Genomic DNA, 55,532 nt, shown 5'->3' with positions numbered 1-55,532 from the left:
CTTGAGAGTCCCATGGACTGCAAGAAGATCAAACCTATCCATTCTCAAAGAAATCAGCCCTGAGTGCTCACTAGAAGGACAGATCCTGAAGTTGAGGCTCCAGTACTTTGGCCACCTCATGAGAAGAGAAGACTCCCTGGAAAAGACCCTGATGTTGGGAAAGATGGAGGGCACAAGGAGAAGGGGACGACAGAGGATGAGATGGTTGGACAGTGTTCTTGAAGCTACTAACATGAGTTTGGCCAAACTGCGGGAGGCAGTGAAGGATAGGCGTGCCTGGCGTGCTCTGGTCCATGGGGTCACGAAGAGTCGGACACGACTGAACGACTGAACAACAACAACAACAAATGCATTTTAAAAATCTGGGATGTGATAGAGGGGTCTCTGGCACTTGCAGGCTGATGTTATTTTGGGGTGAGTTTCATCTGAAGTGGAGCACGGGCCAGTCTCTGTTTTACTGCCCGCTGTTTACGAGAGTGAGGTGAAATCCCAAGGAAGGGCATCTTCCAGGAGCTCTGGAGCCAGACCGGTTGCTGGGGTTTGCTGGGAGGAAGTGTGCAAAACAGGGCTGCCAGCCTCTGAGGAAACCAAAGCGCTGAAGGGCGGGGAAGAGCTGGCACTCCGTTATCTGATTTGGATGCAAGTTCAAATCCCGGCATCTCTGGGAAGGGCTGGGCACATCCCCTGTCTGAAACTCTGGAGAGCTGCTACCAGTCAGCGGTAGACAATACTGAGCTGGATGGACCTGCGAGTCTGACTCATAGAATCATAGGACTGTAGAGTTGGGAGGGACCCCCAGGGGACATCTAGTCCAACCCCCTGCAATCTCCAAAGGGAGTCCGTTCCACTGTTGAACAGCTCTTACTGTCAGGCTCAGTATAAAGCAGCTTCTGATGTTCTCTTCCCTCCCACATTTTATCCTCGCAACAACCTTGCAAGGCAGGTGAACTTAACAGTAGAGTCTGACACACTGACTCGGCCTCCTTTAACATTGGGTTTTGCTGGGAGTTCTAGTCCAAAACCTCTGTCGGGCGCCAGGTTGGCCAAGGCTGCTCTAACCACTACACCACTCTGTCCCCGATTGATTTTATTCTTATGCTACATGTTGATCCTCGATTATTGCAGCACCAGATTTAGAGCGGTTACATTGCGTGGGGCCCCACCATATTACAAAAGATTACCAAAGTCTGCCCCCGATTAGTGATTCGCTGCATCGGGGTTGGTCACAGTAGCAAGTTTCTCATGCGAAACTCAGGTAGGGTTTGATACAAACCTGTGGCAGGATTAATTCTGATCCAAGGCGTGGAGAATCTGGCGCTGGAGTTGTATTTAAGGGAGCAGGACCCCTTGTGAAGACAACTCTGCAATGCTAACAGAACAACTAGTTCATGGTAGCTAATGCCTTAATAATTGTATCTTTCTCCTTTAAGGTGACACGAGCCTCTTTTGTAAGTGCTTACTTATATTCTAAGTGTCTTGGCACTCACTGGCCAGAATAAGGTAAAGGTAAAGGGACCCCTTGGACAGTGTTCTTGAAGCTACTAACATGAGTTTGGCCAAACTGCGAGAGGCAGTGAAGGATAGGCGTGCCTGGCATGCTCTGGTCCATGGGGTCACGAAGAGTCGGACACGACTGAACGACTGAACAACAACAAAGGGACCCCTGACCATTAGGTCCAGTTGTGTCCGACTCTGGGGTTGCGGTGTTCATCTCGCATTAATGGCCGAGGGAGCCAGTCATGTGGCCAGCATGACTAAGCCGCGTCTGGCGAACCAGAGCAGCGCACGGAAACGCCGTTTACCTTCCCGCCGGAGTGGTACCTATTTATCTACTTGCACTTTGACTGCTTTCGAATTGCTAGGTGGGCAGGAGCAGGGACTGAGCAACGGGAGTTCACCCCTTTGCGGGGATTCGAACCGCCAACCTTCTGATCAGCAAGCCCTAGGCTCTGTGGTTTAACCCACAGTGCCACCCACGTCCCAGAATACTGGAATGCAAAAGCCAATGGGGACATTCTCTGCCCTGCATGTTTCTCTCTTTCTTTTTGCCTCCAAAAGGACTGGAGACTTTCTTTTTAAATTCAGGGAAGAGTGCTTAGAAGATGACAGAGTGGGCAATGCCCCGGGGGTCTCTCTCCTTGTTGCTACAGCCCTCTAACTAGTTTTTCCTACGCGTAAGCTGTGTGTTTGCCTCTGTGTCATGTATTGTTGTGGGGTGGCTGGTTGGGGGGTCAGTCTGGATGATGCCCTGGGACCCTTCCAGGCCTGTGATCCTGTATCCAGTGAGGGTTAGGATCTGGTTGAAGAGGAACTTGCTAACCAGTGCCTTTGTCAAGGTCATGGCTTTGGCTGGCTGGTTAGGTACCACAATTTAGCATATCCAAAGAAGTTGCTCTGTGCCATTGAATAAACGGGTGGGCTTTCTTCACCACTCCCCCTTCAGTCGGCAGGTGTATAGGAGAGAGTGAATGAGTGTGAGCTGGAAGGACAGATACATGTCTTGCTCTGTGCTAGACTTTGGGGCTCCCCTGGAAACCTATTGGGGAAGCAAGATCTATGGGGCTGTTGATGCTGCGAGCCCCAGAGCCGTCTTTCCCATAGGGCTTAGTGGTGCATCGCGCCAGGGCGCTGGCCTCTCAGGGGCACCCCAGCAAGTGGGGGAGCTGTGTGGCTTTGCCTCCCCTTTCCCTGCAGGCTGGCTGGCGGGCGTGCAGCTTGCCTCCCAAGCCTCTGCGGGGATCGCTCTCCTCCCGAGGAGGCTTGGGAGGGAAGCTGCGCTCTCCTCCCTGCACAGCGGCATGGGGGAGAGTTGGGGGGCCCCCTATGGCTGCCAGTGCGCAGCTACGGCCACCCCAACACTATCCGTGGTAATTTGGGGGCGCTGGGTGGATATTTGCACCCCGGCACCGTATCTGCTAAAGACGGCCCTGGCGAGCCCCTCCACCCTATGCTCAGGTGGCGTATGTGGGCACATGAAGCCATATAGCCTAAAGACACCGCAGTCTCTGCTTACCTTCAGTCCAAGGAAACTGAGCCCTGGGAAAGTACACGACCCGTTGAAACTTCTCACCACCCAGAGATTGGGGTAGCGTGTAGCCACATGGAACGGCTGTGAGGTTTTTTTTTGTGTGTGTTTTTAACTGTTTTGGATGAGTGCAGCTCGGCAGGTACTAACCGGCTTTTTCAAAATTGAATGCAAAGAATGCCAGCATCTCGTGGGCTTGGGCTGTTTCGGTTGGCATCACAACCTCAGCTAGCTGGCGTCTTCCCTGCCTCTCAACGGCCTCAGCGAAACTGTTTAATTAATCCTTCACCGGTTCAATTCCACTGCTGCATTCTTGAGCCATGAGCTACCTTGGAAGCTGTGTGTGTGTGTGTGTGTGTGTGTGTGTGTGTGTGTGTGTGTGTGTGTGTGTTAATCCCTTCTCCTCCCCTAACTGCAAGACATCCTTGGCTCCAGCTCCGATAAATATTGAAATTAGGCAAGGGAGGAACATCTTGTTCCTTTTTCTTTTTTGTACATCCTATCAAATTGCACAAGAGATGGGATAGTGAATGGTTAAGATCCCGTGCACTTACTTTGGAGTAAGCCCCGTTAGTGGGATTCACTTCCAAGTAAAGCTGCATAGGGTGGATTTTCATGGCACCTGCGATGTGTGTTTTCATAGCCCACCCTATTCTTTTTTCTTTTTTTCTTTTGGATTTTAAAATAGCTTTATTTAATTTCAAACTTATAAAATACAACCATATCAAATCAACCAATAGAAACATATAAAAAAAACAAAAAAAACCCAAAAAGCATATAATCTAGACATAGTAATCCACAAAAAATAATATACGAAAAAACAAAACACACGGGAAAAAGCAAAGAATTATAAATAACAATTAAAAATTGACTTCCAATTGTCTGTATATCGCTTCCCTTAATAATAAAACAAGACTTGCTATACCTTATACAATAACTGCAAAATATATAACTAAATAACTAAATATATAGCTCACATTTTAATATAATATAATATAACTAAATAAATAGCTCACATTTTAATATAAGCCCCGTTAGTGGGATTCACTTCCAAGTAAAGCTGTATAGGATGGATTTTCATGGCACCTGCGATGTGTGTTTTCATAGCCCACCCTATTCTTAGGAATAATTGTAGATTTCTGGGTCCTGGGCCTTCCCTGGTACTGCCTGAGTTATTATTTATATATTCATTTATTTATATATTCATTAATACCCCTCCATTTTCCTTGACGGGGACTCAAAGCTGTTTACAGATTAAATAAGAACAGCTAAAAGCATAAGGGTGGAGAAAACAATGATTAAAAACCATTTAAACATTAGTAGAGTTAAACAGATATAGATATACATATACATATCATATGCGTGTAAGTACAATAAAAAAAGGGACGCAGGTGGCGCTGTGGGTTAAACCACAGAGCCTAGGGCTTGCTGATCAGAAGGTCAGCGGTTCGAATCCCTGTGACGGGGTGAGCTCCCGTTGCTCGGTCCCTGCTCCTGCCCACCTAGCAGTTCGAAAGCACGTCAAGTGCAAGTAGATAAATAGGTACCGCTCTGGCGGGAAGGTAAACGCCGTTTCCGTGCGCTGCTCTGGTTCGCCAGAAGCGGCTTAGTCATGCTGGCCACATGACCCGGAAGCTGGACGCCGGCTCCCTCGGTCAGTAACACGAGATGAGCGCCGCAACCCCAGAGTCGGAGACGACTGGACCTAATGGTCAGGGGTCCCTTTACCTTCACCTTTTACAATAAAAACAGCACAGCCCCAGCCTTTTCATTAAAGGGGCAACGAGGAGGGAGCCAGTCTGGCTTCTCTAGGGAGGAAATTCTAATGTTGTCTGGGAGCAGCTACCACCGAGAAGGCCCTCTCTTGTGTCCCCAGCGAGTGGGCATGTGCGGGTGCTTGGACGGAGAGAAGACCCTCCCCTGCAGATCTCAGAACCCAAAAACTACTTGTGATTGTCCTGCCGCTGATCCTCTGGTGTTGGCAAAACATATCGGGATGTTTAAAGGCATTTTCCTTGACCCGTGAAAGAGTGAAGGGGCAGACAGAAGCTTTTCTATTAGGGATTTTAGGACAAGATATACCAAAGAAAATAAAGAACTTAATTTATGTATGCTACAACTGCGGCGAGAGTTTTGCTAGCACAAGGACGGAAGAAGGAAGAAATACCAATGAAGGAACAATGGCAAGAAAAAATGATGAGCTACGTGGAACTGGCAAAACTAACAAATAAATTGCATGAAAGGGACAATCGGGACTTCAAGGAAGAATGGGAATTTTATACAAACTACTTGAAAAAAACAACAGAGAGTCTTAGATTCACTGGCAGGATTTGAATAAACATACACAAGTTTTATTAACAGATTCTGAATTTGAACAACAGGAAAATAATATTTTAAATTGTATAACATGCAGGAACAATATTGAATTAACTAAACAGTTGAGGGAGCTGGGGGAACGTCCTGGAGGGGGGAGGGGAGGGGGATAGGGAAAAAAATGTACTGGATTGGATTGTTTGATAATTTGTATGGATTTTAAACTTTCTTAATAAAAATTTATTTTTAAAAAAAGTGAAGGGGCAAAGCAGTTGAAGGAGCAGGGCTTGTGGCTCGGATTCTCTGAACAATCTTGGGCTCTACCTTACTCAAGGGAGACCCTGTTGTTGGGTGCTGCTTGGCTGGTCCTGACCCATGCCAGGGCCTTCTCAGTGGTGGTTCCCTTCGCTGGTGACATGAATCTCCTCCAGAATTGGGAAACACCCCTGCATCCCTTGATGTTCCTGGAACCCTGGAGAACTGCTGCCAGTCAGAGTAGCGCTGCGCTAGATAGACCAGCACAAGGCAGCTCCTTCTGTCCCCATGACTCAGAGATATAATTCCTGGCAACCTCTGAATTATTAGCTGGGAGGGTTTGTGAGTAGGGCCGCCAGGTCAGGATCATCCCGGACACTGATATTTCAGGGCCTAAACCTGAGACCTAGGGGTGGCCCCTCGTGATGTCATGAGGATGATCCTGGTGGTGTCAATATTAAGACGGGCACATTAAGCACTAACCACAGTTGCTGAGAGCATGTCATTCAACTAACTTTGGAGACAGAGGTTAATTGGGAAAGGGGAGGAAGGTGGATACCCCAGAGCGCCCCACCTGCCCTGCTACCCCCCCCTTCCCGGGACAGAGATGTAGTGCTGGTATTGGCACCCATTTCCGGTGAGATCATCTTGAATTGCTGGCAGAAGCAGGTATTGTGAAGGTAGTATTGTGAACGGGTTAGGGAGCTGGGTATGTTTAGCCTGGAGAAGAGAAGGTTAAGGGGTGATATGATAGCCATGTTCAAATATATAAAAAGATGTCATATAGAGGAGGGAGAAAGGTTGTCTTCTGCTACTCCAGAGAAGCGGACACGGGGCAATGGATTCAAACTATAAGAAAGAAGATTCCGCCTAAACATTAGGAAGAACTTCCTGACAGTGAGAGCTGTTCGACAGTGGAATTTGCTGCCAAGGAGTGTGGTGGAGTCTCCTTGTTTGGAGGTCTTTAAGCGGAGGCTTGACAGCCATCTGTCAGGAATGCTTTGATGGTGTTTCCTGCTTGGCAGGGGATTGGACTGGATGGCCCTGGTGGTCTCTTCCAACTCTAGGATTCTAGTTCCTCGGGAGGTGGATGGCAGGGTGGGCAGCCTGGCAGAGGGACTGGCACTTCTCCTACCTCCAGATGCTTTGGGCAATGGTTGTGACCCATGGGAATCATAGTCCAGACTCCAGAGCGAGCATCTGCTGGGCACCACATTGGAGAAGGCAGGGCAGGGCAGACCACCCTCTCTCTGCGGGGCGGGTGGGAGTCATCTTGGATGCAGAGATGGAGCGGGTGGGCGTCCTGTTAGTCATGCAGAACAAAACTGAGCCAGGAATACAAAGGCTTGCTGACTCAGCCTCCGGCACTATAATCAGGGAGCTTTTATGACTCACCTTGCAAGATGGGGATTTGAAAAACAATAATCGGATTATCTGAAGAAGTGTGCATGCACACGAAAGCTCATACCAGGAACAAACTCAGTTGGTCTCTAAGGTGCTACTAGAAAGAATTTTCGATTTTGTTCGGATTAACCCCTGATAGAGTGGAGACGGGCCTTTTTCTCCAAAGTAGCGGCTGAATCTCTGAATCAGTGATGCTGTCAGGGCAGTAAGGTGTGTGTGTGTAGGGAGGGACACAGTCCCCAAATTGGGGTTTTTGTGCAGCATGTAAACTATGGAGCTCGCCCCCCTCCAGAAGAGACAGTGATGGTCACCAACTTGGATGCCTTTAGAAGAGGGTGGGACAAATTCCTGGAGGAGGAGAGGGCTATGGATGGCTCCTAGCCAGGATGGCTCTGCTCTGCCTCCACTGTTGGTATGCTTCTGTATACCAGTTGCTGGAAACCACAGCAGGGGAAAGTTGCTCTTGGGCTAAGATCCTGCTTGTGCATTTCCCATAATGGATATCTGGCTGGCCAGGGTGAGAACAGGATGCTGGACAGGGAGAAATGCAAAGTACTACACTTGGGCAAAAAAAATAATGAAAGGCACAAATACAGGATGGGTGACACCTGGCTTGAGAGCAGTACATGTGAAAAGGATCTAGGAGTCTTGGTAGACCATAAACTTGACATGAGTCAACAGTGTGATGCAGCAGCTAAAAAAGCCAATGCAATTCTGGGCTGCATCAATAGGAGTATAGCATCTAGATCAAGGGAAGTAATAGTACCACTGTATTCCGCTCTGGTCAGACCTCACCTGGAATACTGTGTCCAGTTCTGGGCACCACAGTTCAAGAAGGATGCTGACAAGCTGGAAGGTGTCCAGAGGAGGGCAACCAAAATGGTCCAAGGCCTGGAAACGATGCCTTATGAGGAACGGCTTAGGGAGCTGGGTATGTTTAGCCTGGAGAAGAGAAGGTTAAGGGGTGATATGATAGCCATGTTCAAATATATCAAAGGATGTCATATAGAGGAGGGAGAAAGGTTGTTTGCTGCTGCTCCAGAGAAGCGGACACAGGGCAATGGATTCAAACTACAAGAAAGAAGATTCCACCTAAACATTAGGAAGAACTTCCTGACAGTAAGAGCTGTTCGACAGTGGAATTTGCTGCCAAGGAGTGTGGTGGAGTCTCCTTCTTTGGAGGTCTTTAAGCAGAGGCTTGACAGCCATCTGTCAGGAATGCTTTGATGGTGTTTCCTGCTTGGCAGGGGATTGGACTGGATGGCCCTTGGGGTCTCTTCAAACTCTGATTCTATGATTCTATGACTAGATGGGCCATTGCCATTGGCCTGATCCAGCAGGCTCTCTTCTTTTGGTATAAAACAAAATAAAATAAAAATTCCTTCCAGTAGCACCTATGTCCATACTGTCCAACTCTTCACAACAAGGGTACCTGCAAATGTGCCATGAATGCTGGCAACATCAACCCTGCCATGTGGGAAACCCTTGGAGGCAGTCAGGTTGTGTATCCATAGTAGTGACCACAGGAGAAATGACCGCTGGGAGCGCAGAGAGAAGAAACGCCTTGGTGCATCTGCAGCAGCACAACCAGACGCCTTCATCCGCCCCGGTTGCAACAATACATGTCTCTCCTTTATCGGCCTCTGCAGCCACAGCAGGTGCTGCGACTTCCCAACAGTTTGACTTCACCCCCAAAGGTGCACTCCTGCATTGTCTCCCGAGACAGATGGATGCCAACAATGGTGTGCCTTGCAAACTGCTGTTCTGAATCATGCTTTTTATAGGGTAGGGGGCAGAAGGAAGGATTCAGAGCTGAAGTGGGCAACTGCCCATGTGGGCTGCTTTGTGAAACTCCCTCTGCTCCACTGATGTGGTTTTTAAAAGACCGTTGCAAAGCAAAGATTTGCTTGGCATCCTTTAACAACTGTCAGAAGATCCAGTTGACGCTGGAGAGACTAACCGGCTGCCAATAAAAACCAGTTAGGCAAGGTCATTCCCCACAGTTCATTGAGAAAAGTTTAAAGGGAATGTGCCAACATTCAACCACATAACATGTACCATATATACTTGAGTATAAGCCTAGTTTTTCAGCACACTTTTTGTGCTTTAAAAACTGCCCTCGGCTTATACTCAAGTCAACCATTCCTTAAGTAGTGTACAAGAACAGCGGTTCTTTACTCTCCCCAGGCAGCTTGTTCCATTCCTGAACTGCTCACATAAATGCAAACTTTAGACCCCAGAAGGCAGAAAGCCTATCAAGGAAGTATTAAAACCCCACAGGTGCTCACTTTCCCTGGCTCCTGCTTAAACAGGACAGGATCCCAGCCTTCTCTGTATAACACAAGGGAACATTGCGCTGTGAGTTAAACCACAGAGCCCCAGGGCTTGCTGATCAGAAGAATGGCGGTTCGAAACCCTGCGACGGGGTGAGCTCCACAGCGGCAAAGGAGGAAGAGGAAGGAGCAGCCCAAAGGGCTGCTTTGGGCTGCTCGTTCCTCCTCTACCACAGTGGCAAAGGTGAACCGGTTTATACTTGAGTCAATACGCTTTCCCACATTTTTGTAGGGAAATTAGGTGCCTCGGCTTATATTTAGGTCGACTTATACTCGAGTATATACGGTACTTTGGGCTTCAGCCACCTAGCTCACACTGGATGACTTTCAGGTGGCATCCAGATGTGCCTGACTACAGCAGAGGCAGATAGGAACATCTGGAAACAGCCTGCTTTGGGGGAAAGGCTGAGTTTGGCCAATCACTTTCCTACTACTTCACAAGGGTATTGGGAGGGAAAACTGTCTTGCAGGCAGACATCTGAATGCTTCCTTGAGTTTCTTGGAGACAGAGTTGGATAAGAATGGAATAAGCACATCTCCTATCTCTCGCTTGTCGTGTTCCTCTATGTGCTCTGTTTATAATAAGATCAAGGTTTCTAAAATAATGAAGGCCTCCTCCACCAACCTCTCTGCTTTTCTCAGCTTTTCCTGGCCAGGCACACATTTAAAGGGCATGCAACACACATTGGGGAAAGATGGAGGAAAGATGGAGGGCACAAGGAAAAGGGGACGACAGAGGATGAGATGGTTGGACAGTGTTCTCGAAGCGACTGGCATGAGTTTGGCCAAACTGCGAGAGGCAGTGAAGGATAGGTGGCCTCCCCTAAGTGGGGGGGGGGGTGTGTGTGTGTGTTCCTAGCCAGAGATCCAGGAGCCAATTGTGCAGAGGGCGCACAAACAACTTCCGTCCAAGAGACAAACAGCGGCATCGGCATGTGTGCTGAACAGTGCAAAACAATGGAAAGCCCCAACGCCTCTCCTTTCCTCTGATCAGTTTCCTCGGACACGCTCCTTTCTCTGGGTCAGTTTCCTGTGCGGGCGCTGGTCCATTTCCTTGATTCAACTTGCAAGCCTTTTGGAGATGTCCAAGCTGTTCTAAGAAAACTCAGGTTGGCTTTTACAGCCTAAATCTCCACTGAGGCCCGATCAGGAGCAATGCTATAGCTGTTTTTATCTTCGTTGCTTATCTGTTGCGACAGGCTAGAACAAAAGCAAGTTACGAAATGTCACAGATACACCACCAAACGGGTTGTGCATGTAAATCAGTTCATGCTCATGTTTCTCCCACGTCTTTACAAGTCCGTCTATCAAGATGCCTGACTACACCTGAGAATTGCCCTACCTGGCCTGTCTGAGACATCGTTTGGAAATAGTGAGAGCCAGTGTGGTGTAGTGGTTAAGAGCGGTAGACTCGTAATCTGGGGAACCGGGTTCGTGTCTCCGCTCCTCCACATGCAGCTGCTGGGTGACCTTGGGCTAGTCACACTTCTCTGAAGTCTCTCAGCCCCACTCACCTCACAGAGTGTTTGTTGTGGGGGAGGAAGGGAAAAGGAGATTGTTAGCAGCTTTGAGACTCCTTCAGGTAGTGATAAAGCGGGATATCAAATCCAAACTCCTCCTCTGAAGCCAAAGGCCTGCATCATTCAAACATAGATTTGTGCTCATTTGACAGGTCAGCTTGGCCAGGCAACAGACACTTGTCAAACCGGTTTGCAGAGGGGCGACCTTCCAGGAATTTCCTGCTACCATGACCTGAGGGGGGGGGGGGGCCTCTAGGAGCCAAACCTCCCTGCTGTATTGCCCTCTGTACTATTTCAGACATGCGGTTTACGCACTTCTGCATGTGCCTTTGCATTTTATTTATGACACCTTAGACTTTTTGCAAGGAAGCGAAGCAGGCAGGCAGGCGGCTCCTAGCCGGACCACTGCCCGTCCCACACCGGACAGCCTTCATCCACCCCTTTCCGCTGCGCCTCGGCGCCTGTCAGAGGCTCCCGGTGACCCCACCCCTTGCTGGCGAGAGCCCTGGTGTTGGTGTCGGTTTCAGGGCCAGGCGCGCGTCCGCCTCCCGTCCGCGCCCCCGGGGAGGAAGAAGCATGATTTGCGTCCGCTTGCTTCCTGGAGGGGACTATCCCGCTCGCCCCCCTCCTGCGCTCCTCCCTCCCTCTCCGGCTGCCCTGTGCGTATTTGCGCGCGGAGGCTCGAGAGGTGATGGTCATATAACTATGCGAGCCATGCTTCAGGGAGAAGGCCAGGGCGAACCGGCACGGGAAGGGTTAACTCCGAAGGGTGCAGAGCCTGGGAAGGACGCGCAGCCCAGCCGGGTAAGCCGGAGAGGAGGGCGAAGGGGGCAGGCAGTGGCCTCAGCCAGGACTAGCAGCTTGACCAATTTGGAGAGGGCGGCGAGAGGTGGCTTTTTTTGTGCGTGACTCCGCGGTGAGCTGCGAGGCTGGCTGAGCGCACTCACAGTCGGTTCCAAGAGGGTTTCTATATTTGAGCATTTAAAAGGGGTGGGAGGCGCTCCCGGGCCGTTTGCCTGCCAAAAGTCTAAGCCAGGCAGCCGGGGAGGGTGGCGCTTGACTTGCAGAGGCGGCACGGAGAGATCCTTTTGCAAGGAGGAAGCGGCCAGGAGCAGAATTTACCCATGCGCGGTTGCAATTCTCTTTTTAATTCCGCGGGCTATGAAAAGTAAAACGCGAGAGACTAGGCAAGGGGATGCAGACATATACAGGTGAAACTCGGAAAATTAGAATATCGTGGGAAAGTTCATTTATGTAAGCAATTGTTTTCATTAGCTACTGGAGTTTAATATATGAGATAGACTCATGACATGCAAAGCGAGATATGTCAAGCCTTTATTTGTTATAATTGTGATGATTATGGCATACAGCTGATGAAAACCCCAAAGTTGAAATTGTTAATTTGGGGTTCTCATCAGCTGTATGCCATAATCATCACAATTATAACAAATAAAGGCTTGATATATCTCGCTTTGCATGTCATGGGTCTATCTCATATATTAGTTTCACCTTTTAAGTTGAAACAAAATAAAAAATAAACCTGTTGATGACTGTTAACGACTGAAATTAGTCCTAAAGGAAAAAGCAAGGGGTGAGGTGTATAATGAGGTAAGAACCCAGTGTCTTTGTTCAGACCAGGACTCTCCATGGTTTTAAGTTTGGTAATTAGTTGCAACTAATTTTTGACTATGGCAGACCAACACGGCTACTTACCTGTAACCAGAACTGTCTTACGTTTAAGAATGTTGCCAGGGGAACTAGTCGGCTTGGCAAATACATCAGCTGAGCATGTGCCCAAGCCGCCTGCGCTTGATCCGAAGGAGCGGGTGACAAAATTTGCCAAGGAAAAGGCACACAGATTGAGATTGTGATCTGCACAAAATGGAAACATTTAACATCGCAATTCACAAGATTATTCAAAATTGTTTGTGTCCTCAAGCATGTTCTTTTGTATTTGAGGAAGGTGCTCAAAGATTGTTGCGTTATACTTCTTCTTGCACTCTAAAATAAATTTTGCGCTTTCAAGTTTTGTGCTTTTCATGTTTTCTCTCCCTACAAGACAGCTGCTTCTGAGAAATTGAAGTTAGCAATTTTGGGGGTGGGTTGCAAGTAGTTAGCCGTGCCTAGGGTGTAAAAATGGGGACGCGGGTGGCACTGTGGGTTAAACCACAGAGCGTAGGGTTTTGCAATTGGAAGGTTGGCAGTTTGAATCCCCGCGACGGGGTGAGCTCCCGTTGCTCATTCCCTGCTCCTGCCAACCTAGCAGTTCGAAAGCACGTCAAAGTGCAAGTAGATAAATAGGTACCGCTCCGGCGGCAAGGTACCGTATATACCCAAGTATAAGCCGACCCGAATATAAACTGAGGCACCTAATTTTCGTACAAAAACCTGGGAAAGCTTATTGACTCAAGTATAAGCCGGTTCACCTTTGCCGCTGTGGAGGAGTGGGAGGAACGAGCAGCCCGAAAGCAGCCCTTTGGGCTGCTCCTTCCTCTTCCTCCTTTGCCAAGTTTGCATTTATGTGAGCAGTTCAGGAATGGAACAAGCTGCCTGGGGAGAGTAAAGAACTGCCATTCTTGTACACTTCTTAAGGAATGGTTGACTGGGGAGAGCGGGTGGCGGCACGAGCGGAGAGAAAGGGCTTCTTTCTCACCGCCCCCCCACCGCCCGCCTCACTCGAGTATAAGCCGAGGGCAGCTTTTTCAGCACAAAAAATATGCTGAAAAACTAGGCTTATACTCAAGTATATACAGTAAATGGTGTTTCCATGTGCTGCTCTGGTTCGCCAGAAGCAGGTTAGTCATGCTGGCCACATGACCCAGAAGCTGTACGCCGGCTCCCTCGGCCAGTAAAGCGAGATGAGCACCGCAACCCCAGAGTCGTCTGCAACTGGACCTAACAGTCAGGGGTCCCTTTACCTTTACCTTTAGGGTGCAAAATAGCCTGGTGATAGGTGCAGCCTGGAGAAAGCACTGAAGGCCAGGTAGAGAGGCCTGAGGTTCCTCCCTCCTACTTTATCACCTTCCCACTGCCCTGCCCTCTCTGCCGTGAATCTGCTACCTGAGGCCATCCCGACCCTGTGCATCGTGGTAGGACTGCTTTGGAGCTTCCAATAATGTGCAAGTTGTTGATCACTGTGAGGACAGGATGCTGGACCAGCTGGGCCTAATGCCTGCTGGCCCCACCTTGCTCCCTACACCTCCAAGATTCCATGTGCACCACAAGGCTCTGCTTTCCTGCATCCACCGTCAGAAGGCTCAATCTGCAACGAGCTTTTATTTTCGAAATGAAACCCGTTTCTCAAGAAGCGCTTTTCATGGACTAAAAATACGCAGCAGTTCTAGATTGAGCGAGGACTATGGGGGGTGGGGGGTGGGAACAAGCACTCTATTGACTCTGGAACAAAATACATGTGCGCTGCCACAATACTAGGGGATGAGCGATGCCAGAAGCAAGCGATGTTGCTCTCAGACAGTGCATGGAAGCAAAGAGCTGGCCAAGCCCTTCCCGGGTGCCACGGCCTGTGCCCTGCTTGGACAAGCGCCCAGGGGAACTTCAGGGTGCCAGCCAAGTAGGTGAAGTTTGGTAAAGCATTAATGGATGTGCCCAGGTCCCTGGCTGTGTCATCATCGGCTTCTCTTGTTGCCGCAACGAATCACGGCACTCGTTCCTTCCAGAAATGTGTCTTCCGTTACCCCAGCGAGGGTGCCTCCGATTGGACTAATTACTTCCTGCCATTGGGACAGGGAAGAAAAGGGTAATAAAAGGGTAACAGGGTCAGTCCAAGAAATTTGGGCACCGGAGGCGATCGCCAAAATGACACGTCCTCCCACCAGGGAACACGGGGTGAGTGGAGATGTACATCAGGAACCAGGGAGGAATAGATCAAATCAGCCTCACCTGACACTTGAAGTAGGAATCAAAGGCCATTCGGAGAGGTGGTGTCTCTGCTCTGAATCACGCTGGGGGGGGGCAAAACCCTGGAGGCCCCAGAAGCCAGCCCTTTCAATATCCTCGTTGGGGTGGCAGGAGACTGGTAAGGTAAAAGTAAAGGGACCCCTGACTATTAGGTCCAGTCGCGGATGACTCTGGGGTTGTGGCGTTCATCTCTATTGGCTGAGGGAGCTGACGTTTCTCCTCAGACAGCTTCCGAGCAGGGCCGGCGCGTCCATTTAGGCAAACTAGGCAATTGCCTAGGGCGCCAAAATGGAGGGGGCGCTGGACAGGCTTGGGCGGGGGTGCGGGACAGGCTAGCAGCAGCTTCTCCGCTGTAGCGGAGAGGTGCTGCTTGCCCCCTACACCACCCCCCGGCTCACGCTAAAGCAGGCTTTGGTGGGGGGCAGGGGGCAGGATGGGCGAGCAGCGGCTTCTCTGCTACAATGGAGAAACCGCTGCTTGCCTCTCCACCCCCCCACCTCCCGCTAAAGCAGGCTTTGGCAGGGGGGCGCCAGAAGATTGGTCTCGCCTAGGGCACCAGAAGCCCTAGCACTGGTCCTGCATCCGGGTCATGTGGCCAGCATGACTATGCGCATGGAACTGCCATTTACCTTCCTGCCGGAGCGGTACCTATTTATCTACTTGCACTTTGACGTGCTTTCGAACTGCTAGGTTGGCAGGAGCAGGGACCGAGCAATGGGAGCTTACTCCGTCGCAGGGATTCGAACCACCGACCTTCTGATCGACAAGCCCTAGGCTCTGTGGTTTCACCCACAGCGCCACCCGCGTCACCTAGGAGACTGGTAGCGTCCTCTATTTCCTGAGAGGCTGCTGCTGTTGAGGTGGGGTGGGGGGCTGCCGAGGTGACAGATTCAGCCTCCAAGGCGTGTGCTGCAGCCATTGCTGTTACTGCAGCTGCAGCCGGTACTGCATTCCTTGGACGCCAGATATGCTGCCCTTATAGATCCTGCCCCTATAGATCCTGCCACCTGAGGCAGTCGCCTTGCCTTGCCTCACGGGTGGGCTGGCCCTGATAGGTAACCAAGATGAGGACCAAAAGGCAGTGTCCAGCTACGAGCCTCAGTCAGTCAGTTAAAAGCTCTTTGGAACCAAGAGGCTGTTAAAGGAAGGTGCCACGTGGTCCTTCCCGGTCAGTGCCCTCCCTTCCGTCCCACAGGGTTCCTGAGGTTTGGGGGGGCCACCACTGAGAAGACTCTGGATGGAGGAACCAACCTCTGGAGCTCTCTGGATGTTTTGGGACTACAACTGCCATCAGCCCCTGCCAGCAGAGCCAGGCTCCAGCTAACCACAGCATCACATGGCTGATGCTGATGGGAGTTGTAGTCCAAAATATTTAGGGTGTCTCACAATAGGTAAGGAAGAACTGGATGTTGGAGTCACAACCCCCCATACTTCAGATAGCAGGACCACTTTGAAGGGAGCCTTCTTAGTGCTGGGTCTTTTGGTTTTTTGCTGTGTTATGTATTATTCTGTTCTTATATTGTAAAACTCCCTGTGATCCTCGGATGAAGGGCAATATAGACATTTGACAACAACAGCAACTGAACTGCAGGCACAAAAGGGCTGTTCTATTCCGCAGCCCTCTGTGAAAATATGTGCGTCTAAAATTATCTGCAGCCACTTTCCAGCTGCTGACACCCGATCCATCGCAAGAAGCATGTGAAGTTTCTCCTCCCCGCCCCTGTTTATGCTGCTATTATCCCTCCAGTCCAAGGAGCTGAGGTTGGCATATATATCTGTTTCCTTTCACAACACCCCTGCAAGGGAGGTTATAGGCTGAGGGAAGTTTCCACACTACAGTTCTTGACTTGGGGAGGTGGGATCTGAACAAGAAGAAGAAGAAGAAGAGTTTGGATTTGATATCCCGCTTTTTACTACCCAAAGGAGTCTCAAAGCGGCTAACATTCTCCTTTCCCTTCCTCCCCCACAACAAACACTCTGTGAGGTGAGTGGGGCTGAGAGACTTCAAAGAAGTGTGACTAGCCCAAGGTCACCCAGCAGCTGCATGTGGAGGAGGGGAGACACGAACCCGGTTCCCCAGATTAGGAGTCTACCACTCTTAACCACTACACCACACTGGCTCTCTCCAGGATCTCAAGGATCTCTCCAGCCTGGGTTGTGGGCTGCATGCCATGATAGGGCAGAGCAAGAATTAAGAACAGGTGGAGACATTGGCAAAAGTAAAGGTAAAGGGACCCCTGACCATTAGGTCCAGTCCTGTCCAGGGTGGATTTGATTTAAACCACGATTTAAATCACTAGTCAGTAAGGCTTGATTTAAATCACAGTTTTCTACATAAAGACTAATTATTGCTGGTATAACTTTAATATGCAAGTAGATGAAGATTTTTAGAATAACAACTTTTCATATTAGTTTTTTTTTATCCCCAGTTTAATAGGTTAATCATTCGTATTTGGACAACTTTTCTGTTGTACTTAGGAAGGAGAAAAATAATCATTACCTTAATAATAACAATTTAAATAGATTTATTAGGGTCTGACTCTGGGGTTGCGGCACTCATCTCATGTTACTGGCCGAGGGAGCCGGCGTACAGCTTCCGGGTCATGTGGCCAGCATGACTAAGCCGCTACTGGCGAACCAGAGCAGCGCACGGAAACGCCATTTACCTTCCTGCCGGAGTGGTACCTATTTATCTACTTGCACTTTTGACGTGCTTTCAAACCGCTAGGTGGGCAGGAGCAGGGACCAAGCAACGGGAGCTCACCCCATTGCGGGGATTCGAACCGCTCACCTTCTGATCAGCAAGCCCTAGGCTCTGTGGTTTAACCCACAGCGCCACCCGCATCCCAAAAGTATCCTGGGTTAATTAATCCAGAATAAAGACTGCCCTGCGCCCATTTTTGCCATGTTCACCTCGGATTAAAATTCCCAAACTTCAGTGAGTCTACTCAGGAGTAAGCGGTTCCACTGAGAAAGCCATCATCCTGACACACACCCCCCCGCAAGATAAGATGGCATTGGCTGTTGAATAAGCATTCCCTCTGATTATTATTTTTTTGCAGGAAAGCAAGAAGGTGTTGTCAAAGCAAGTGTGATCCCACTTTGCACTACATTTTCCTGTGATTTATTAATTTTTTTAAAATAAATAAATAAATAAATAAATCTGATCTTTTTGGGGAAGTGGGTTTGTTGTGCAAGAGCTCCCAATTCACTATGATTGCACAACCTGATTTTGTTGTTATGTGATTGTACCCTGCCCTCAAACAGCAGCAGCTTGGGTGGGCTTTCAGTTCGAAGTGGTAACTCAAAAAGGACTAGAATCTTGCTTTTACTTTCTTTTTAAAGAAATATGCTTTCTGAGCGCAATATTCTATTCTTTGTGTGCGTGGGATCTTGAAACATTTGAGGTCCTGTTTTCTCTTTCTTGTCTTCTCTCTCTCACACACACACACCAACAACCCACTGCTGCCTGGAAAGTTGTGATTATGCCCAATTTACAGCTGGGAAATTGAGGTCAAGAAAGGTGATTGAAGAGTCCTTGAGTAAGCTTGCTTTCCTCAACCACATATTCTCTCCTGGTTCTTTGTTATTGTTACGGAAATTACCGGGTCGAGAAGGCTCAGCTCCCGGTCCTACGGAGGAAGCCCGTGGTTCGCTGCGGAGGCAATGGAGACCAGCCGGAGATTGGAGCAAAAGCAAAGGAGTTTATTGCGCAACAAGGTTCAGGAGGATCCGAACCCCGAACAAAGGGTGTCCCGGACTTTTAAAACTTCCCGCCATTGCCCAGAATACACAGCGAAATACATCACAGAAACGTCAGAGATGGGGAGGGGAGAGAGGAGGTTACAGTAAAATTTACATAGGGGAAAAACAAGTTTTGCATATCAGGAAGGATGGCAGGAACTGGTGAATGGATCTAGGGTGGGTGTAATACACATTGAAGGTTTCCTCTGCGTCAGGACAATAGAACGCTCCTAGGAGGATGTCTGCTGCCATGGTAACTGATGGACGGGTGCTTGACTGGATTATCGGGAGGGGTGCATTTCCTCCTGCAGCTGGATGAGGACGTGACTCGCCGCCTAAGGGATTATGAAAGCTGCTGAGTTGAGAGTCCAAAAATAGTGCAATATCGAAATAATATACTTCCGATGATCGGAGGATGTCGGGAACCGAGGGGTTAGAAAGGTTATTTTATAAGGAGCAGATAGACACTTGAACCAGGCAAATCGGACACTGCGTTCAGGAGTTGTGGATTTTTACAATAATAAACATTTCGAGCTGTCAAAAACGGGCCACCCAGCGTCTAAATTGTCCATTTGATACATTGTTGCAAGTTATAATTAATAGTTTCCCCAACTGGTTACATTTTGGTTTCGATTCCATTGTTCTCCCAGCAGGGAGCCTGTCAAAACCCACTTAGCGTGCACTGAAGCGTGAAGGTGATGATTGAATCATAGTAGCTGAGCTGGACGTTCCATTTTGCAGGCTGAGCTGAATGCATGCTCCTGATTGGTGGGTTTCCCGTTCATTGAGAAAATGGAGGGTGAGCGGAGCGCTGTTTGACAGAAGCGCTTTTCCAGGGGCTTTTCGGAACGCAGAATGGGATTTTTGGGGAACCCTTTATCTCGAGGGTTTTATGTGGTGCTTGTGTGACTTATATGTGTGTGTGGGGTACCCGCTCATCGTCGGGGGGGGGGGGGCAAAGAGAAGAAAGAGGCTTCCAGGTCCCGCATTTGGCAGCGCGGGAGTCCCGCGAGGAGGCTGCGCGGTGGGGAAGGTGGCGGCTGGAATTTTCCTTATCAGTATCCACCGCAAAAAAACTTCCATCGCCTCTTTTGAACACCTGCCAGACTCTGGACTTCGGATGTTGTCACGACTTGAGAGAGGTCATGTCAGTTCGACACCCTCCCTGTTCAGAAATTGTACTTTAGCCCTATCAGGAAGTGCCAAAACTCCACTTGGTGTCAAAGGAAGAGGCAGCAGTCAGGAGAGAAAGAGAGAGAGAGAGAGCTTTCTCTGGGTGTGCCAAACTCCTGATCTTGCATAAGATGAACATAGCAACTCCTTGGTCAACACACTAAGAAGTTTGTGTTTAGAGAGGAATTTAACATCCTCCCGTGGTGCAATTTGCAGGGCAGGCAGTGACACCCCCCACACACAGTGGGATCAAGGCAACCTGATAGTATTTTGCACTGTGGAAACTCCCTGCTGTTTGAATATAGGGCTGGATGCCAGCCAGATTAGAGAGTGCTAGAGAAACTGCCGAAGGGATCAAAACAAAATTTAAAAATTCCTTCCAGTAGCACCTTGTTGTTGTTGTTCAGTCGTTCAGTCGTGTCCGACTCTTCGTGACCCCATGGACCAGAGCACGCCAGGCACGCCTATCCTTCACTGCCTCCCGCAGTTTGGCCAAACACCTTAGAGACCAACTAAGTTTGTTCTTGGTATGAGCTTTCGTGTGCATGCACACTTCTTCAGATACACTGAAACAGAAGTCACCAGACCCTTATATATAGTGAGAGGGTGGGGAGAGATATTACTCAGAAGGGTGGTGGGAATGGGGGATTGGCTGATAGGCGTGGAAAACCTGTTGATGACTGTTAACGACTGCAATTGGTCTTACAGGAAAAAGCAAGGGGTGAGATGACTAAAGATAGCTTTGTCGTGTATAATGAGATAAGAATCCAATGTGTCTATTCTGACCAGGTCTCTCCATGGTTTTAAGCTTGGTAATAAGTTGCAATTCAGCAACTTCTCTTTCCAGTCTATTTCTATTTCAGTCTATTCCAGTGTGTATCTGAAGAAGTGTGCAGAGCGGGGCGCTTGACCTTTGCCCCAAAGTCCTCCCTTGAGTGCGCCACTTCGACAGGGGTGGGATCAGTGGCGGAGGAAGCCGCTTGGTCACCCGGGGCGGCAAACCCAGGGGCCCGGCGGCAGCGTGCATGCGCAGCATAGCTGCGTACAACGCACACGCTGTGTGTTGTATGTAGCAACGCATGCGTTGTGCGTTGTACGCAGCGACGCATGCGACATGCGTACCACGCACAGGCATGCACTGGCATGTACGGCACATGGCGCATGCATGCCACGCCGCTCCATAGCGGCCCCGGCGGGCGGGCCCCGAGCAAGCTGCGGAGCAAGGCTGCTCCACCCGCAGCCCGTCTGGGGCCCGCCCACCGGCGCCGCTATGGAGTGGCGCAGCACGCACGCACCGTGCGCCGTACACAGCGACGCATGCGCCACGCGTACAATATGCGTTGCTGTGCACGACACGCGGGGCATGCATTGCGCGCAGCACATGAGTGCCGCGCCGCTCCAGGCAGGCCATGGGGCAGAGGGGCTTTGCTCTGCATCTAGCTCACAGACCACCAAGCAGGTTTGTGAGCAGGCTGCGGGCAAGGCTGCCTCGCTGCACAGCTTGCTCGGGGCCCACCGGTGGGGCTTGGGCAGGGTGGGGCGCACCAAGTGTCACCCCCCTCCCCTGGAACCCGGGGCGCCCCGTCCCCATCGCCCCCACCTCCCTATGCCACTGGGTGTGATGCTCCCCTCACCCCCTTCTGAATTTCCCAGAGGCATCCAGTTCACCACTGCCGGATGCTGGCCAAAGAGAACACCTTCTGATCCACCAGGGCTGCTCTTTAACATTTTCTTATATTTGCATTTGAGAAGGCAGGGTTTGCTACCTCTGCGGGGTGTGGGTGTGTTCAAGAGGTGCTCTCCTCACCTGTCAGCATCTCGTTTCCAGGTGAAACCAGCCTTGCCTCTCCACCGGAAAGTTTGCTATGCGCTTGGAGGCGCCCCCTACCAACTCACAGGAAACGCAGTCGGGTTTTTCCTCCAGATCTTCTTGCTGGATGTCGTGCAGGTGAGCCTTCATCCTGGGACTCGGCTACATTAGTCAAAAAACGGCGATTTGAATGAGTTATAAACATGCAACACCAGATGGCGCCAGACAGCACAAAACTTTTCCATAGCATTTTTCCATAGGGTTTTTTCTTTCTTTCGTTATAACGATTTAATTTCTGACTTATTTATAGCATTTTTTTCCTGTGTACAGATCCACCCCTGGTTTGTTTGCAGGGAGATGAAATGTTTTCTTAATATGATGATGATGATGATGATGATGATATATTATTTATACCCTACCCATCTGGGCAGCTTCCAGCAGAATACTAAAATACAATGATTCATCAAACATTAAAAACTTCCCTAAACAGGGCTGCCTTCAGATGTCTTCTAAAAGTCCAATAGTTGTTTATTTCCTTGACATCTGGTGGGAGGGTGTTCCACAGGGCAGGTGCCACTACCAAGAAGGCTGGTTCCCTGTAATTTCGCTTCTCGCAGTGAGGGAACTGCCAGAAGGCCCTCGGAGCTGGACCTCGGTGTCCAGGCTGGACGATGGGGGTGGAGATGCTCCTTCAGGAATACTGGCCGTGGCCATTTAGGCCTTTAAAGGTCAGCACCAACAATTTGAATTGTGCTCGGAAACGTCCTGGGAGCCAATATAGGTCTTTCAGGACCGATATTATATGGTCTCGGCAGAGACTCCCAGTCACTCTAGCTGCTGCATTCTACATTAATTGCAGTTTCCAGGTCACCAGGGGGCGGGTGGGACGCCCCGGGCAGCGCCCTGGGGGGTGTGACACTTGGGACGGGACCCCGCCCTCGCGATCGGCGCCTCCAAAGCCGATCGCGCGGCATGTGGCGTGGCGGCGGCTGACTTGCTTGGCCCAGACAGAGGCGAGGGGCGGGCCAGCGAGGAGGGGTGACAGGCTGGCGTGATGCAGAAAACATCAAAACTGTGTACAGAAATAACAAAACAGCAGAATTATTAGTAAAAGCAATTACAATATTCAAAAATTCAACTATAAACTAAACATTCTAGATATCTGGGGAGGCCTGCCTAAGCAACAAAAAAAGTGTTTTTAATAGGTGCTGAAAAGAGGGAAGGAGCCTACCTGATGTCAATAGGCAGGGAGTTCCGAAGTGTCGGCGCTGGGACACTGAATATCTGAAGACAGCTGAAGGCAGCCCTGTTTAGGGAAGCTTTTAATGTTTGATGGGCTACTGTATTTTAATATTTTGTTGGAAGCCACCCAGAGTTGCTCGGGAAACCCAGCCAGGTGGGTGGGGTATAAATATATTATTATTATTGTTGTTGTTGTTGTTGTTGTTGTTGTTGTTGTTGTTGTTGTTGTTGTTGTTGTTGTTGTTATTCAGTTTCAAAATGTTGTTGGGGTTGATGCTCCAGGTCTTTCCACACTGCCTAACAGATTCAGTCTCCCCCTTTGCCTTGATCTAGCTGGAGCCTTTCCATGCTTCGCTGATCCTTTTCCTGGGGAAAGCCTGGGATGCTGTAGCCGACCCCGCCATCGGATTCCTGGTCAGCAGAAGCCCCCGCCGGAGTTGGGGCAAACTGATCCCCTGGTGAGTGAGAGGGAAAGGGGGCAACTGGGTGGATCTGTTGGTGTTTTGCAGGAAAGATCAAGGGGCAAGAAAAAGACCGTGTAGCAGGGGCGTACCCAGGATCAAAACTGGGGGAGGGGGGGCAAGCCATGGTCGTTCAGGTTCAAAAGCAAAAACAGCTTCAAAAAACAGAAAAACTCCCCCCCCAAACAGAAAGCCCCAATGGGCTGAAAAACTCAGTTTCCCAGGATCCTCAGTCCTCGCAAAGGAACTACTCACCATGCAAGGGAACTCAGTTTGCCAAGCTCCCTTGCAACGATGAATTCGCCCCCTGACACTGCCCAAGTCTCAGCCTGCATCCCCATTTGACCAAGCAGGGTGCAGGCTAGGATCCGGTCTCTGATAGACACGCCAGCTCTTTGTCGGCATGAGGGAGGGGGAAACAGCCGGCGCAACACACACACACACACACACACACACACACACACACGCAGAGTGGCCAACTGCTTCTGGGGGGGCAGCTGCCCCCCTGGGTACGCCCATGCCATGTAGTCCAACCCCCAGCGATGGGAAGCATGTAATCCTCGGGATAGCTCAGTCCATAGAGCATGAGACTCTGAATCGCAGGGTTGTGGGTTCAAGTCCCACACTGGGCAAAATATTCCTGAATTGCAGGGGGTTGGACCAGATGACCCTCAGGGTCCCTTCCAGCTCTACGAGTCTGTGGTTCTTTGAGCCCAAAGAACCAAAACCGCTGCTTGCACACGCCTCAGACACTAGCATGGAAAGCTGCCTTATACCGAGGCCCATCTCCACCAGTATTTTCTACACTGACTGGCAGCAGTTTCCTGGGGTTCCGGACAGGGATCTCTCCCAGTCCTACTTAGAAATGATGCAGAAAGAGCCTGGGACCTTCTGACAAGATGCTCTGCAGCTGAGCTCCAGCCCTTCCCTTAAGACAAGGGCACGGGACCTTTTTAGCTCCACGGGGCAAATTTGGCAGGTCTTACAGGTCTCCGCTCTTCCCCCTTTATATCTTCAACCTCAGAGATCTAAAAGGGGAAGAGGGAGGCGGTTGGCCGAAGGCTTTGTGAGTTTTTCCTGTCCCCCCCCCCCTTTTGAACCAGTTGAAGCTGAACCTTCAGGGATGGATACTGGCATGTTCCTGGTGTGGCCTTCCTTGTGGCCAGAGCCTTGACTTAACATACTGCGCCAGCGACCAGACCCCTGGTTTCACATCCTGGTTATGCAGCTTTCTTAGAGGGAGCTCCACCTGTTGGACTCCTGCCTTCTAGTAAACAAAGACTTCCACCTTGGGCATCCAGCCCGCCACTGCCCACTCTTCCAATAATCGGGAGGAATTCCCCATTGCAGTGGAACCTCCAGATACAGGGATAGTCTACCTCTGAGCACCAGATGGGGGGCACAGTCACTGCAATGCCCCCCTCCGCTGCTGGCATCTGGCCGGCTGCTCTTAGCAACGACAGCCCTGCAAGGCGGTCCTTTGTTGTTGTTCAGTCGTTCAGTTGTGTCCGACTCTTCGTGACCCCATGGACCAGAGCATGCCAGGCACGCCTATCTTTCACGGCCTCCCACAGTTTGGCCAAACTCATGCTAGTCGCTTCGAGAATACTGTCCAACCATCTCATCCTCTGTCGTCCCCTTCTCCTTGTGCCCTCCATCTTTCCCAACATCAGGGTCTTTTCCAGGGAGTCTTCTCTTCTCATGAGGTGGCCAAAGTACTGGAGCCTCAACTTCAGGATCTGCCCTTCCAGTGAGCACTCAGGGCTGATTTCTTTAAGGATGGATAAGTTTGATCTTCTTGCAGTCCATGGGACTCTCAAGAGTCTCCTCCAGCACCATAATTCAAAAGCATCAATTCTTTGGCGATCAGTCCTCTTTATGGTCCAGCACTCACTTCCATACATTACTACTGGGAAAACCATAGCTTTAACTATACGGACCTTTGTCGGCAAGGTGATGTCTTTGCTTTTTAAGATGCTGTCTAGGTTTGTCATTGCTTTCCTCCCAAGAAGCAGGCGTCTTTTAATTTTGTGACTGCTGTCACCATCTGCAGTGATCATGGAGCCCAAGAAAGTAAAATCTCTCACTGCCTGCCTCCATTTCTTCCCCTTCTATTTGCCAGGAGGTGATGGGACCAGTGGCCATGATCTTAGTTTTTTTTTATGTTGAGCTTCAGACCATATTTTGCACTCTCCTCTTTCCCCCTCATTAAAAGGTTCTTTAATTCCTCCTCACTTTCTGCCATCAAGGTTGTGTCATCAGCATATCTGAGGTTGTTGATATTTCTTCTGGCAATCTTAATTCCGGTCCTTACACTCTCTTGTTCTCCTTGCAGGGTCGTCTGCTCCACGCCATTCGGGGTTTTGTTCTACACCATGCTCTGGTTCGTCCCCTCAGATTCCCTCTCTGTGTCACTGAAGTTCTTTTGGTATTTGGTCATGTACTGCCTCTTCCAGACCTGCATGAGTGTAAGCGCTTGCGTGTGGGACGGATGGATGAATGAATGAATGAATGAATGTTCCCTTTAGCCATTCATGTATTTATTGATGCTGAGGTTTATATATAGACATGGCACGTCTTGGAGTTCAAGGTGGGCTTTGTAGACCAGGAGGGTAAAAGACACCCCCACCCCCACCCACACATACACACCCATACACACCCACACACACACCCCCACACACACACCTACCCACACACACACACACACATCACAGCGGGGAGTTTTAAATGAGGATTTGGGGACCCAAAGGATGCTTGGAGGATCTATAATTAGCTGCTAACTGTTTAAACCGAGCAGGTTTTAACCTGGTCAGGGCCTGGGGAAGCCAAGGGAGGAGCACGGGATCATCAGAACAGCTGTGAGATCAAACTGCAAATCAGGAAGTTTCAGTTTTGACTCTTGCCTCTGCTATTCATTGATCAGGTGGCCTCAGGCAATCTCTCATCCCACCTGCAGTCAGTATCTGCAAAATGTATCTGGCCTACCCTGCAGGGTTGTTGACCACAATATAATGAATGTGAAGCGCTTCAAAAACACTGAAGCGCCCCACATACACTAAGGGCTCGTCCGCAATCCTGCTTGCCCCTTTCTTTCAAGGCTCGGATCCGAGTGCTTTTGCCTTTGCCCTGCGACTCCAGCCCCCCCCCCCCCGGAGATCCTGCTCTTTGGTGCTCAGTTGGAACAAACAGCAATCTGTGGGAGACCTGATTGCCGTTTGTTCCGATTCAGCACCAAACCAGAGATTTTGCTGGGGGAAAGTTGTGGGGCGAATGGAAGCGCGGGTGAGCATTATGCGGCGCTACGGTTTGCTGAAGACGCAACAATGCAACAGTCTGGAGATTATTGCAGGAAGAGACACTGCCTGGCCATCTCCATCCTGACAGATTCCCTCCTTTACCTCCTTTTAGTGCTACCACGTCCCTTATTCCTCGCTGACCATGTTCCTAGGAGGGAGTCAGATGGACCGCGACTCTGCGACCGCCTACAGTAAGTCTCTTGGCAGAGATCCCCATTGATCGTCTCCACCCCCATCGTCCAGTCCGGACACTGAGGTCCAGCGCTGAGGGCCTTCTGGCGGTTCCCTCACTGTGAGAAGCAAAGCTACAGGGAACCAGGCAGAGGGCCTTCTCGGTGGTGGCACCTGCCCTGTGGAACACCCTCCCAGCAGATGTCAAGCCAATAAGCAACTATTTTACTTTTAAAAGTTAACTGAAGGCACCCCTGTTTAGGGAAGTTTTTAATGCTTGATTCTGTACTGTTTTTAATATTCGGTTGGGGGAAAAAATTAATATTTGGTTGAAAGCTGCCCAGAGTGTCTGGGAAACCCAGCCAGATGGGCGGGGAATAAATAAATTATTATTATTATTATTATTATTATTATTATTATTATTATTATTATGAAACGCAGTGTCTGCCTTGCTTGTGTTCTGAAAGGAAGAATCTTTACAGGGATTTCCTAGTCTGGAAAAAAATAATAGAATCATAGAGTTGGAAGGGACAAGCAAGGACCCTCTAGCCCAGGAGTCAGCAAACATTTTCCGCAGGGGGCCGGTCCCTCAGACCTTGTGGGGGGCCGGACTATATATTTTTTGGGGGAAATGAACGAATTCCTATGCCCCACAAATAACCCAGAGATGCATTTTAAATAAAAGGACACATTCTACTCATGTAAAAACACGCTGATTCCCGGACCCTCCGCGGGCTGGATTTAGAAGGCGATTGGGCTGGATCCTGCCCCCAGGCCTTAGTTTGCCCACCCATGCTCAGTCTAGCCCAACCCTCTGCAATTATCTTTTGCCCAACGTGGGACTCGAACACCTGACCCTGAGATTAAGAGTCTTGCTCTACTGACTGAGCTGCTACCCCATCAGTTCATTTGTCTTGCCCTGGTGTCGTTGCCTGAGGCCTGGTGTGACAGGAACAAGGTGGAGATTACACTGATTAATTAAGGAGGATTTTACAGGGGGTGAACTTTTCTGTGCAAGGATGACCTTTAAGTACAGTATTTCATAGAATCATAGAATCTTGGAATTGGAAGGGACCTAAGGGTCATCTAGTCCAACCCCCTGGAATGCGGGAATTTCAGCTAAAGCATCCATGGCAGATGGGTATCCAACCTCTGCTCAGAAACCTCCAAGGAAGGAGAGAGTCCACTACCATTCCACTGTCAAACGGCTCTTGCTGTCAGAAAATTATTCTGATGTTTAGTCGGAACTTCATTTCTTGTAACTTGAAGCCATGGGTTCGAGTCCTACCCTCCAGAGCAGGGAAAAACAAGCTTGCTCCCTTTTCCATGTGACAGCCCTTGAGAAATTTGAAAATGGCTCTCATATCTCCTCTCAGTCTCCTCTTTCCCAGGCTAAACATACCCAGCTCCTTCAACCGTTCCTCATAAGGCTTGGTTTCCAGACCCTCAATCATCTTGGTCGCTCTCCTCTGCACACATTCCAGCTTGTCAACATACTTTTTAAGGATGTCCCTGCATACTATCTGTCTATGGGACTGTTCCCTTGTGTCGCATGCCGCTTTGGATGAAATCCTGAATATTTGTGGTGCCAGGAATTGGCATTATCATACTGCTAGAAGCTGGATGCAACAACACCTACTGTTTACTGGTTAAACCCAGGGGTAGGGAACCTCTTCCAACGTGAGGGCCACTTTTGCTTCTGGGCAACTTTCCAGGGGCCACGTGGCAGTGCTGGGAGGGGCCGGAGGCAAAAGTGGGTGGAGTCACCAGATGTGACGTTTTGTAAAGTAGGCTAGCTTCCAGCCATGCAAAATCCAGAGGTGTAGAAACATCTGCAGACGCCACTCTGATCTCCATCCAGGCCCCTTCTGGCCAGGCAAATATCACTCAAGGAGGGTGTGAGATGGGGCTGGTGAGGGGTGTGGCCTAGAGAAAGGGTGTGTGGCCTGGGCAGAGTCCTGAGGGCCGGATAGAAGAGCCTTGGGGGCCTGGTTTAGAGCTGTGCTGCGAGTCCTTTCCACACGCCTCTCATCCTTTCGCATGTTTTTTGGCAGGGATGGGAGTGGAGATGCTGAGCACCCTGGTGGGATCAGGAGTCCAGGGACAAATCGTCGGGAGTCACCACGCCAGCATGAGGAAGAGGTGCGACGTGGCGAATGGCACCCAGGCAGGCAACAGCTCTATGCTCCCGGACGTGCTGGAGAATACGGTAAGAGTCGGGCCGGCCCTCGGCGGCTGTAGGCAGCCAACCATATGGGAGCTGAAATGGGACTGGGAGCCACATGGAACAAGCGAGAGCTGCAACAAAATGTTGCAGCATGGCCCAGCCTAACAGAGCTGCTCCTGTTCAGGGTTCCAGCAAGCGTAACCTTCCTTGAGGAGGCTCCATTTCCCCATGCTGCCATCCCTATTCAGATTAGCTCCATTAATAATAATAATAATAATAATAATAATAATAATAATTCATTATTTATACTCCACCCATCTGGCTGGGTTTCCCTAGCCACTTGGATGTAATCCATTGGTACAGTCAAACGCAACATTCCTTATTTCCCTAGGGTGGGCACAGGCAGGGGGACATCCAGTCAGCGTAACTTCCTCTTAGACCAGCCTTTCTCAACCTTGGGTCCCCAGATGTTGCTGGACTACAACTCCCATCATCCCTGACCACCGGTCCTGTGAGCTAGGGATGATGGGAGTTGCGGTCCAGCAACATCTGGGGACCCAAGGTTGAGAATGGCTGTCTTAGACAGATCTGGAGCTTCCTTCCCCTGCATGCAGGGGCGTAGCAAGGGGGCAGAGGGGGTGGGGGGCCCCGGGGAGCGCCCCTGCTGAGGGTGACACTTCGGGCATTGGCCCCGCCCCCTGGACTTTTAATTTTTTTTAAAGAAAATTTTTTAAAAATTTAAAGGCTATTTTCGGCTCCGCCCCAGCAGCGCCAAAAATAGTCCCCCCTTCCGGCGGCAGAGCTCGGCATGGAGGCAAGGGGCGGGCCAGCGAGGTGGGGTGCCATCCCCTCCTCGCTGGCCCGCCCCTTGCCTCTATGCCGAGCTCCGCTGCTGGCTGGCTTGCAGAGCCGGGGCATGGAGAGGGGCGGGCCAGCGAGGAGGGACACCCCTCCTCGCTGGCCCGTCCCTCTCCCTGCCCCGACTTGCGCTCCGCCAAGGGAGCCCGGGCGGCGGATTCGGGAGTCTTTGCAGCCCACAGAGACTCCCGAATACGCTGCCCGGCACCCCTTCGCGCAGGCACGAGCAGCTGCGGCACAAAGGGGTGACGGCGCTGGGTGGCGGCTTCAGGAGCCTTCATGTGACCTGGGAGATGAGCGTGGCTCTGGCTGGCTCCACAAAAGAGCTACATCACGAAGCCATCTTCTCAGTTCGTCTGTCTTCTCGATACTATCTTGTTGCTGTTCTTTTGCTGCCATGCTGCTCTCTTGCAGCCATTTTGTTGTCTCAATGTAATTTTGCTGTCTGCTTGCTCTCAGCCAGCAGCACATGAGTTCGGTCTCCATATGAGATGAACTCACAGTTTCTTTGTGTAACTACCAAGTAAAGCCTGCCTTTCAGGGATCTTAATCGTGAACTGAAATGTGAGTAAACCTTTTGTTACTTTACTCAGAAAGACTCTTGTGTCTTTATTCTTTTAAGAGGGATCAAAAGGAGACACCAGGAATAAACTGAACTAAGAGAGTCAAACGAATCTGCAAACTAGATTCCAGCTATATTGAGGGGAATTTGCTCTGCTACATCACGGAGGGATAATACTTATTATTATTATTATTCAATATACAGTACAGGTGAAACTCGAAAAATTAGAATATTGTGGAAAGGTTCATTTCTTTCAGTAATTCAACTTAAAAGGTGAAACTTATATATGAGATAGTCTCATGACATGCAAAGCGAGATAGGTCAAGCCTTTATTTGTTATAATTGTGATGATTATGGCGTACAGCTGATGAGAACACCAAATTAACTATTTCAACTTTGGGGTTCTCATCAGCTGTGCGCCATAATCATCACAATTATAACAAATAAAGGCTTGACATATCTCGCTTTGCATGTCATGAGTCTATCTCATATATTAAACTCCAGTAGCTAATGAAAACAATTGCTTACATAAATGGAATTTTCCACAATATTCTAATTTTTCGAGTTTCACCTGTACAATACTTATTCAATATACAGTAGAGTGGTACCTCGGTTTACGAACTTAATCCATTCCCAAAGTCCGTTCTTAAACAGAAACCGTTCTTAAACCGAGGTGCGCTTTCCATAATGAGGCCTCCCACCGCCGGTGCCCTTCCACCGTTTGGCTTCCGTTCTTAGACCAAGGTAAAGTTCGCAAACCGGGACACTACTTCCGGTTTTGCGGAGTTCTTAAACCAAATAGTTCGTAAACAGGGCTGTTCTTAAACCGAGGTACCACTGTATCCTTTCCTACAATCCTTAACATTCCCACACCACTCTGGGCAGCTCCCAACAGAATTAAAAGCACAATAGAACATCAAACATTAAAAAAAATTTAAAAATTTCTACGTGGAATTTGCTGCCAAGGAGTGTGGTGGAGTCTCCTTCTTTGGAGATCTTTAAGCGGAGGCTTGACAGCCACCTGTCAGGAATGCTTTGATGGTGTTTCCTGCTTGGTAGGGGGTTGGACTGGATGGCCCTTGGGGTCTCTTCCAACTCTAGGATTCTATGAAAAACTTCCCTAAATGAATGGACGCGGCTAACTTAGGTCCAGTCCCTTCAGTGGGTTTACTCTGAGTGGAATATGCATGCATTGCACCAATGAACAAGCCATCAGATTTTGACTGGTTGTGATTTTGTACTCGCTGCTCGGATGGCACCAGCTGCTAGGAGTCTTGAGGAAGAGCGACGGGTGGGGTGTGTGTGTTCCTCCCTCTTCTGTTCCGGCCAGTAAATGGTTTTCTCTGTTTCCCTTTCAGCGCACGGCGTATGTTGTTGCCTCCCTGGTTCTTGGCTCCCTTTATTTCCTCTCCTGCTTGGTCCTCTTCTTGGGAGTGAAAGAGCAGCCAGGTAAACGTATAACTATTTCATATATGGTATTTGGTACATAGAGATGCTAATCGTGGGATGGCTGCGGCTTATGCATGCAAGTTCTTTGCAAAGTCCAAAACGGCCCATCTTTCCTTCCGAAAAAGTTAAAACACACCCATACATTGCTGTTGCCAATAACCCATTTGCATCTTCTGAATTGCCCGCTTCAATTGCAATGTTAAGATCCTGTCTGGAAACACCCTGAGAACAAAGAAATGCGTTAAATCAATTCTAAAAAGAGTCTCTGATATGGGTTCAAGAAATTCCTGCATTCTGCAGCCAGGTGACTCTGGAAAAAGCCTCCAAGCAGGGCTCCAGGGGAGCAACCATCCCCGCTCCTCATTTGACTCCCAGCAACTGTCATTCAGAGGTAGACTGCTTCCGAACCAGGAGGCTCCACAGAGCCATCTTGGCTTAATGGCCAATAGTAGGCTGCTCACGTTTGGGCCTTAGTTGCAGGCTGTGTGTGTGTGTTTCTTTGCAAGGAAAGTTGATTTATTTATTTATATTTTTAAATTTTGATTTTTAAAAAATATGATCATGTAACAAAAAACAATTCAAGATCCGAATACCGAGGTGGCTCTGAATCTCCTGACTTTCCCCCATCCCTTCCATGGGTCCAAGTGGTAACAGTTACAGCTGCATATCAATACTGTACGTCCAAATTTTGGTCCTTCCAAATAATCCATTCTTTGTTGTTAAAATCCTGCTAATGTTTTAACCTGCTTACAATGGTCTTGTAAGTTAATTATAAACTTTTCCCATTCTTTTTTTTTTTTTAAGTTCTTGCCCTCTTGGTTTCTGAGCTTCCCAGTTAAATTTTGCCATTTCGGCATAGTCCACCAACTTGGTTTGCCAAAGGAAAGTTAAAAGGAAGTTAATGCTAGCCTGCTCCCCTTCTGTTATATCATTCATTTGGGCCATTCCATTGTCACGGGTGGGACACTTGGACCATGTTTTTTGGTATTCACACATGTGTAACAATGTAAATATACATAAAAATTAACAACCAAAATTTAAACTATGTTCTTTATAAGATACTGAACAATTTACTAATTTTTTATTATTTTTATAGATATTTTTGACAATTTTATTAAATGTTAAAGTATTGTCACGGGTGGGACAAAAAAAGGACATGGAGCTTGAGATAAGCTTGATTTATGGAAAAACTCTGTGAGTTGGGAGGTAAATCAATGATAAACTCAGCATATCTGTTTAAATCAATGTTTATTGGTTACAACTATGCAATCAGAAATTAAGTTTAAGAAATTTAACGATACAAAATTAAGGGGGAAATGCTTTCACGGGTGGGACAATTATCTTTTTTTAAAAAAAGTAATCTTTATTGGTTTTATTTACTCACATTAAAAATATTTACAGTCTCATCAATACAAATAAAAAAGAAGAAGAAATAGAAGAAGAAAACAAAGAAAAAGAAAAAGAAAAACACGAGAATAAAAAGGTTTACATAACCACACTTCTCACATACATACAAATCTTCCGATCTTTCTTAATGTACTTTCGTTACATCATTGTTTGCACAGTTTTGATCTTTATTTCTCATTCTTTTATCTTCAATAGTATTCAGTATTTATTTAATTACAAGTATCACTCTAGTTCTGCTAATATGGCCTTATTATTGCAATATATTCTTATGTATTCTTTAAATATTTTCCATTCACCAAAAGTTTTTCGGGTGGGACAATTATCAGAAAACTTTTAACTTGAACATTTCTGTGAAGACTACGTGGGTGGACTTTTGAAAAGAAGGTCCATAAACTAAACTTCTTTTGTCTTTAGCTTTAAAAAAAATGGTTAGACTGCACGTTTGGAATCTTCCTCACCAAAGTCCAGCGCTCATCTCGCATTGTTATCAGGCTCATTTTTCATGGAATGGCCCATTTGCCTTGGATGCAGAAAGGCAATTCAGAAATAAATCCATGTTACTGTTCCTTTCTTCCCTCTTTTTTTTTCTTCGCCAGGACGATACACCCCTTTGGGGAAGACCAGACTCCCATTCTTTGCCAGTCTGCGGGCCGTCCTAAGCCACAGCTCATACACCCGGCTCCTTGGAGGTTTCTTGTTGGCCTCGCTGGCATTCCAGGTAACAGCAGGCCAGAGGCGTAGGAAGGTCAGGTGGTACCCGGTGCGGAAAATTTCTTGTCAAACCCTCACCCCCATTGATTCCCCCCCCCCTGCAAAAATGGTTTTACGTTATTTCATATTTTCTTACCAAGGAATAATAACAAGTAATAATAATAAAAAACTTTTATTTATATCCCGCCCTCCCCGGCCGAAGTCGGGCTCAGGGTGGCTAACATCAGATACATAACATTGGTATAAAATCAAACAATAATTAAATTACCTCCTAAAAACATCTCAAAATCAAATTAAAGTCTAATTAGATGGCTTTCCACAGGGTTAGGGTTGGGAACAGTAAGTGCTCCGCTGAACTGAAATTTCAGCCTTCACGACATAGGAAAACAGGCAAGTGAACAGCTATTTTGGTGGAGGAGGGTCAAGATATTAACCAATATGCATGAAATTTCATATACAGCTATATAATCCCTAGTATAGTAAGATAAGACCTTTGGAGCAGGGATTTTCAAAAAAGAAAAGTTTTTTAGGAACCGCCCTAGTAGGGCAGTAATTGTTCCTTGATAATTTGTCACCCCCTCCATTATGGAAACTGGGGCGGTTCGCCCCCTACGCCCCCCTTGCTACGCCCCTGCAGCAGGCCCTACCATGACTGGGTAACAGCTGGCACAAGGCTTTCCTGGGGCGGAAGTGGGACACAATTGATCAGTGGTACACTGAATTTGCTGGGCGGGCCATAGCTCATTGGCAGAGCATGTTCTTGGCTTGCCGAAGGTTCGATCTCTGGCATCTCCAGTTAACGGGGTCCGTAGCAAGGGATGGGAAACCCCTTTGCTCCTTCCAAAACTAAGTGGACAAAGCTGGGTTAAGCTCAGCCTTCCCCAACCTGGTAAGGACGTTAAGAAGAGGGCTCCGGATCAGGCCAGCGGCCCGTATAGTCCGGCATCCTGTTCTCACTTTGACCAACCAGATGCCCATTATGGGAAACTGGCAAGCAGGATCTGAATGCAAGATCCCTCTTCCCTCCTGTGGTTTCCAGCAACTGGGATTCAGAAGCGTTGAGAGCCAGTGTGGTGTAGCGGTTAAGAGCAGTGGACTTGTAATCTGGGGAACTGGGTTCGCTTCTCCGCTCCTCCACATGCAGCTGCTGGGTGACCTTGGGCTAGTCACACTTTTTTGAAGTCTCTCAGCCTTACTCACCTCACAGAGTGTTTGTTGTGGTGGAGGAAGGGAAAGGGAGAATGTGAGCTGCTTTGAGACTCCTTAGGGTAGTGATAAAGGGGGATATCAAATCCAAACTCCTCCTCCTCCTCCTCCTCCTCCTCCTCCTCCTCCTCCTCCTCCTCTTCTTCTTCTTCTTCTTCGGCTTAGGGAGCTGGGTATGTTTAGCCTGGAGAAGAGAAGGTTAAGGGGTGATATGATAGCCATGTTCAAATATATAAAAGGATGTCATCTAGAGGAGGGAGAAAGGTTGTTTTCTGCTGCTCCAGAGAAGCGCACACGGAGCAATGGATTCAAACTACAAGAAAGAAGATTCCACCTAAACATTAGGAAGAACTTCCTGACAGTGAGAGCTGTTCGGCAGTGGAATTTGCTACCAAGGAGTGTGGTGGAGTCTCCTTCTTTGGAGGTCTTTAAGCAGAGGCTTGACAGCCACCTGTCAGGAATGCTTTGATGGTGTTTTCTGCTTGGCAGGGGGTTGGACTGGATGGCCCTTGTGGTCTCTTCCAACTCTATGATTCTATGATTCTCTGATTCTCTGACTGTGGAGGCTGAGTTGAGCCACAATGGCTAGTAGCCCTCTCCTCCTCCATGAATTTTCCCAACCCTCTTTTAAAGCCATCCAAATTGGTGGCTACCTCCTGTGGGTGGGAGTTCCATAGTTTAATCATGCACCACATGAATAATTACTTTCTTTTATCTGCTCTGAATGTCCCGGGACATTGTTGGAGTCCAAGCATCTATCATCTCTGAACGTTGGCCACCATGGCTGGGGCTGATGTGAATTGGAGTCCAGCAACCCCCAGAGGGCCACTGATTCCCCCAGACCTGTGCTAGACAAGTCATATAAGCTCCCAGCCTCTGCTGTCCACCCTGAACATAAATGTAAGAACACAAGGAGAGCCCTGAGGAATCAGACCAAGGGTCAATGTAGTCCAGCATCCTCTTCCCAACAGCAGGCAGCCAGAGGCCTTTGGAAAGTCCATAAGCACTACCTCCTGTGGAAGTGAGTTCCTTAGTTTGACTATGTACTGCATGAAGAAGAACTTTCTTTTACCTGTGCTAAACCTTCCATGAATTCTGGTGCTGGAGGAGACTCTTGAGAGTCCCATGGACTGCAAGAAGATCAAACTTATCCATTCTCAAAGAAATCAGCCCTGAGTGCTCACTGGAAGGACAGATCCTGAAGTTGAGGCTCCAGTACTTTGGCCACCTCATGAGAAGAGAAGACCCCCTGGAAAAGACCCTGATGTTGGGAAAGATGGAGGGCACAAGGAGAAGGGGATGACAGAGGATGAGATGGTTGGAGAGTGTTCTCGAAGCTACCAACATGAGTTTGGCCAAACTGCGAGAGGCAGTGAAGGATAGGCGTGCCTGGCATGCTCTGGTCCATGGGGTCACGAAGAGTCGGACACGGCTGAACGACTGAACAACAACAACAAACCTTCCAACGTTCAGCTTCAGGGGGATCCCACGAGTCCTAGTGTTGTGAAAAAGGGAGAAAAGCTTTTCTCCATGCCAGGCATAATTTTATAAACTCTTATAAACGGTGTGTAATGTTATAAACTTCTATCCTGTCACCTCTTCCTCACCTTTCCTCTAAATTAAAGGGCCCCAAATGTGGTTTTAGCTTTAGCCTCTAGTTTGGGGCTGCAGCTTCCGTCACAGTCCGTGCCGGAATAAGGCAGGCAGTGTCTAACCTTCCTTGAATTATTTGCAGGGTCCATTGCCAGCTTGCAAATCCTGGTGCCCAGCACGCAGGTGCGCCCTGCTTTGCAGGCACCACTGATTGGCAGCGTGTGCAAAACGCCCTTTCAGCTCAGGTGTATCTTTACCTGCCTGAGGTAAGGGTAGGTGAGTGTGGCTTGACCGAAACAACCTGGAAACGCCGTGCTTCCCCACCACTGATTTTCATTTTGAAAACAGCCTCCTTGACGGTCACTGAGGATAAAAATGGAAGCGATGGTTTAGCAGGGAGTGGCATGCCACACTCGCCCGTTCAGTGCCCAAATGCTCGCTGAGGCTGTTCCGTTTCCACCCACAGCTTGCCCAGGGAATCTTTGCCTTCTTCTGCACTCACGCAGCTGGATTGCCTGGCAGCTTCCAACATCTGGTGCTCATCATGCTGGTACGTATTGCATAGCTGTCAAGTTTCGGATTTGAAAATAAGGGATCAGCACTCTCACCTATCCTGGGGACAGTCACATGTCAGTGGTGGGCGGAGCCAGAAGCAAAAGTGGGCGGAGCAGCAATGTAAACTCCAAGTGGGCTCGGGCTCGGAGTGGAGCAAAGAGGAGGGCAGCCATGTGCTCCGCGCAATGGAGCCCCATCGTCTTCTTGTCTGATCCCATCAAAACAGGTCAGGAAGCAGCAGCTGCTCAAAGGCAGCCAGGCTCCGCCCGCCAGCTAACCCTATTGGCCGGCTGAGGGGCTCGGCGGCAACGGATAGGGGCTGATGCAGGGGGAGGAATACACCCCCCTGTAAGCACGGGAAACAGCTCCCACTTGCTTTGAGGGCTGAGGCTTTTCTCTCCAAGTAGGCGAGGTCTTCCCACCCAGTCCCTGGCCAGCAGGGGAGGAGCTGCTTCCATTAAAAACGGGGAATTTAAGGGAAATAAAAAATAAGGGAGAGCAGCGGGAAACTGCTTAAAATAAGGGAGAATCCCAGGGAAAACGGGATACTTGACAGCACTGACGTATTGCCTGGCTTGCTTGTGCCAACCTGACACCCTCCAGCTTCTTTGGACTACAACTCCCATCAGGCATGGCTCCCATCAGCTTGAGCATCATAGGGTTGTGCTTGGGAGTTGTAGTCCAAAATGCCTGGTGGGCAGCAGGTTGGGAAAGGCTACCCTATGCACACGTGTCATGGAGAAGGAAACTGGAGTTTGCTGTCTTGCTCTTTTCTCTCTCTCCTCTCTCTTTGCCCCCATGCCACCTCCAAATGAGAGTGTCTTGCTCCGAGGATCCAGGCATTGATGACAGTTTTACTAAGGGTGCTATCTATAAGCCAAGTCTGCTGCGACTGCAGTTGCAGTGTGCAAAATGGCACTTCCTGGTCAGGGGGATCATTTGTGTTTTAAAAAGGTAAAGGGACCCCTGACCATTAGGTCCAGTTGTGTACAACTCTGGGGTTGCGGCGCTCCTCTCGCTTTACTGGCCGAGGGAGCCAGCATACAGCTTCCAGGTCATGTGGCCAGCATGACTAAGCCGCTTCTGGCAAACCAGAGCAGCGCACGGAAACGCCATTTACCTTCCCGCCGGAGCGGTACCTATTTATCTACTTGTACTTTGACTGCTTTCGAACTGCTAGGTTGGCAGGAGCAGGGATCGAGCAACGGGAGCTCACCCGGTTGCGGGGATTCGAACCGCCGACTTTCTGATCAGCAAGCCCTAGGCTCTGTGGTTTAACCCACTGTGCCACCCGCACCCGCGTGTGTGTTGAGCAGGGCTTTCCACCCCAGCTCAACTGAGTTCCGGCACCTCTTTTTCTAGCACTGGTCTTAAACCATCTAAGTTGGTGGTGAAACAGGAAGACATTTAAACACCCCACGAGTGAATCGGGATGAGTGTCCGTTGTCATATAGCCACCCCAAAAAGAATGAAGTTCCAGCATGATCTGTTTGCAGAGAGATTAGATGATGTTGGCTATTTAATGAATATCTATTCTGATTTCTTTCTGGGGGACATTAGAGGACGTTGCATCAAGCGAGTGTTGTCCCACACTTTCCAGTACTGGGGAGCCAACTCAAATAAAATATTGGGGAGAGGTCAGGTAAGCCCCGCCCTGCATAATCGGTCATGTGACGTGGTACACACACACACTATTTGAATGGCAATGTCCATCAGGTTGGGGGGACGGACGGCCCCTCAAATATTTTATGTGAGGGGCAAAACCCCCTCAGCCCCTAAGAGTTGGCTCCTACGTTCCAGTACGTTTCCCCACCACTTTCCTTACTGCAAAAAAGTCTTATTTTGTGGGGGAAGCAGGTTTGTTGTGCAAAAGCTCCCAACCGGCTTTCCTTGCACAGCCTGAATTTGGGTTGCTCATTCAGCTGGCTAAGACTATCCATGTAAGATAAATACAGCCATGTGCCAAAGAGCTCTGGGTCATGCCGGGTGCCGGTGAGTTTCCTCTCCCCTCTCTGCCTCCAGGTGGTCGCCTGCCTCTCCATCCCTGGCTGGCAGTGGTTCCTGGTAAGGTTTGGGAAGAAGATGGCTCTCTTCATAGGCCTCTCGGTGAGTGTCCTTCACAAGACCTGTTCTTGATGACTTGTCTGCATTTTGCCTTTTTCAGTTGCAATTGCAGAGGGTGGCGACAAGGAAAAACGGGCCGGTTTAGGCATAGTTTCCTGCTCGTGGCATGCTCTCCCCAGGGAAGTGTTACGGAAAAAATAATTCCAGGTGTGGAACTGCCCAGCCACCTGGCCCTTAGGGATAGGCCCACTGGTTTCTGCGGAGTTAAATAAAAGAAGTCCAGCCACTGGAGCAAGGACAAGACAGGGTTTATTGCGCAATAGGTTACAGTCAAACTGCACCCCCAGAACAGTGTTACAAGAACTTTTAAAACTCCTATCATATCCCAGAATACAGTTTGGAAACATCATCACTACATCATCACTACCTCACAAAAGGGAAGGGTTATACATGATTTGCATATAGGAAAAACAGGAAAGACAAGATTAGCATATGGGGGAAACAGAGCAATATCAGGGAGATAGCCCTGAGAAGTGTGAATGGGTGTTAAGTATTGGCAAGGATACCTTGAGCACTTATCTGGGAGAGAACAATGGGATTCTGGTTGAGGGATATTAGCCTGAAACACCCAGAGATTACCTGCTGAGGCATTTCCCTGTGTACGTGGTCTCTCGCCTACTGGATCATGGCAGAGAGATGGGTCCCCTTAAGGGCATCACTCCATACCCCAAATGAGTTTACTCAGGAGGAGACTTTGCTTAGGTGACCCCCCCCATAATTTCCGTATCATTCCCCCCTTCGGAGATAGATTTGCATCAGGTTCTGAAAGAACCGCAAATCCTTTCTCCGCACTGAACTACAGTTCAGAGATAGACATATTTCCCACCCCCCTTTCGTCCTGCATGTTATATACACTAAATATTATCATGGCATCCAACCTCCCAGGTGTGGGTGTATGTAACCTGAAAGGGACTTGCATGTCACGCCTCTTAAGGCTCTTTGGAAGTGTATCAGTGTACCTAGCGAGACATAGGATATTACGTAAAAATAACATATGCTACATTTTGTTACTAAATTACTATTCTAGCACTTTGGGAGAATCATTTCCAATAGTGGTTTATGCTTATTTACCAGAAAGGTCCGCCTGTGACTGAAAATGCAGTTTGTTTTGTTTTTTTCTCTTTTCTTTTGTGTGTGTTGTGTTCCCAGGTGTCAAAGCTAGCTGTCCTCTGGTCTCTTGATGCCACAGCAACACCCATCAACATGCATCCCTGGTGTAAGGGCTTGCATTGACTTGACCTAAAGCCTTTTTACCCCATGTGGTTAGGTGTGACACTCCCTGGAGAGAAATGCCGCACCCTGACCAACTGTGGGGCCTCTGTGGCTTTGGTCCTGCTCTCAAAGGGGTGGGCCTGCGCTCTTGCTATTTAAGGGGACAAAAGCCAATGGCACCTTGGATACACTTTGTCCAATTCAAACAAAGTCCAATTAGAATTTACATATGCCCCTGGTTCTCACTTTCCAAACCAAACTGTGAAAAACCATTCTAAAAAGGCAGTGGTCCAAATTAATAATTTAACCTATAGGGAACCATTCCTGCTAAATCAAAGCATAAACACCTTCATGTATCTGGGGTTCTGTTTTGATCTTGAAGTTTCTTCTTGATAAAATGACCTAAAACAATCTAAAATGTGTAGGGAAGGTTGGAATATCATGTGAGACAAGGAATGTGGTCATAAATTGGTCTAACCTAAATATTGGACTACGAAATAGCCTGATCTTTTAGGAAACATAAAATGCATGAGAATCCTCCATTGGGGTGTAAGCAATATGCACCAAGACACCATACAGTAAACATGAAAACAATTAAACACAAAAATTGGGTTCCCCCCTTTGTGGAAATAATATATATACTGTCAAACATAGTTCAAGGTTTTTGGCATAATGTCACACAACATACAACGTAACAATTATATATCAATTCCATATCTTGAAGCAATAGTGATCTTGAGACAATTCTGGGGCACTGAGTCTCGAAGTCAAAAGGAGAGAAAATGTCCTTACAGTTCAGCTCCCCCTCCCCTTGTCACCAGCCCCCCCACCCCCCAGTCAGTCCATATCCTTTTGGAGTGAGATAGATGTGGCCACTTCTGATGATGTTCAACTGCTGAAGAGTTGGACTGTAGGTTCATTGTCCAGTTTTCATAAACACTTCCTTTGAAGGAATAGCCTGTAATGGGGCTAAAAGACAGTTGGGGCTAAAAGACAGTTAGGAGGGAAGGGGCAAAAGAGCCAAAGGGAAAGCCTCCTTGGGTCTCTGCAAAAATAAAATCTTAATACATTAAGCATTTTATTCATTTCAATATTGTCATCACTTTTCTAGGTAATTACTGTTATTACCTGCTAAGTTTGTTTGGATTTTTTCAAAAGGTAAAAATATTAGAAGGAAACAAAATTAAAAATTAGATCCACATTTAAACAATGTGCTATCTGATAAAAGATAACTTTGTGATGGAAAAAACTTATAGATGGTACCTGACCCCCATCCAAGTTAGTCAAAATAAATAAATAAATTTCAGCCATAAGTTTAGGAGATGCAACAAATGACATGTCCCCCAAAAATGACCTATGAGGAACCAAAATTAAATGTTAAAACACACAATTCCTAACAATGGTTCCCAAATGGAATAAAAAAAAATGTTTTTTTATGTGACAACATCAGCTAGAATGTTAAAGCAAAAATACTGAAAAAATGGGTTAACACCAACAAAAGAATACTTGGTTGTGCTTAGATCAATTTCATAGACATAATGGAAAACTAACTTAATAAATGAAAAGCAGATTATTTGTAACCTAAAATATAGGGAAGTGGGGATTTAAACTTGTTTCGCATAACAGGGGAAAATGACTGTAAGGGAAGGAAATAAATTACTGTTTGTATCTCCTCACAGGATTAACATAAAAGCAAGATAAGTATCAGAAGGTACCTCCTGAGTACCCACTGGACTGGAAAAGACAATAGCCTGCGTTTGCATAGTCTAAAGGAAGCATTTGCCCAGTGATTGTCCCTCGGGGTACTTTGACCAAAGGTGCAAATCTGTGGCAGGATGAAGAGAAGACAGCAATTCTCCATGAATTTCTTAGGTGCCCCCCCCTTCAGAGATGGGGATTTGAAATTAAGGTTCTGAAAGAACTGCAAATCCTTTCTTCTCACCTAGATCTCACCTCAGTATCCTGTTGAAAGGAAAAATTATTTCATGTGTTGTTCCTAAGATGCATAAAAAATGTTATATACAAGCTACTGAAGAGAGCACTCTCATATTTACCTGTGGAAAGAATTTGGCATGTTAGAATTTTAAAGCCCAAATACTTAATTCTATTCTTGTTCTTCAGGTGGCCTCTGCAGCAATCTCCCTGCAGGGCTAAGCTTTGTCAGTAGCCTCTGTGCATGTACAGAGTTCATGATTTAGAAACCTATTGTACCATTTGAAAGAATTGTATCCATTGGCTAAATTACCTTGAATAAAGGAAGGTAAGCGTGAAGAGTAGATTTTTAAAGAGCAGGGTGGGATTTTTAAACAGAAACCTAGCAATTCACACCCCTAACCAAACAGCAATGAAATTGGTCAAATTAAATTTCGGTTTGGTCAGTTTAAATCCATTTTTCTAGGGTTTCGTCCTAAGACATTTTCTGACACATTTCCTGTTTCTCACTGCTTAGGAAATGGGCTTATAAATCTTAAACTTTAAATAATTAGAACTTCAGCATTCAGACAAACCTAGCTAAGTTTGGTCAAATTAAATTCCTAATAATGAAGTCTCAGCACTAATTAATCATGTTTACGGTATCAAATAAACATCTCATACCCCAGGCAAAATAAATTGGGAGCTATGCCTCCTTTATCTACAGGTTTCGGGGTACAGATCTCTATTAAATGTGGGCTATCATTATTTTGTGTGCACCCCCTCTGGTCATTAGCAGAATACCTGCTCCCTTATATATGAGTAAAAATGGCCAGAGAGTCAGAATTCATAAAATTCAAATATTCTCAGTGATTTTAGCCAAGGCAGACTAAATTCTCTGCCCCCCTCATGTATGGGAAAATGGCTCTTACAGGGAAGGTCAATTTTGTATGTGTGTGCTTAAACTTTAAAACTTAAATAATAGGTGAAATGGTAAAACTTAGATAATCACTCCTTTAAAAAACAAAACACAACACTCTCCTCTTAACTCGGAAAGCTGGGCTGAATTTCAACCCACCACCACACCAGGATTTAAAAATTACCCTCCAATGCTTGCAGACACATGGCCTTCCACATAGCTATAAAGTGGGAGTTGAAAGAAGGACCCTGAGGTCATCCAGTCCAACCCCCTAAATTACAGGGTTCACAAGTTTTGTACTACCTCGTTGTTGTTGTTGTTGTTGTTGTTGTTGTTGTTGTTGTTTTAAGGCTTAAGGCTGATGAAAATCAGACACTGCAGTTTATCTTGTAAAACTGAAGACTTCTGCAGCAGGAAAATTGTGTATTGCACCCTCTTTTACTCTTTGGAGGGGGGGGGAATGGCCTTCTACAGTCTCTTTAAAACAACAAATCTTTACACACCACATCCACCCATTCCAATATTTGCCATGTTTTTGGGTTGATCAAGCCCTCACACAATTTTTTTTTTTTTAACTGTGCACCCTTAAGAAGCTATGGCCAATTTCTAAGGCTGACAAACTCAAAAGGAGAACCTGGGCAAACTCCAATTTGGGGACCAGAAAGAGACAGAAACTGAAGGGGCATTTTCCAAGAAAAGGGCTAGTTAATCCTGGCTGATCTTACAGACTGATATTGGGAGCCTTACAATAACCCTTCTGTCCAACCGAATCAAAGTTAAAACTGGACTCAGATAGACAATTGCTGGCTATGGAAGCTTCTACCCTTAATAACACTTTTCCTAGAAGGAACACCATATTCTCATAGGCATGTAGTCATAACAATTCCTCAGAACAACAGCAACCACATTTCTCTCTCAAAGGGGAACCTACCTAAGGCTTAATGAAATTACAGGCGCTGCAGTTTAGCTTGCGAGAGCAGTTATACTCAACTTGGCTGTCTGCAGCAGAAACATTAGGCTAAATTCACAGCACATTCCAAAGTAGACTAGAACACGACAGTAGACTAGCTCTCTCTAAACTCAAGTTGCAACTAAACATTTCTCATTAGGTACAGATTTCTTTCCTGTTTAGTTGCAAAGGGAAGGGGGGGCAATCCCCCTCTCAGAACACACTCAAACCCCTTCAGGGGATTTTCCTACCACTTGGAGGGACACTTTTGGAGCCTCTCTTGAATAATAAATATTTGCACACCTCAGTATCATATTTAATAAAATATTAAGTTATTATTTATATCCCACCCATCTGGCTGAGTTTCCCCAGCCACTCTGGGCGGCTCCTAACCGAGGATTAAAACATATCATGTTTAAGTTGATCAGGTCCAAATAGCTTCTTTAAACTAAAATTTGAAGCAAGCTTGCAGTTTTAAACAATGCGCACTTTAGAAAGGGCAGTCTGATGGCCAGTTTTAAAACACAACTCTCTTATGATCTCTAACATACATGCTCTCAGACTGGATTTTTGTAATTGTTTCTGGTTTTCTCAGGCCCTTTTAAATCACTGAATTACATAAGGAAAACAAAATGACAGAGACACAACAGACTCACATACACACAACAGACAACATGTAACATGTAAACATAGATTTCCATCCTTTAGTTGGTTATTGTAAGGAGTTGGCTCACTTCCCTTTTGTTTCATTAAGCGAAGTTAGTAGGAAGGTCCCAAATTTCTAATTGGTGGGGGGCTTCCTTCCATCAAGTGCTTTCTCATGGAATTTAGGCAATCCATGTTAAAGGATCCCTCCGGTGGCCAGCGGAGTTCTGATGGTACATTTGCAGTAAATGATGGCCAGAGAGTTCCTACAGAAGTTTTGCAACTTCTGCCTGGATAATAGCTCATGGTCTGGAATTTCCTTCCAGTGATCCAAAACAAACTCGAGGGGAGAGTCTGGTTCCGGCTGGGTGACAGAAGGCTTCCGAGAAGCCTTCTTCCCAGTAGGAGCCTGACCAAGCTTCGAAGCTTTGGCACCCATCGTTCCTTTGGGAGTTTAAGAGGAACCTGGGGTTTAAAGAGAGGACGGGAAAGATATCTTAATGCAGACAGGGGTAAGAAAATGGGGTCTTAACACAGAGCAAACACGCGACGTTCCGATTCAACTAGTCCTGGTCCCTTGCGTTCTCTAGATCGGCTAGAGGGGCGGCTGACCAGGGGGATCTACACTAAAACTACCTCTTCCTTTCCTTTTTCTGGAGCTCCTTTTCCTCTTCCTTTCTCTTCCATTTCTTCTCAACTATTCCTATTTTCCCAAACCATTTCCACCCATTACAGAATTTCCCCACCTGGCAACCTCCTACCTATCGTTTAACAGCTAAAGGAAGGGAGCCCTACTGGACGCCTGCCACTGCAGTGCCAGATCAGGCAGCCCTTTATTCGATAGAGTGAAACAGTCCGGAAAAACCTCCCTTGCGTTCGTTAGACCTGCTAACGGGGCAGCTGAGGTTGGGGATAGTGCAGAAAGTCCTTTGCCCCTTGCGTTCGTTAGGATCTTTCACCTACTCGGGGCGGCTGGCAAAGTAGAAAAAGAGCCCAGTCCCTTGCGTTCGTTAGGCCAGCTAACGGGGCGGCTGACCAGGTATTGGAGAAAAAAAGAGATAGAGCTCAGGACTCCCCTTCCGAGTTGAGCAGCGGTCTATGGGACAGACCGAGAGAAAGGCAAGAAGAACGATAGGCAAGAAAGTAGAGAATACGGTTGCCAGGTTAACCACCCCCCTACCCCCAAATCACCAGTGCACTGGATTTATACTCACGCGTCTTCCACTGCGATCCCCTGGATCGTTGAAGACGAAGCCGGCTGAATCTTGTCTTTGCTCCCTGGCTGGCTCCTTAGAGACTTGCAAATTACCGCCCTTGAAGATGGCTGGGGGTCCAAAAGATCTTCCCAGGCAAATGGCCTGGTGCCGGCTGAAGATTTCAGGGCCCCCAGTCAGCAACATGGGAGAACCGCAAGTCCCGGCTTTCGGCACCAACTGTTACAGAAAAAATAATTCCAGGTGTGGAACTGCCCAGCCACCTGGCCCTTAGGGATAGGCCCACTGGTTTCTGCGGAGTTAAATAAAAGAAGTCCAGCCACTGGAGCAAGGACAAGACAGGGTTTATTGCGCAATAGGTTACAGTCAAACTGCACCCCCAGAACAGTGTTACAAGAACTTTTAAAACTCCTATCATATCCCAGAATACAGTTTGGAAACATCATCACTACATCATCACTACCTCACAAAAGGGAAGGGTTATACATGATTTGCATATAGGAAAAACAGGAAAGACAAGATTAGCATATGGGGGAAACAGAGCAATATCAGGGAGATAGCCCTGAGAAGTGTGAATGGGTGTTAAGTATTGGCAAGGATACCTTGAGCACTTATCTGGGAGAGAACAATGGGATTCTGGTTGAGGGATATTAGCCTGAAACACCCAGAGATTACCTGCTGAGGCATTTCCCTGTGTACGTGGTCTCTCGCCTACTGGATCATGGCAGAGAGATGGGTCCCCTTAAGGGCATCACTCCATACCCCAAATGAGTTTACTCAGGAGGAGACTTTGCTTAGGTGACCCCCCCCATAATTTCCGTATCAGAAGCCTGCCTGGCACTGTCATTGACATCTTTGCATCTCCCAGTCACTGGACAGATTAAGTCAGGGGTCAGCAAACTTTTTCAGCAGGGGGCCGGTCCACTGTCGCTCAGACCATGTGGTGGGCCGGACTATATTTTGGAAAAAATTAAAATAAAATGAACGAATTCCTATGCCCCACAAATAACCCAGAGATGCATTTTAAATAAAAGCACACATTCTACTCATGTAAAAATACCAGGCAGGCCCCACAAATAACCCAGAGATGCGTTTTAAATAAAAGGACACATTCTACTCATGTAAAAACACACTGATTCCCGGACCGTCCGAGGGCCGGATTTAGAAGGTGATTGGGCTGCATCCGGCCCCCGGGCCTTAGGCTGCCCACCCCTGGATTAAGTCAACTGTTCTGCCGTTTGTTGATAAAATGTTTCCTGCCGCTGAAGTTTTCCGCTGTTGCTGGGTCTGTTTCATAAGTTTCATAATAGTTTTCCTGCAGTTTATTAACTGTTTTTAAGATATACTTTATGCTCTCTTTTTAAAAGTTGCTTAGAGACTCCGCCGAGGGAGCCCGGGCAGCGGCTTCGGGTGTGTCTGTGGGCTGCAGAGACTCCCGAAGCCGCCACCTGGCACCCCCGGGGGCGGGGCGTCGCGCCGTGTGTGTTCATCATAACACATGCACACGCCGCGATGCCCCGCCCCCGGGGATGCCTCTTGGCTTCCCGCCCCGGGCAGCCAAGGGGCTATAAATGCCCCTGGGGCCGAGGCCGTTTAGGGCCTTAAAGGTCAGCACTAACACTTTGAATTGTGCTCAGAAACGTCCTGGGAGCCAATGTAGGTCTTTCAGGACCGGCGTTATGTGGTCTCGGCGGCCGCACCCAGTCACCAGTCTTGCTGCCGCATTCTGGATTAGTTGTAGTTTCTAGGTCACCTCCAAAGGTAGCCTCACGTAGAGCACATTATTATTATTATTATTATTATTATTATTATTATTATTATTATTATTATTATTTTGAGCCCACAACTGGCATTTAGGTGTATCCCGTCTCTGACAGCGTAGGTAGATCAGGACCATCCTGGCTGCTAGTTGTCGATGAGGCTCTTCTCCTGAGGTAGCTCTTTTTCATTCCTCTCCTCCTCCTGCTCACCTTGTCTGCTGCAGCTGATCATCCCGTCTCTCATTGTTATCACGGTTGTGACCCACAACTTCCTGGTCTACGTCTTCATGGTCGCCGTGGCAGGAAGCAGCCTCGCCGTCCTCTACTTGTTGCCATGGTGAGTGCCGGAAGGGAAGTCCCGAACAATAGCGGTCTCGTCCGGGGAGGACGTACCACATCCGGACGGAAGCTTCCTGAAACCTCGTGCTAACAGCATTTCGGCACTCGGGCTCTGGGAACTCTCAAAGGCACTTGGTTCATAGAACGGAGCGCTACACATATGGATGTGAGGAAAAACAAGCATGAGAGAGAAATATACAGTGTTACTTCGGGTTAAGAACTTAATTTGTTCCTGAGGTCCGTTCTTAACCTGAAACTGTTCTTAACCTGAAGCACCACTTTAGCTAATGGGGCCTCCCGCTGCCAACGCGCTGATGCCACGCGATTTCTGTTCTCATCCTGAAGCAAAGTTCTTAACCTGAAGTGTTATTTCTGGGTTAGCGGAGTCTGTAACCTGAAGCGTCTGTAACCTGAGGTACCACTGTAACAGGGTCTGCCACTGCCATTTGCTTCAGCAAGTTTTCCCGTTTGGAGTTTTCTGTTGTAATTCTTACCTGCTCCTTGACACGACCAGCCCAGGAGATTTATTTTGCCGCTTGAGGCAAAACAAAATGAGGTGGCTGGAGGTGACCCAGGGAAGTCCTGATACTATTGATAGGGAAAACGCAGGGGGAGGGGGTCCTCCCCGAATCTGAGCTCCTCCAGTGTGGTGTAGTGGTTAAGAGGGGCAGACTGGTAATCTGGGGAACCGGGTTCGCGTCTCCGCTCCTCCACATACAGCTGCTGGGTGACCTTGGGCTAGTCACACTTCTCTGAAGTCTCTCAGCCCCACTCACCTCACAGAGTGTTTGTTGTGGGGGAGGAAGGGAAAGGAGAATGTTAGCCGCTTTGAGACTCCTTCAGGTAGTGAAAAGCGGGATAATAATAATAATAATAATAATAATAATAATAATAATAATTTATTATTTGTACCCCGCCCATCTGGCTGGGTCTCCCCAGCCACTCTGGGCGGCTTCCACCAAACATTAAAATACATTTAAAATATCACAGTTTAAAAACTTATCAAATCCAAACTCTTCTTCTTCTCCCGAGTAAACCCGTTGGAACAGATGGATGCCCTCAAGGGTCACCCTCAAGAAGAGGGGTATGAAGGCAGTGGGAGGCTGGACTGGAGGTGGCAAATGGCACGCTCCTCGGGGACTAGATCTGCCTTCCCTCCCAGCTTCCCCCAGCCTTCTGCCTGAGGCGACTGCCTCACTGAGGCTAATGGATGAGCCGGCCTTGCCCCACGATCTCATCTGTCTTTCTAGATGATCAAGGCCCTTCCAGTGGGTCAAAGCAAATTATTAGCTCCAGCAAAGCTCCTAAGAGCCCACATTGTTCCTCTAGCACCCTTACCACGCCCAGGGAAAATCGTGCCCCCAGCTGAGGGTTGTCAGAACTTTTGGGGACATCTAGTATCTCGATTGGGGCTATTTTTTTCCACTGGGACTGGTAACAGCTCTGCGGGGTCCGTGGCAAATGTAGCTTAGCAAAGTCCCCGAGTGCCTGGGAAGTTTGAGTCCCTGGGCTTTTATCCCTTTTGGACCGACAGTTGCTATTTTGCTGGTGGACTTCCTGAGATAAGGAAAAGGATGGAGGGAACCGCACTTGCTTGACACAGATTCCTCGCGAAGGAATCAGAGCGGAGGCTCGGCAAACAACCTCCCTGCCAACTTTGTGCAAAAACGTCGAGATTTAGGCTTAATGGACAGGTTGTCTTGAAACGACCTTAGATTTGCTCATTCATGGGTGAATTGTTGCTTGGTGCTGTGGTGACTGTCTTGCAGGTGCAAACCCCCTGACTTGACCCTCTCCTCCTCCTCCCCAGGTCCATGCTTCCAGACGCAGTGGACGATTTCAAGCTGCAGAACCCCGCCTGCCTCAACCTGGAACCTTTCTTCTACTCCTTCTACGTTTTCTTCAACAAGCTCGCAGGCGGCCTCTCCCTTGGCATTTCCACCATGAGTTTGCAGTAAGCCTCCTCGTTCCAGCCTTGTTGCTGCTAAGCCACAAAAGTCACCCCAAAATCCCCTTCGCTTCCTGGGAAGGGAGAATGCCTGGATTAGACCTAGAGGCAGGGCTGACTTAAGAGCCTTCATGGTGCAGTGGTTAGACTCAGTGGCGTACGGAGCCGGTTTGCTGCTCGGAGCAGCAAACGCGGGGGCACCCCCGGGGGTGGGGTGCCACTCCATAGCGCACGTGCGTCATGACCAGTGCTGTCAAGTATCTCATTTTCCCCGGGATTCTCCCTTATTTCAAGCAGTTTCCCGCTGCTCTCCCTTATTTTTTATTTCCCTTAAATTTCCCGTTTTTAATGGAAGCAGGGACTGGGTGGGAAGACCTTGCCTACTTGGAGAGAAAAGCCTCAGCCCTCAAAGCAAGTGGGAGCTGTTTCCCGTGCTTACAGGGGGGTGTATTCCTCCCCCTGCATCAGCCCTTATCCATTGCCGCCGGGCCCCTCAGCCGCCCAATAGGGTTAGCTGGTGGGCAGAGCCTGGCTGCCTTTGAGCAGCTGCTGCTTCCTGACCTGTTTTGATGGGATCAGACAAGAAGACGATGGGGCTCCATTGCGCGGAGCACATGGCTGCCCTCCTCTTTGCTCCGCTCTGAGCCCGAGCCCACTTGGAGTTTACATTGCTGCTCCGCCCACTTTTGCTTCTGGCTCCGCCCACCACTGACATGTGACTGTCCCCGGGATAGGTGAGACTGCTGATCCCTTATTTTCAAAACCGAAACTTGACAGCTATGGTCGTGACATCACGACGCATGCACGCTACGATGCGCAGTGACGTCACGGCGCATGCGCGCTACAGAACGCAGTCCATCCCGGATGCCGGGCGTGAGCAGCACCCCATCCGTGCGGTGGCTGCTTGTGCAGCAACTCGTAAGACTGCAGTGTGCGAGCAGTTGCTGCACAGAAGTGGTGCCAGGTGGCGGCTTGGGAGTCGCGGGGGCGGGTGCCGAGTGTCGCCCCCCTCCAGGCTGGAACCGGCGGTGTGCCGCTCTCAACGCCCCCACCTTGCCACACCACTGGTTAGAGTGCTGAACTAGGACCTGGGAGACCAGGGTTCAAATCCCCCACTTGGGTGACCTTGGGCCAGTCACCATCTCTTAGTTTAACCTTCCACACAGGGTTGTTGTTGTTGTGAGGATAAATGGGGAGGAGGGGAACCACGCTCCTTGGGGGGAAAGGTGGCATATAAATGTAACAAATAAATAATCTGGTGGTTGTTGTTGTTGTTTTTTTTAAAAAAAATCATTTACAGTTTTGCAGGTTACAGAGCCACGGACTGCACACATAACCCCCAGGTTATCCTGACGCTGCAAATTCTCATGGCACCTGTTCCCATCGCCCTGCTGCTCTCTTCCATGGCCGTCTTCTTCTCCTACCCCATCGACGAGAAGCGGAGGAAGCAGATCAGAGTGGAAATGGAGGTGACTGGGTAAGGATGGGGTTCCCCGATGTGGAGCACCTTAAAGTGGTCGAGGGTCGCCCCTAATTAAAGACACAGGCTTCCCTATCCTAAAGGCTTGGATTGGGCGATGATACATTTTAGGGCCACATATACAATCCCGTTTAAACCAGGAGTCAGACACTGCTGGATTAACCTATGCCCTTTCAGGCTGAAGTCCGACTGGCCTCGGAGATCTTACAATTCTCCCCCAAGGCGCTCATGATTTGACTTGGGTGGGTTTTCGGGAGTGTGATGCAGTGGCAGGATCCCCAAAAACTTAAACAAGGCTTCGCCAAGCTGGACCAGACACGTCCAAAGAATGTGTAGGGGCACCAGGTTAGCAAAAGCTCACCGAAATGACCACCAACCATGAGCTCATCAAGTCTTCTGATAGGGCAGTGGCTCCCAAATAATTTGGTTCCACAAACCCACCCCCTGTGCCCCCTTACCCTGTAAAAAGCATTGTTCAGAATAGCAGTTTGCAAGGTAACAGCCCAATAAAATTCAAAGCAGTAGCAGTCAATTGCACATTTATTCCAAATCCGATTAAAACTGTTTAGCCTTTGACTTATTAAACAATTGATAGCCTATTAAATGATATGGGGGGGGGAATTATTTCTGTTTGTTACGATGTTACATACTTCTGTGCTTTTATAGTGCAAGGTGACCTGTGATATAAAGGGGAGGTATGGAAATTTAATAAATAAATGAAATACTTTAAGTCAACAAAACGGATGAACCTGATACAGTGACAGGGCTGTCTTAAGCATATGTGGCACCAGGGTGCAAAAATCCATCCTGTGCACCCTCCCGGTTGCCCAGAATTGCCAACCTTTTTGTAGGGGGGGGGGCAGCGTGCAGGCAGGGCAGAGAGCAGGGCACAGAGGAGCGTGAGGCGGCGCTAGGCTGGGCACCTCGTCAGTGGGTAGCGTGCTCTAGGCCGGCCTCTCCACGGCTCTATGCCAATCCCAAGCGTGCAGGAGGGCAGAGCCGGCCGGCCACCTCAGCGTCTCGCTGGCTCGATTGCCTCCGAACTCGCGGCACAGAGCCGCCCGCAACAGAAGAGCCCGCCAGAGTGCTCTGACGGGCAGGCTCTTTCCCGGACTCCAACTCTCGGGCCCCAGACTCACGGCCTGGCACCCTTGAGAGCCCAGCACCCGGCACCCCTAATGACGGCCCTGTACAGTGATACCAGCTTTTCAAAGTCTGATAGTCATTTACCCCTCCAGAGACCCTCCCACACCGCTGCCATCGTCCTCTTGCCTCTTAGTGCCACCCCCCCCCCCCCCGGTAGACCCACCAGCCTCCAGGGGTTGATACTGCCAAGTTTGGGAACTACTGCGTTATGGTTTTCTACACACACACACACACACACTCTGTATATAAAGTAGGAGAACACTTCAATCTCCCAGGACATTCTATAAAAGATCTCAAAGTAGCTGTCTTAATACAAAGAAATTTCAGAAATAGACTGGAAAGAGAAGTGGCTGAATTACAACTAATCACCAAACTTAAAACCACGGAGAAACCTGGTCTGAACAAAGACATTGGATTCTTATCTCATTATACATAACAAAGCTATCTTTAGCCATCTCACCCCTTGCCTTTCCCTGCAAGACTAATTGCAGCCGTTAAGAGTCGTCAACAGGTTTTCCACACCTATCAGCTGATCACCCATTCCCACCACCCTTCTGAGCAATACCCCTCCCCACTCCCTCACTATATTTAAGGATCTGGTGACTTCTGTTTCAGTGTATCTGAAGAAGTGTGCATGCACACGAAAGCTCATACCAGGAACAAACTCAGTTGGTCTCTAAGGTGCTACTAGAAAGAATTTTCGATTTTGTTTTGACTGTATATAAAATTCGTGTACTGCCCCATATATTTCGGGGCGGTTCACAACATGAAATATCTAAAGAGTCTTGGAACTTTTGCCCACTTTAACCCCCCCCCCCGAAATAGCCATATCCTCTAAACTGCTTGCAATTTCTAAACAAATCTTAAGCAATACTCTGTTGTATCACATGGCGTGTTGTATGCTGCATTTCACAGCTCCCTCGGCCTATAGAGTGAGATGAGCACGCAACCCCAGAGTCGTCCGCGACTGGACCTAACGGTTAGGGGTACCTTTACCTTTGATAAGAGCCGGCACATCCATTTAGGCGGACTAGGCGGCTGCCTAGGGCGCCGAAATGGAGGGGGCGCCATGCCACGCCGCTGGCCCGCCTGTGCCCGCACCTCCCACTAAAGCAGGCTTTGGCAGGGGGTGGGGGGTGGGACGGGCGAGCAGCGACTTCTCCGCTACAGCGGAGAAACCGCTGCTTGCCTCTCCACCAAAACCGCTGCTTGCCTCTCCACCAAAGCAGGCTTTGGCGGGGGGCTGGACGGGCGAGCAGCGGCTTCTCCGCTATAGCAGACAAACCGCTGCTTGCCTCTCCACCCCCCCACCTCCCGCCAAAGCAGGCTTTGGCGGGGGGTGGGGGGGCGCCAGAAGATTGGTGTCACCTAGGGCACCAGAAGCCCTAGCACCGGTCCTGCCTGTGATATACAGTGCAAATGACATGAGAAAACTTGGTAATCTTATTTGTATAACATTATTCTTGTTTATAAAACCTAATAACAACAACAATAATAATAAGCCACAGGCACTGGGAATATGGGTTTTTTTTTTCTCCCCACACGTTACCCGCTAGCCATGGGGGCAGCAGCTTCAAGGGTTTGGATATATGCAATTTCAATGTATATGCAGAACCCTTGGAACCGAACCCACCTATCCACGCCAACCCCCCAAAAAGTCTTAACCCAGGGCTGGGGAGCCTCCCGCCCATAGCCCTGATGAGACCTATCCTGGACCCCAAAGCTGCTTCCCCCATATGTGATGTGGGGTGAGTGGCAGGTGGAAACACGGCTGTTTGTGCACAATTTGCAGTGCGTTCCCAACGGTGCCTGCACACGCTTGCTGGGGCTAATGGGAATTGTAGTCCAGCAACTTCTGGGGGCACCCGGTTGGCAAAGGCTGCTCTAGGAGTTTGTTTGCCCGCTTCCAGAGAGCTCTGTGCATCTCTTCCATAATCGCCCACTCCGCGCCAAGCTTTAGACTCTGAGCCTCTCCTCCAATTTCACATTCATCTTTTCTCTTTCTAAGCAGGCATCAGGGTCAGACAGAACGCCCAGAATCAGAGGCAAGTTAGTCTCTGGAGGGAATTGATTCACTCCCGGCCGTGAAGAAGGAGTCATGTCTACTTGCGGGAAAGTTGCTGACCCGTCTTACCTCCAGTTGCAACACTACAAAGGACAGGTCTCTGGTGTCTTCCTTTTTTTCCATCCGGGAGCAGCAGTGAAGACATCTCGAGTGCTTGCGCAAAATGCCAAAGAAATCAACCCCACGGAGCTCAACATTTTTGCAACAATCTCTTGCCCAGGGTCAAATCCCTGAGGATGTGCTGAGGATGGAACAAGCAGAGGCTTCGCTTTAAAAAACTAGAACGAACTTCTTCCTCAGGGGAGCAGGAACAAGCTGGTGGTTCTAGAAATGAAGGAACCTTTAATGTACATTTATGTAACAAAGATCTCTTGCCTTGGAAAGAGAATGGATTGTGCTATGATTCAGCGACTCGTCTTCTGCACTTATATGATTTATGTAAGCTCCTCACATATGAGTAAGGAAACTAGGCCAAATGCATATTCAATTTCAGGACATTTTAGAGAAGTGGAACTCAGCCGCCCCGAGGATGACCCCGGGCAGCTGCACTCAATATCATTATGGGTCTCTCTCAACCCCAGTGGTTTTCACGGGTATTTTGGTCTTCCGCAATCTCCGGAACACAAAGCAATCTCATTTGCAAGCTG

General features: G+C 48.5%; 1 protein-coding gene across 3 annotated transcripts; it reads left to right on the top strand.

Moving 5' to 3' along the window:
- The first annotated feature begins 11,324 nt into the window (after positions 1-11,324).
- On the top strand, positions 11,325-55,293 carry LOC117049143 (sodium-dependent lysophosphatidylcholine symporter 1-like). Of its 3 annotated transcripts, none has more exons than XM_033153832.1 (14): positions 11,325-12,061; positions 21,514-21,633; positions 23,071-23,195; positions 25,534-25,581; positions 26,607-26,685; positions 28,720-28,874; positions 31,611-31,701; positions 33,705-33,826; positions 37,085-37,168; positions 39,196-39,279; positions 48,132-48,244; positions 50,057-50,200; positions 51,495-51,671; positions 54,829-55,293. In XM_033153832.1, exons 1-14 carry the CDS (start codon positions 12,046-12,048, stop codon positions 54,872-54,874), a joined length of 1,404 nt encoding a protein of 467 aa, XP_033009723.1. In that variant the 5' UTR covers positions 11,325-12,045; the 3' UTR covers positions 54,875-55,293. The 3 variants fall into 3 exon arrangements, with proteins under 3 accessions (XP_033009723.1, XP_033009721.1, XP_033009722.1); XM_033153830.1 differs by having other exon boundaries at positions 11,327-11,654; positions 25,534-25,666; XM_033153831.1 differs by having other exon boundaries at positions 11,328-11,654; positions 25,534-25,666; positions 54,832-55,293.
- The last annotated feature ends 239 nt before the right edge of the window (positions 55,294-55,532 follow it).

The sequence above is a fragment of the Lacerta agilis genome, chromosome 6 (assembly GCF_009819535.1).
Source record: "Lacerta agilis isolate rLacAgi1 chromosome 6, rLacAgi1.pri, whole genome shotgun sequence".
NCBI classification, from domain to species: domain Eukaryota; kingdom Metazoa; phylum Chordata; class Lepidosauria; order Squamata; family Lacertidae; genus Lacerta; species Lacerta agilis.
The sequence above is the reverse complement of the archived record's forward strand: the minus strand, read 5'-3'. Positions and strand labels throughout refer to the sequence as shown.

What these genes read in the sequence shown, in the direction of transcription:
- LOC117049143 (XM_033153830.1), top strand. Translation starts at nt 11,427, where the DNA reads ATGATTTGCGTCCGCTTGCTTCCTGGAGGGGACTATCCCGCTCGCCCC. An exon ending in TGGCCTCGCTGGCATTCCAG is followed by an intron (nt 33,827 to 37,084) that starts GTAACAGCAGGC and finishes TTCCACCCACAG; the next exon opens with CTTGCCCAGGGAATCTTTGC. An exon ending in ATTTCCACCATGAGTTTGCA is followed by an intron (nt 50,201 to 51,494) that starts GTAAGCCTCCTC and finishes AATCATTTACAG; the next exon opens with TTTTGCAGGTTACAGAGCCA.